The sequence below is a fragment of the Colletotrichum spaethianum genome (genome assembly GCF_022836535.1).
Source record: "Colletotrichum spaethianum MAFF 239500 DNA, contig66, whole genome shotgun sequence".
NCBI classification, from domain to species: Eukaryota; Fungi; Ascomycota; class Sordariomycetes; order Glomerellales; family Glomerellaceae; genus Colletotrichum; species Colletotrichum spaethianum.
Genome location: NW_026054836.1, coordinates 371 through 66,328, shown reverse-complemented (window position 1 = coordinate 66,328; position 65,958 = coordinate 371). Strand labels below are relative to the sequence as shown.

The 65,958-nt window shown below is 53.5% G+C and overlaps 13 protein-coding genes across 13 annotated transcripts; 7 read left to right on the top strand and 6 right to left on the bottom strand.

Annotated features, from left to right (window-relative positions):
* Positions 1-5,563: 5,563 nt before the first annotated feature.
* ColSpa_12563 (vegetative incompatibility protein HET-E-1) lies at positions 5,564-9,403 on the bottom strand (the record flags this gene model as incomplete). The annotated part of the gene is made up of 4 exons (XM_049278775.1): positions 5,564-5,689; positions 5,776-7,497; positions 7,594-9,137; positions 9,193-9,403. 4 exons carry the CDS (start codon positions 9,401-9,403, stop codon positions 5,564-5,566), a joined length of 3,603 nt encoding a protein of 1,200 aa, XP_049134732.1.
* Positions 9,404-16,357: 6,954 nt separating this feature from the next.
* ColSpa_12562 (uncharacterized protein) lies at positions 16,358-16,771 on the top strand (the record flags this gene model as incomplete). The annotated part of the gene is made up of 1 exon (XM_049278774.1): positions 16,358-16,771. One exon carries the CDS (start codon positions 16,358-16,360, stop codon positions 16,769-16,771), a length of 414 nt encoding a protein of 137 aa, XP_049134731.1.
* Positions 16,772-18,466: 1,695 nt separating this feature from the next.
* Positions 18,467-19,039, top strand: ColSpa_12561 (uncharacterized protein; the record flags this gene model as incomplete). Its single annotated transcript, XM_049278773.1, has 1 exon — positions 18,467-19,039. The coding sequence occupies one exon, from the start codon at positions 18,467-18,469 to the stop codon at positions 19,037-19,039; it is 573 nt and encodes a 190-aa protein (XP_049134730.1).
* A 5,121-nt stretch (positions 19,040-24,160) lies between these two features.
* Positions 24,161-24,502, top strand: ColSpa_12560 (uncharacterized protein; the record flags this gene model as incomplete). The annotated part of the gene is made up of 1 exon (XM_049278772.1): positions 24,161-24,502. The coding sequence occupies one exon, from the start codon at positions 24,161-24,163 to the stop codon at positions 24,500-24,502; it is 342 nt and encodes a 113-aa protein (XP_049134729.1).
* Positions 24,503-33,070: 8,568 nt separating this feature from the next.
* Positions 33,071-33,466, top strand: ColSpa_12559 (uncharacterized protein; the record flags this gene model as incomplete). Its single annotated transcript, XM_049278771.1, has 1 exon — positions 33,071-33,466. The coding sequence occupies one exon, from the start codon at positions 33,071-33,073 to the stop codon at positions 33,464-33,466; it is 396 nt and encodes a 131-aa protein (XP_049134728.1).
* Positions 33,467-34,531: 1,065 nt separating this feature from the next.
* On the bottom strand, positions 34,532-34,726 carry ColSpa_12558 (uncharacterized protein; the record flags this gene model as incomplete). Its single annotated transcript, XM_049278770.1, has 1 exon — positions 34,532-34,726. The coding sequence occupies one exon, from the start codon at positions 34,724-34,726 to the stop codon at positions 34,532-34,534; it is 195 nt and encodes a 64-aa protein (XP_049134727.1).
* A 2,903-nt stretch (positions 34,727-37,629) lies between these two features.
* ColSpa_12557 (uncharacterized protein) lies at positions 37,630-37,863 on the bottom strand (the record flags this gene model as incomplete). Its single annotated transcript, XM_049278769.1, has 1 exon — positions 37,630-37,863. The coding sequence occupies one exon, from the start codon at positions 37,861-37,863 to the stop codon at positions 37,630-37,632; it is 234 nt and encodes a 77-aa protein (XP_049134726.1).
* Positions 37,864-39,495: 1,632 nt separating this feature from the next.
* Positions 39,496-39,696, bottom strand: ColSpa_12556 (uncharacterized protein; the record flags this gene model as incomplete). Its single annotated transcript, XM_049278768.1, has 1 exon — positions 39,496-39,696. One exon carries the CDS (start codon positions 39,694-39,696, stop codon positions 39,496-39,498), a length of 201 nt encoding a protein of 66 aa, XP_049134725.1.
* Positions 39,697-42,924: 3,228 nt separating this feature from the next.
* On the top strand, positions 42,925-43,413 carry ColSpa_12555 (uncharacterized protein; the record flags this gene model as incomplete). The annotated part of the gene is given in 2 exon segments (XM_049278767.1): positions 42,925-43,209; positions 43,222-43,413. 2 exon segments carry the CDS (start codon positions 42,925-42,927, stop codon positions 43,411-43,413), a joined length of 477 nt encoding a protein of 158 aa, XP_049134724.1.
* Positions 43,414-50,484: 7,071 nt separating this feature from the next.
* ColSpa_12554 (uncharacterized protein) lies at positions 50,485-50,688 on the bottom strand (the record flags this gene model as incomplete). Its single annotated transcript, XM_049278766.1, has 1 exon — positions 50,485-50,688. The coding sequence occupies one exon, from the start codon at positions 50,686-50,688 to the stop codon at positions 50,485-50,487; it is 204 nt and encodes a 67-aa protein (XP_049134723.1).
* A 2,114-nt stretch (positions 50,689-52,802) lies between these two features.
* ColSpa_12553 (FYVE-type zinc finger-containing protein C9B6.03) lies at positions 52,803-53,719 on the top strand (the record flags this gene model as incomplete). The annotated part of the gene is made up of 2 exons (XM_049278765.1): positions 52,803-53,273; positions 53,333-53,719. The coding sequence occupies 2 exons, from the start codon at positions 52,803-52,805 to the stop codon at positions 53,717-53,719; spliced, it is 858 nt and encodes a 285-aa protein (XP_049134722.1).
* Positions 53,720-54,733: 1,014 nt separating this feature from the next.
* Positions 54,734-55,119, top strand: ColSpa_12552 (uncharacterized protein; the record flags this gene model as incomplete). Its single annotated transcript, XM_049278764.1, has 2 exons — positions 54,734-54,839; positions 54,926-55,119. The coding sequence occupies 2 exons, from the start codon at positions 54,734-54,736 to the stop codon at positions 55,117-55,119; spliced, it is 300 nt and encodes a 99-aa protein (XP_049134721.1).
* A 2,181-nt stretch (positions 55,120-57,300) lies between these two features.
* Positions 57,301-58,787, bottom strand: ColSpa_12551 (elongation of fatty acids protein sre1; the record flags this gene model as incomplete). The annotated part of the gene is made up of 3 exons (XM_049278763.1): positions 57,301-57,960; positions 58,024-58,662; positions 58,773-58,787. The coding sequence occupies 3 exons, from the start codon at positions 58,785-58,787 to the stop codon at positions 57,301-57,303; spliced, it is 1,314 nt and encodes a 437-aa protein (XP_049134720.1).
* Between the last annotated feature and the right edge of the window lie 7,171 nt (positions 58,788-65,958).

Here is a 65,958-nt window from a genome sequence, read left to right as displayed (position 1 = left end):
CACCTTTTGGCGCCAGACCAGTGTTCCCTAAGGAACCGAGGGAGTTTTCGGCGTCGTCTCCAGCGGACTTGAAGAAGAATAGAATGGCGTCAATGTCTCGTTGGGAGAATAGGGATTAGGAGTTCTTGACATGGGGATGAACACATCTTTAGGACGATCGGTTAGGTCTTTATCGGCGTGGGGCAATAGCAAGAGTCAACCCACTGCATTACTGGGGGACACTCCCTAGATAAACAAGGCCACAGCCGAGCGCTCAGTCTCACTGCCTGAATCCCAATAATATATGACTGTCGGCTGACTTTTAATAGTGTGAGCAAGACCAGATGGAGCCCGTTTTCAGATGGACTTACAGCGAATATCGTGGTTGTAGATGTTCATTGGTGGTGTAGGACAACTGGCTGGAGATGATCCATCTGCTTGCCCTTCATCGGGCGTGCCGGCTCTAGTGGTTCGAAGTTGGAGATAGCTAGGAGTGACATACCCGAAATCATCGTGTTAGCGTAGGTTGACAGGTGGTGACATATTTTGAACGAGGTGTTATGTAGGGGCATGAACTGGTAGCATCAGGTTGTGTTCGTGCTCGAGTACCCCGGAAATTGGGCTTCCAGGGCCACGAGCGACATATATTCAGATAGCGGTAGATATGGGAAGGATAGGAGTGCGATAGGTTGCTTGGAAATGAGGTGGAATTAAGCTTAATCTTCCTAACGTCAGCCTTCAGCCCCGCATGTTTGGTGGACTGTCACACAAACTGATGATGCATTAAAGCCCTCTAATGGAAAGTTCGGATAGAAAGGAGCAGACCATGACAACAAGAGATCACTTTTGATGTGTCAACAAGAAAGAGCATAGGTGTGGTGAATATAAGCCAGCGGAAACCACTCGTGGCCGTTGTGACTCGAAATATTGACCAACCCTCGTTCCTGTGGGTTTGGAGGCAGCCGCTGCAAGATCCTCGCTGTTGGCCCAGCTGACGGCGGGCCGCCACCCTGCGTAAGTAATAGACACAGCGAACATCACGCATAGCACTTTCAGAGTCGAAATGACGTGGGATGTTTGAACCCAGGAAGTTCGTGCGGTTTGTTCTTGCCTTGGCACTTTTCTCCGGGTGATTCAATCCCCTCCGCTTGAAAGGCCCTCTTCATTGTCAAGGAGCAGGAAACGGTCCACCGGAGGATGTTACAGCTGCCAGGGGAAAAAAAGGAAGTCCTGACTTCAACTTCCTTTTCTTTTTTCTCTGGTTTTTTGTTGCGAAATCTTCAACAAGAAATGGAAATGATAATTGACGGGAAGAAGGGAGAAAACAAAGGTCGCACTCTAGAGGGTGTTGCTACCGCGGTTACACCTTCGTACTCGAGAACGCGTGCTTTTGTCAAGTTTATGCAAGTTCGGTAAGCGCTTTTCCACTAGTAAGACGACTTCTGGCCATAATTTTTAGGCCAAACTGACTTTTCTGCCAACACAATATGAGGAGCGCCAAACGAGAAAATAAAATGATCAATTTTTGACACCCTGCCAGTGGCCGTATCCTACTGTATTTCTGGATATCTCATGTTATTCCCTTCATTTGTAGTGGCTGCTCTCCGTGGTCAAGCTCTCGCGCAACCCTCAACGCAACCCTCAACGCAACTCCAAGGATGACACTACCCCAAGCATATTCTCATTTCTATGCCTCAAACACCATGGCGACCCCTAATCGAATCTACAAGTGCCCTGAAGAGGGCTGCAGGCGCGAGGGGGAACCTTTCACAACGCGAGGTAACCTGAACAGGCATATGGCCACTCATCGCGCCAAGATCAGTATGCCCTGCGGGAAAAGAGTCCGATGCCATCCATCCAACAACAAGCGGCACAAAGAGACGTGTCGTCTTGGTTGTCGGGATGCAGAGTTACAGTTGGAGACCGTTCCAAACATCAGCGTTCAAGTTCAAAAGCATCCAGCCAGTGCCGACATTGAGTGTCTTGAGTATTCCGGTCAGGATGTTCTACCGGCGCCGGACACTCATTATTCTGTCGTCAAAAGCCCCCAAAGCGTCTCCGAAGTTTTCGCGATTGCCAGCGTCGATAGTCCATACATACCAGCCTTCGACAGCAACATCACGCTTGAGCGAGTAATGGAGCTATGGTTGGGTTATGATCCTGACCGAGTTGAGTTCGAGTAAGTCTGCATTTCAATGGTGCAAGAGGCGGTGTTTTGATGATTTTGATTGTCTAGAAACATGAAAGAGAGAGGCGATGGTTTTTCTTTGCACGAGACTATGAGCATGCCGCAGTAGGACTTGTCGCGAAGGTGATGCATTCATGCGTGCGAGAATTTGCTGGTTTTTTGTGGGAATTTGGCATGATATTCATGAATCTGATTGTCATGGTTGGCAAAGATATGGTCATTGACAATTGATGAGAAATTACACTCTTTTTACGTTGGTTTCCCCGTCCAGGCTGTGCAGATCGCCATCCACTTGAGCGTTGTGTTAATAGGAGCTGCCAGCCCTTACAAACAACTCTACACCCTTACATGAGTGAGATGCTTAAACAACGGGAAACATCGTATAGCATTCTGTAAGGCAAACTCCGCCATAAACACAAATTATCACTGTAGCGGCGACCCCCGTGGTTCCCAAATATACCTAATAAGCTGCCGCTTTCGTCACAATTACCTGTGATTGACAACAGCAATAGCAGCTTACAGCCGTCAGTTGACTGGTGCAGTAGCCGTCAGCTGTATGCAGTCGTCAGTCAGTTCAGCACCAACCGCTAGTTGCAGCTGCAGCAGTCAACTGGCTGCTGCTTCAAGTGACGATTGTTGCTGTAACTGACCGAAAAAAAAGCTTCACCGGTCTTCAATGGCTGACTATTACTTCTTGCCAGCGTCGATGCATTTGAATCAAAGATGTTTGATGGTGTGCGTCAACACAGGACATTCTCTGTTCGACGACGCTCGCATCTTTGTGGCGTTGGAAGTCGGGGCAAACACTGCTGTGGCCGCCGTGTGTAGGAGGCGTCTGAAGGATTGGTCCTGACCAACTGGGATCTCGAGGAAAGTCATCACAGAAGCGCATGCCGAGCATTTCAAAGTGATCGATCGAAACAAGAATTTGCCTCTCCAGTCTCAAAAGCCAATGTTTTGCAGAGTCACGTTTATCCGGTCTTTTGACGACGAGACCCGAAAGCAGCCGACTTGCCGGCTCACACGGGGGTTGGGCGCTCGCTGCGCGCCCGGCGAAAGTAGGGCAATCCAGGAAAATGATGGATACATATCTCGGACAGATTTCGCCAGCCAAATACGCGAAATCCGATGGCACGTGCATCTTGGCACCTGGCAAAAGGGGGGTCCGGCGGAAGAGGGGACTCTCCCACACACAATAGTCAGATCCACGAGCAATAGCCACAACAGGGATATCCTATCAATTGACGTACTTCGACAACATTCGACTTTCCTTCTGTTAATGAGCACATGTCTGCTGCCCTTTTCCTCGCTTTATTTAGCTACCGCCTCCGCCTTGCGTTGTCCAAGCGACGCCCCCTGTAGATAAGATACTCCTTTACCTTCCGTCCAAAAAAACCCATACGCATCACATGGCACAGCACAAATCGGCGGATCGGCACCTCCAAAAAAAGGGGGCATCTATGTTTAAACACTTTGAATATCGATTGTGGTCCTAAGTGCTGGTGAAGAGGGCACTCCTTACCTGGGGGTTGCTAAGGAGTTTGCAGGGAGGTTTCCCAAGGGGATTCCTGTAGGCGAGTGCGACACGAGTCGCAGATGGCCTTATTATGTTGGTACGAACCTTCCATATCTCTCAGTAGAGACAATCAGTAACGTACGCAATCGTAGTCCCTGTGTATATACATCTGGCCGTCTGGACGGAAAACCACCTCACAAACATGGCAGAGCCGAAGCAGATACTACTGCGCTAGAGTCCTGTGTCCTCGTAAGGTTGACGAAGTCGATTTTCGTTGAATCGTTGGCAGTGTTGAAGTCAACACGAAAAAAGATATCCGTCACGTTGGTATAGACTGTTTGTCTGTGGCCTTGGTCTGGGATCTTTGAGAAGGCTTTTGCTAAGTGTGTGAACAGGATGCTCGTTGCACAGGAGGAAGTGCTTTGCAGCTCAGATCTGGCTTGTGCGGATGAGAACTGGTCTTCTGTACTAATGTCACGATCTAGTGTTGCTGGCCGGCCGCATGAACACCATACGCCCTTACTCACCAGCAACAGCTGCAGTCCCCTCACCCTCTTTCCGAACTCTTTTTGGTTAAGCGATCTGTCACTAGATCGCCCTTAGTAGTCTCCCAGCATTCCACCGTATCATGGAAACGCTCGAGGCCATCCATTAAGCTTGCTATCGGAAAGGGTATGTTACCCGCCTAAGGCTAGCCAAAAACCCAGGCTTGCTCTCTCTAATTCATCACGAAAGCTTTCACCATGGCTTCCGACGGCGACAGTCGCGACAGCGAAGGAAAGTATCAGGATGACTGCGAAGATATGATGATGACAGCCGGTCAGAGCAGCAGGGAGGAACGTTTGGAGGCGCTTGGATAGTCTATATACACAACGTATAGAGTACTACATTGCTTGCACAACAGTCTCACTACCCGCTAACCAATACTTCGCCTTCCTTACAGACAATCTGTTCAAACCCACAGCAGGCGTACATACCCAATGAAGAAAGTCTGTAAAGGCGAAGCGATGGCAGGCACCTGAGCGGCACTAGTGGGGGTAAAGCATCGCGCTTCCGGTGTCTCGTAGTTAAACAGAAGCTGCATTGCCAGTTGCTAGTACGTCACGCAGATCAATACATCTGTGATTTGTTCTTGAACCGAAGAAAAAGAAGAAAATAGGTAGAATGGTGGACGGATGCCCTTCTGTGCTGTGGCAGTCCCTTCCCTGGATGCCGCAGCGATTATGCCGGAAGCTGTGGAGAGGTTCCCCAAAGTTTGGAAGGTTGATGGACCAGCTGTGTCCAGTTGCGTGAAAAATAGACAATCATCTTCTTCGTCCGCTTCTGAATTGATTGATTGATTTGTTCCTAGTGGCTTGGCTGCCGAGTGTCTGGTAACTGCCAACTGAGATAAGGGATACGGCTTTCTTATCGATAGTGGTACTGGTCAGCGCCTTTGCTTCTTTACGGCAAGTGCCTTAATAGACCCCGGGGCAGATGGCCACGCTAGAATTCTCTAGAACCGCTATAAACGTTATGAGATAGCAAAAAGTAGCCTTAGAGAAGGTAATACAAATGATAGGATCGAAACGTCTAGAAGATGCTTGTGCAGTGCTAATAAACTATAAGAAACCAGCTTCTCCCACGCCCTTCCCGTGGCACGCTATGGTAAGGTAAGAATAATAAGTTTCTAAAGCAGGGGAAAAAAGAAGCGGGGAAAGAAAAACAACAAAGGGTGGTGATACTGCTACACAGTTGGCTCCTCTTCCGAGAATCGAAAAACCAAAACACGGCCTGAAGCACAAGCAATGGCCACAGTAGACCCTACTACGGCAGACCCTACAACTACATTTTCCTTTGATTCCGCCGGTCGGTACTCTGGCGGCAGCCACAGCACGTTTCTAGAGTTCCGTGTAATCCACACTCCGTTCGCACTCACTGCATAGCCGTAAAAATGAGGCGTCTCCATTGCGCTCGTCAGCGATAATAATGCTGTTGTGGTTGTAGTAGTAGTAGTGGGGGATATCCTTTCTAGATTGATAACACCTAGTTCCGTGTAGAGGAGATGCGGGTCGGTGTTTGAAAAGGAAACCTGATAAAGAGGTTGACCAACATTAAGAGTCCGGAGACACTGGCCTGTGGCGGTGTCCCAGACCTTGACGGTGCGGTCGTCCGATGCCGACGCTAGCTGCGTGCCGTCGCCCGAGAAGGCCACCGAGCTGACGTCGCGGCTATGGCCCTCGAGCGTCCGGAGACACTGGCCCGTGGCGGCGTCCCAGACCTTGACGGTCTGGTCGTATGATGCCGACGCTAGCTGCATGCCGTCGCCCGAGAAGGCCACCGAGCTGACGAAGTCGCCATGGCCCTCGAGCGTCCGGAGACACTGGCCTGTGGCGGCGTCCCAGACCTTGACGGTGCGGTCGTCTGATGCCGACGCTAGCTGCGTGCCGTCGCCCGAGAAGGCCACCGAGTAGACGTCGTGGCTATGGCCCTCGAGCGTCCAAAGACACTGGCCCGTGGCAGCGTCCCAGACCTTGACAGTGTGGTCGTATGATGCCGACGCTAGCTGCGTGCCGTCGCCCGAGAAGGCCACTGAGCTGACGAAGTCGCCATGGCCCTCGAGCGTCCGGAGACACTGGCCCGTGGCGGCGTCCCAGACCTTGATGGTGCGGTCACTTGATGCCGACGCTAGCTGCGTGCCGTCGCCCGAGAAGGCCACCGAGCTGGCGTCATGGCTATGGCCCTCGAGCGTCCGGAGACACTGGCCCGTGGCGGCGTCCCAGACCTTGACGGTCTGGTCGTACGATGCCGACGCCAGCTGCGTGCCGTCGCCCGAGAAGGCCACCGAGCTAACGAAGTCGCCATGGCCCTCGAGCGTCCGGAGACACTGGCCTGTGGCGGCGTCCCAGACCTTGATGGTGCGGTCGTCCGATGCCGACGCTAGCTGCGTGCCGTCGCCCGAGAAGGCCACCGAGTAGACGTCGTGGCTATGGCCCTCGAGCGTCCAGAGACACTGGCCCGTGGCGGCGTCCCAGACCTTGACGGTGCAGTCGCCCGATGCCGACGCTAGCTGCGTGCCGTCGCCCGAGAAGGCCACTGACCTGACGGCGTTGCCATGGCCCTCGAGCGTCTGGAGACACTGGCCCGTGGCAGCGTCCCAGACCTTGACGGTCTGGTCGTACGATGCCGACGCTAGCTGCGTGCCGTCGCCCGAGAAGGCCACCGAGTAGACGTCGTGGCTATGGCCCTTAAGCGTCCAAAGACACTGGCCCGTGGCGGCGTCCCAGACCTTGACGGTCTTGTTGTACGATGCCGACGCTAGCTGTGTGCCGTCGCCCGAGAAGGCCACCGACCTGACAGCGTTACCATGGCCCTCGAGCGTCCGGAGACACTGGCCCGTGGCGGCGTCCCAGACCTTGACAGTGCGGTCGTCTGATGCCGATGCTAGCTGCGTGCCGTCGCCCGAGAAGGCCACCGAGCTGACGCCGTGGCTATGGCCCTCTAGCGTCCGGAGACACTGGCCCGTAGCAGCGTCCCAAACCTTGACGGTCTCGTCGTACGACGCCGACGCTAGCTGCGTGCCATCACCTGAGAAGGCCACCGACCTGACGGAGCCGCCATGGCCCTCCAGCGTCTGCAGGCAAGCATCCCACTCATCTTCCATAATAGGCTTTGTGACCATCCAGCCAGGCTCCTCCCGACGAAACAGCTCCCTTATAATGCTACGCCTTGGACTGAACACAAGTGCTGAAGCATACGTCTGAAGCGGAATGCACTCTATGCTTGCTTTGTGCGTCCGAAGAAACCGGAGTCCATCCTTAGCCAGCTGAGCTAGCTGCGTTAGCTGCGTTAGCTTATGTGTTTCTATTGATACCTATACAGCGTCAGTACTTCTATTTAGCTTCTATTAGACCTATTGACTGAGACGGACCTGAGCTAGATGTGCTAATTCCGACATCTGAAGGATACCTTCTGATACGCTCCTGAGAAGGCTGAGCGCCTCTAGCCAGTGAAGGTAGTGCTTTTCTAGAAATGCATAAACCGAATCGCCGTTCCGGAGTCCTTGGCCGCGCTGTCCCTGTCCGGCGGGATTCCCGTCCGCCAGGTGGTTGACCCAGTAGACACACGAATACCGGGCCGGCGCTAGTGGATCGGGTTTGGGCGGCTTCACCTGGTCGATGGGGAACCCGGGCGCGCGAAGGCTGTACACGTCGCGTCGAAGTGTTCTCGACATGACCTGGATCGATTTTAAGGCGATGGTATTGTGCCCTACTGCCAAGCCAGATGGAAAAAGCTGCCTGTCTAGCGTCAAGAAGTCCTTAGCTGACTGATGAACAAGGTAAACAACACTGTCTCGTATTGTGAGGAATGACCCGCACAAAGCCACAATTTTGATGACGTGCTGCTGTATGTTCGATATGTTTGGCGGCAAGTCGGCAAGGGCCCGCAGCTCATCTAGGTGAAGTGGACGATAGGCAGTAGTGATAGTCGAAAGAATGTTGCGGCAGAACTCGGGATCTTTCCGCTGTAGCCGTTGGATCTGGCGCATCATCCGTTTGTATAGCTCGTTTAGCCCAGCCGGGATGTCGTCTATAATCTCTAGAACATCCCAGGCCTCCGCCTCACGAAGCTCTTGAACGACCAGGGCTACCCAAAGGAAAGTCCCCTCAGCCTTGACCTGCATTTTCTGCCGGAGTTGATCTTGGAGTGTTTTGTCTCCTTGTAGTTGCATCAGCTCTGAAATACACTGAGAGATGTACGTATCAACAGCCCAGGATACATGCTGCGCGTTTTCCTTCAGTTCTAGGACGAGTCGCGTCTGGGTCTCGGTAGGCCGTAACTTATCCTCGATATCGTGTCTGTTGCGGCTGGATACGATCAGCTTCGCATGGGATAACGACGATACTTGGTTGATCAGGCGTAGAAGCTGGCTGAGGTCCGTCTCACATTCGTCAAGCGCATCGATCACTAGGTAGGTGTTTTGCAGGCTTGACTCTTCTAAGATGCTAAAGAGCATTTTGGATAGGGCGTCCCAGCTGTTAACGTCTTGAAACAGCTTCTTGCCCGCGTGGTCGTACTTCTTTCGTGCGCGTCCAATAATGGAGGGATTTTGGTCAAGCAGCTGGTAGATGAGGCTGCGAAGCACGGCCGTCGCGTTGTTCAGGCGCGAGTCGGTCGCTTGACAGAAGAAGTAGCACAGGGTGCGTGTGTCTGCAGGCGTCTTCTCCAGCTCGTCGATGATGCCGCAAAGCAGCATCGTCTTGCCCTTGCCGGGATCACCCTTGATCCAGAGCAGTCGGCTTTGGTCGTCGTCGTCGCGCCATCGGCGGAAGTCGTCGTGGTCGAGGATCCAGCGGTACGAGTCGCGCAGCAGGCAGCCCTTGGTGCGCTCGATACGCGTCTTATCGTCGTGGGGGTCGGTGGATCGCAGGTCGGCGAGGAACTTGGTATCTTGATCGGAGCGGTTCTGGACGCCTGGCCGACTTGTTAGTTGACTATTAGATGTGGTCAATATATTGTAACCACTAACCGATATTTACGTCCCCGCCAACGTTGATACCGCCCGAGTTTTGAATACCGTTACCATCAAAACTCAACCCAACATCAGGCTGCTTCAGGATGTGGTGTACCCAGCTACTGTCATTTCGATACACTGCGTTTGGTGTGGCCTGTCGCTTTCCGGGCTTTTCATCGAGGTCGGAGACTTGGTCAGGCCGCGGCCTTTTATCTTTGTGCTCCATTGCGCAGGCATTCGAGTTATGGAGAATGGCAAAAGCCGGGGCCACGCTGTTACCAACGGCCTTGTCTGGTCAGGCTGAGCGATTGACAATGGCGAGGATTTTGCTTACATGCGCCTGCCCCGGACTGGAACACATACCCTGGGCAGTTGGTTTTGCACCCAGCAACTGACAGTAGGCGTGAACTGCTAAACCCTGTATTATGGCCGTACGGCTTGGCCACCATGTGTAAATCCCATGCTGTTAAACAAACAGGCGCTAATAGATACTTTTGAGCGATAATAATTAATCCCTGAAGGTTGTATCTCTACAAACGTACTACCTGGAAAAGGTTCCTGCCGCTGTTGACTTGGAGTGCCTGGCCATAACCCCCGAATGTGGATGTGCGACTCTGAGCATAAACCCATTGCGACCCCGCACCCAGCTTATCTCACGTAATTGATAACACTACACGTGGTCTTACCGATGTTGCTAACTATTGTGAGCCCATTGCCTTACACAGCTATGACAGCGTTCTCCTGGACTGTCATCTGTAGCATCTCCAACTATGCCGATTTCCATAAGAACGACAATCGGCACTGTGATTCCACATGCATTAAAGGCTGCCTGCCTGACGAGATCCGACAGTCGCCCCCGCCGGGCATGCTGGGTCGGCATCCCCACAGACCCGGCGTCGAGCGGCGACAAGCCGGCCACCGGCCGTGCTCCGTAAGAAAACCCTGGCTAGAGCAATGTCCGATGAGCGATATGTACGTTGTGTGATGGTGGGAGAACGTGCACTTTGGAAGGAAGACTGAGTTGGTGGATGGTCGTTCTGTGGTATGCTTTTTGCAACAACGCTTTGCAATAACGTCCAAGGGATGATGAATAATGTTGGACAAGCCTGTTGTGTAGGTACTATGAGAATGATAGAGCAATAGATACACAGTCTTCTCAACATCGGATACATTTTCCAGCTTCCCACTTTATTAGATGATAGACAGTAGGACTCTTTGGCCTACCCCCTACCCTATCATCTGGTCCCGGGATATCCCCTAATATTCAGATTCTTTCTGACGGAGAAGCTTCTGGTATTTTGGATGCCTATGCCGTGGAAACTATGGCCGGAGGCCGGCCTATTGCCGCCATTCAGCGCTGACTCAGTAGACCTGACATGGGCTACTACAGGATCTATATAAGTAAGTAATTCCTTTGTGCATGTAGCTGTGGTTGCGGCTATGTAGCGCTACTAGTCATTGTTCTTGTGAGAGTTAGCATAGTCTGAGATGCCATGAATGACAATGTAGGAGAACTCCGTCATTAGTCTGACAGCTTTTATCTCAAAGTAGAGTATGTCGCTAATGTTATAAATAATTTCGTTTCTCTTTATAGTACTCTTTACAACGTAATTACCAGAAGTAATTAGCCTGTAGTGTATCTCAGGGCCCTCAAATTTGTGAGGTATCCTGTGGACGCGTTTTTGTTTGTTGCATTTCTTGCATGTGGCGTTTTTAGGCTTGTGGGTAAACCCTGACTTAAACAGCACATTGAGGCTACTGGATGGCTGTCGATAAATAGAAAGGCCACGCCCTTTTCGCAGTATTGCTGACAAGAAGTCCTTGATCTTGTTTTCGCTGGCCAAGTGGTCCAACCGCATCTTTATAGCGGCTGCCCTTAAGAGAGACGGTGGCGGCGTGAGGAACCCCTTGAGTACAAAACCGTCGTCTGTTTCCTGCCCCAGGTCGTATTGGACGACGCCGCCGTGTTGCCCCTCGGGTATGCTCACGACTACGTCGCCTAGACGGATGTCGTGCCTGTTGCTGGGGACTCCTCCGCTGATACCGACGAAAAACCGCCACTTGATGGAAGGAAAGGTGCGGGCCATGTTCGTCGCGACGGTCGTGGCGGCGCCTTTCCCTTGGCTTCCGGGGAGGCACGCAAGCACCACATCGTGTCCGCTCAACTCGCCTAGGACGTAGATGTTCGAATCACCTTCCTTGGCCGGCAGGCTGGGGTGCTCTCGGTCGAGCATGTATCGGACGGCGCTCATCTCGAACTCGATGGCACATACCACCGCGACGGTGTATCGTTCGTAGGTCCGCAGCCCGGTCTCCATTGTGATGTCCTAGGTCCGTGCTAGTGAGCGACAGTAAGGCTTACAATACGAAGTGTCGACGCTGTCAAAAGCGAAATTGCCGTAAACGTATGCGGCGAGAACGCAGAAAAGGTCCCATGAAGGCGATGAAGTACGGTGGATGAGCGGTTTACGAAGGTGCCTGGTGGTGGGGTGCCCACTAGGTTCCGATAAATGTTGGTGATTAGGGAACAGCAGTACTTCCACATGGATAGTCTGCAACGCCGACCCCCTCACATGGGTGCGTCATGGGAGCCCTATTGGCCCGCCAGCTGCCGCTCAGCCTGATTGTTTCCTTTCATGAGGACACAGCCTGCCTAACTTGTCATCGTCAATCATCCCGCCGGCCGTCCAAAGACGACTGACCCAAGCGACAGCAACTTCACATACGAGCCTCCAACTTGACCGCATAATCAGACTCCTGGAGCGTCGAATTGCATAGACACCAGTGTCCCGAGATGATGGCTGCAGGGTCTACTGTAGGCCCTGGGGTTCTGTCGCAATTCGCTGGCACCGGCATTCACAACCCGGGTTCTTTCAACGTGTTTATGATACCATGCCTCCCCATCAGAAGTAGGGACGCAATGGATCTTCCCCCATGGGACCCCCCGGCCCTCGGCCTCCTTCTCGGCAACTAGTGCTGTATCTATCCCGCTGTCTTTCCGGCAAGTACCAGAAGCTCCGACCTGTAACTTCCGGAGGGCCTGAAAGAGCCGGACGAAAGAAAAGAGGTTATCTAGAAAGACGTGGTATATTGCGGCCGGAAGTAGGGCAATAAGTGTAGTAACTACCCGTTGCGTTGGCGTTAAAAGGGCTGAATTTCCGGTATCACTAGCCCGGCCGGGCCGGGCCGGGCCTGTGGGACTAGTCCATACGGGCCCTTCTTATGTACGTGCCAGAGCCACCGGGGACAGTAGCCCGATTGGGCAAGAATCCATATCTTAAAGCCGGTCGGGATCGGCTTCGTCGGGATCTTCGTTGTTTCCCGGGACCGGCCCGTAAATCGGACCATAGCCTCGTCAACAGTCAGGTCGGAGCCGGCTGTATAGAAGGAATCCCTGGTTTCCTGGATATGGGCCGCCGGGCCCGGGTCGGCACATCGAAGGGTATAAAGAAGCCCGGAGGCCCAGGCTCGGCCAGAGGCTCGTGGGGCCGGACTGTGCTGTTATCGCATCGCTCCGGCGTACAGTCCGTAGTACAGGCGGTGGCCAGATCTTCCGGTTGAATCGAAACGACTATACAGCTCCGTACGGAGCTACCGGACGCGCCGGAAGCATCAGAAGCATTAGAATCACTAGAAGACATTACGGCATCAATTGAAATGATTGTTTTGGTAGGGATAGTAGGTATAAAAACATAGGGGGAAATGGTGTTTCGTCATGCACCGGTTAAAGTGCGGAGTAAAAGTGGGGACATACTGGGTCTTTACCCTTTTGGTAGAAATGGGGTCAAGTGGCAGTCGATGGGATAGTGGCAACAGCCCAGGGCAGCCGCCCAAAAGGGGTAGCGAGGGTCGATGTGACAAATATGGTTGGGCGCTCCGGTCGGCCGGAGTGGGGCAAATGCCGAAATCTAGCGGACGGACCTTTATCGGCTCTGGATCCCGGTGACACCGCACATCCATAGCATCCATCGTTCGCTTCTTGACAACTTCAGGTATTTTTGACTCAGGTTCAATGCTGAAGTTCTAACATAACCTGCTTGTCAAAAGCAAGGGACAGGCTGGCCGGGTCTGCTTCTGGGAGAAACGAAGGACTGTATATTCGCTTGTTCAATCCAACTCGAGTTTCAGAGAGCATAGCAGGTTTGTATTGTTTAATGATTCAGTATAGGTCATTACAAACAATGAGTGAAGGCATCCAACATCTGTGACGTACAGGAAGCCTCAGGGCTTATTGGAGGATGCTCCTGTGAAAGAGGGAAGGCGATATCAGTGATACGACGAATAGCCCATAGACTCTCAAAGGGATATCGCCCTTGGAAACGGCTCGGGCCGAACCGTCACTTGTATGAAGCCAGCTTCAGGCCCTATCTCCTTGCGTTACCCTAAATGTGACTGGTCACTGTTCCACGCTTACGAATTAGCTACTGGGATCCAGGGTCAAGGAGCGATCATTTAGCGAGTTGTGCACATGATTAATCGCTCAATGACCTTCCGGACCAAGACTATTGGATCAGGTGTCGACGTCTTCTTTTTCCGAGCCATTACTCGTGGGGCATTAAGCCAATGACCTAGCGAAATACTGTCAGAATAGCAATCAGTTGCATAATGGAGCACGGCTGCTTGGGACGAGACAGACCAAGTGGGAGAGGTGATGGCACAAAGGCCATACAAGCCCAACGTCTGTGCCTAACGTCAGTGATGCAGACGCTAATGACAAGGGGGCGTAAGACACAGAAAGAGGTTCAAATAGAGTTAGCCGTTTACTGCACTTCAACTGACACGAGTTTCCTCTGCCTCAGGGATAGGGCGCATCAAGATCGATACCAGTGGCACGTAAAGAAGTGGGGGTAACGATCCGATGGAGAAGCCTCAGCTACACCGTTGTCAATGCATCAGGGCCAATTGTTATCACACACAAGCTGGAGACTGTCACCAAGTTTAAGACGTTGACGACGGCAGCCTCGATTCTGTAACTGAGACATACATTGAGAATCTAAACCTGTTTCTGTAAAGTGTTATCCATCGATTCGGCCCGCCGTACTACCTTTGCTGTCAAAACGTGTGCAGAGCCCCTCGTGTAAAACGGTTCTTGGGACACCTGAGCTTACGAGGCGATGGTGTCAGTACCCTGGCATTACAATAACAGAGACGTTGTAGTCGAGTCTGGTTTAAAGACTTTGGCCGACCGAGAGAGTAGAGTTGCAGAGGATAACTGCAGGCTCTGTGGGTTGGCGCTATGCACTGAGGGTAGTCTGGGGTACTTGCAATCACATACAATGGTCAAGAAGACAGTGCCGTTACCTATCACGATTGGCAAACTTCAGAGGCGGTTCCGGGTTCATATGTCTACCAGAGGGAAGCGACAAAGGAGACACGAGTGCGATAAGGAACAGGGTGTGATAGTACACAGAGAGCGGGTGGACCTCAGGATGGGTAGGAGGGTTGTGAGCGACAAGGTCGAAGGAAGCGCACGAGAGGAGGGGCAGCAGATGTGTGCTGAGTAATAAGCAGGGGAGTGCCGAGTAGGGTAGGTCGAGCGAGCGGGGTGAAGTGTGGTCGGGAGAGGTAGAGATCAGGAGCGAGGAACGAAAAGGAAGGGAAGAAGAAGGTATGGGAGGAGCGTTCATGTTGGAGGGTGATCAACGGGAAAACGGAAATCGCATTAAAAGAATACATGTTTAAAAAAAATTCGGTTCTCAGGCCTCGTATGCCCTTAGAGACGGTACACTGGCTGTCAGCTCGTACTCATTGCTTTTTCCAATCCGTGCATCGTACCATCTATCAAAGTGTATAAACCAAGCGGGGCCCTTAGCATCCATTTTTTCTCCCTTTCATAAGTTGCCAAGAGTGTTCTCGGAGAGTCGGGGGTGTCCAAAGAGGAATGGAACTATGCAAAATAAGCAGGCTTGTCTCTGCTGAGCGACGATCCAGGCTGCCAGGCCACCGGGGGCCAGTCCCGTCTCCACTGAGATGCTTGCCCTGGCTAATGAAGGAGGCCCTGGGTAGTAGATCCCGATCCCAGTTTACTGAGCTTACCACTCCGTTGGGTAGGGGAAAAACGTGTCGCCCATACAACACTTCACCGCCTAATATACATATAACTGCAATTTTTGTGATGAAAACAATTCGAAAAAAAGTATTGGTTGAGACGATAGAAAGGAGCGAGCGGCCGCCGGCGCACCGGCACACTATTTCCTCACCTTCCTGCCACTTGATTGGATTCGGAACACCGAAGACTCCAACCTCTGCCCTCACCCTTGCCGACAGACCTGGTAATGTGAGGCGAGATGGATGGCCAGGCAGAGAACAGGCTCGCACTCTTCAGCACTGCGCAGGTCTTGGCACAAATGTGACACTGGTAGCTGTCCCCGATGAAGGAGTAAAACAATTTCTGTTCTTCCGGCCCGAGATTGCCTCTTTGCGTGAGCCCCACACGCTGGCGCGTCCGAAAGTGCGGTCAGTAGTCGCGTCTCGAGTGCGCCCCCCTCCTCACCAAAGATTAGAGTCGCCCGACCTGTGCACGCACTGCTTTCTTTCACGTTGAGGTGTGGTGCACACGGCTACCTGTTGTACTGTACCCGGTTCACCCCTAGCAAGTGGGGATTCGGACAGATTGAAGGACGACCGGGATGGAAGATGATGCCTGGAAGTGCCTTGGAAGCAAAAAGAATCCTGAGCTTGCCCTCGTCACCGCGCGATTCATAACAGGGCTGAGAGGTGTCGCAATTTAATCTTTCCTTAATTCTGTCAGCTGTAAATAGGACATTCATTGCAGGGGTCGACTGTACTGGATCTGCAGCTAACAAATCAGCGGAGTCTGGCGGGTTGGGGGGGGGGAGTTGAGGGCAGGCAGAGGAGTGAAGGGAGGGGAGCCAAGCTGGGACGGGCAGTGGTGTGGTGAAGAAGACTTTCGGCTTCGGCTCCGGGACGGAGAATATGCTATCAAAGGGCCTTGTACAAACGTTTCTAATATGAGCTTAAATCTTTACATTGGCAGGGCTGTCCGATGACTCCCATCGCATCCTCAACGCGCAAGGCAACATATAAAACCGTCCGCCCCTCCACTGGATCCTCACAAAGGGGACCATTCAGCAACGCTCGCCATCTATCCTGTCTCATCACACACCGACCCTCCTCCCAATCGCCTTGCACAAAGCTATCGACTACCTGAGCAAACACAATGTCTGCGAGAGCACCGATCCTCAAGAAGTGCCCGGCCAGCCACTGTCGTTGGCAATCCGAATCAGACGTCGATGTCCGCGGCCACATTATCGATGTCCACAGAAAAGCTCCAGAACAGATGCTATGCGGAGAATACACCATCAAAACCAACCACTATAGGCGAAAGCACCGAGAAAACTGCGGCTACTGCGAGCCTGGGAGCCTAGCGGCGCCGGCTGTCATTCCGTCCATCGAGAACGATGGCGGCTCTGACTCCAATGGTACTCCTGAGCCCGATATCCGAGAAGGCGAGGCCTCCCCGGCCAGTCAAAACAGATGGATGCTCTTTAACGGCCATAACTATGGAATCATTCAATTGACGGTCAACGGATGCTCTTCCTCATCTCGTAGCTGCAGCGGCGACTCGAACTAGCACCTCCACCGAGACGGCATATTGACGATATTGCGAAGAGCGTATACATACAACAGCGGGTAGTGACATTACGGGAACTGGTTCTTCAAGCGAACTTGGGAATATTAGGGCATTAGAGTGGTGCAAATTAATGAAGGAAAGGTATGATGAGGTTTGGCATGCGATGGATCCGGTGTATCAATATGACATTCTCTGCTCTTGCTACTTTACTTGGGAGATAACCCTGTAATGACTACGATGAGGACATAAAATCATGACGTTTTTTTCTCCAGACGGTCTTCTGAGGGTACATGGACGCTGACACGTGTGCTTCCGCGTCAAGTTTACGTCTTTGCGGAGTGCTGCTTCGCCTGTTCACACCGCGGGATCTGTGATGTCCGTCCCTCAGTTGGTTCTAGATCACTAGTGAGGGTGGTCAAATGACACACAGCAGTTTTCGATCAAGGCCTTGGCGAGATGAAGGTGCGTGATCTTGGCCGCTGCTGGAAAGAGGTATGAGGAAAGGGGGACGTGGAAAAGGGGGGGATGTGAGGAAAGTGACCTGCCCTAGACGGAAGAAAGAGTAAAAAAGGAAAGATGAAAGAACACAGACGAGCCCGTCAGACTTCAAGTCGAGTCCCTTGGTATCCAACGGGTGAACCATATCACGATGACTGGAGGTTTCCACGAACAGCCTGCTCCCTTGACTTTGAAGGTGGCATAGTTGCTCGGTTTTTCTAATCGCCATCCTCGTCCTCACCAACGATCAAGACATCAAAGAACACTCGGATCCCCAAGGGTTAGCGTAATAGAAGAACCAACTTACGCTGCATCTCTCTTCCTCACTTGTCGAAAGATGGAGCGGATCGGGCCCAAGGCCCAAAGTGAGAAACCGTTATAGTGCCAGACCGGGCCAGGCCATGCAAGGTGCCGATTTCGAGGCCAGCAAGAAGCATTTGAAACCAGTCAAGGGTAGTAACCGAAGCTATACCATGTACGTCAGAGAGCCAAGCAAGGCAGGGTGGGTGGCAGCGGCGACGAGTACGGCGACGAGTACGGCAGCGAGTGCGGCAACCAGGGCGGCAACGACTGCGGCAACGACTGCGACAACGACTGCGGCTATGACAACCGGTGGGGTTGGTGGAGAGAAAAACACTTCGCATCAAAATGTGTTCCTTGTCTCGGGTTGACGCGGGTCGCGTAGCATACGCCGTCTGCAAACCCATCGCTGTTGCTCGCGACTCCAATAACTCAGCGATGAAGCCAGATTTTGCCAAAGCCAAGAACATGCGAATTTCTGCTTCCCGGTCCCTCGTTCACGTTACTTTTTCAAGCTTATCGTCGGCCCGAGGGCCCCTCTTCCTTTCCGTCCCAGTCCCCATCAGTCTCCCATCGCATATCAATCCTCCTCCTCCTCCTCAGTATTTCTTTTTAACGTCACAGGTGCTTCTTTCATAGCCCTAAAGATATAAAGGAAGCCACCAACTTCTCCGAAATGCAGGGAAACGGCCAAACTCGCCATCTTTGCGTCCAATACATCATGAGATAGTCGTCTTTCTTTCAAGAGTGGGTTCACGATCCTGGATCACGATGAAGCTTCCGGGCCTGGATAGGTCAGGCTTCCCTTGTGAGGTGCCCGGCTGCGAATCCAAACCCTTCTCAACGAAAACCAATCGCGATCGACACATGACCCAAAAGCACTCTCCGCCGACCATCATGTTTTGCGGAAGGATACGCGCAACACACGAGTCGAACATGAGGCGCCACATCAAGAATTGTGGTCAATGCCAGAGCGAGATTCAAAGACAGCTTGATACCGAAAGAGGTCTCAGATCTCCTGACGCAGTCACCAGAAACACCACAAACGAGTTGCTCAAGAGCTATCAGAAGGCTCAGCAGAGGACTCCGTTCAAGAACGGCATCCCATTCGGTGCCAACGACCTCGACCAGCGTTACAACAGTCTCCGAATCAAAACGGAGAGCGATCTTTGTCACACTACAGAGTTTCCACACGTGGACGCCACGAGGGAACCGGGACTTCCCGTTTCCCTGCAACTGCAGACCCGTCCTGATTCCGACCACAGAAGCCTTGGAGCTGGACACCTTCAGATCTCCCCAGCTGAAGATGCTCTCAAGTACGACACTCAGCATGAGATGGTCGGTGTCAGTGGCGCCGAGTTCGAGCAATTCCACCTCTCAATGACCGGAGATACCCCAAATAGCATACCCGCCGGCTGCACGTCGATGCCGTTTTTCGACGAGGCTTTCTGGACTCAGCGGGAAACCTAGTGAGCTTCGTTCCTCGCAAGCGTTGGGCAACTCTCCGTACTAACCTTCTGTCACAGCCTGATTGACACTTTCGATGAGTAAAAAATGTATGTCGAGTGTATGGGTGCAGGAGTACTTGGCTTATGGCGGTTCAGTTGGGTCTCGATCGGTGTATAGTTTCTCCGCTGTGCAAATAAATGAAGTTATTCCCGTCGCATTGCCCTTCACCTCGCTGAGCCATTCTTCAAACGCCCGGTCCTCCCCAATACGGCCTGTTCCGTGCCGAGTTGAAGCTTGACAGGTCTCGAAGAAACCCTAGCTCACAATCCTTGCACATGTTCCCTGCGGAAGGTTTTCTTTTCTGATTATTTATCTGCATCTACTGGGGAGCCTGTGTGGCCTGCAGCCTGAGCACCTCACCAGTTACCAGCCCAGCCAGCCCAGCCGGCCACGGCGCCGCGAGCTCCTGCGAAGCGGGCAGATACATCTGCAGTACTTGCGAGCAGCGACTTCGTGAAGCTCCAATCAAAGTGGCGAGATGAGGAACCCCCTGAGCGGGGTCGGTGTCATCATGCACAACAAGCGTGCCATCGCTTACGCTATGGCCTGTTGTGGAAGGTCAGTCTCAATGTCTGCCGCGCTCACAAAGACGCAGAAGTGAGTCAGTGGGACCATGGACCTTGATATGAAGTCAGTTTAACCTTTTCGTGTCCCCTCCACGTTGCAAGGAACCGTTGCTGTCAAGATCTGTAGCCACCCGTAGCATCGAATGCGGGGTGACAACTGACATGTGGTGGGGTCAATGGACGAAGTCATCATCTAGCGCACCCACCTGACCCAATCTTTTGAGAACAGCCGAAGGAACTTGACCGACTGATACCAGCTGCAAGCAATTGTATAGTCTGGCTCGTTCTCCTTGCGAACTTGGGGTCTGCGAACGGTCGGTCCAAATGTCGTCAACTTCTCGTAAATGCGCCAGAGTACTCGTTCTACACTTCACACAGTTAGTGCAATTTGCCTTTTTGAAAGGGACACAGCAATTGACGAATCCAAGGAGTACCGGCGTATGTAGAACCGACTAACGACTTAACTGTGAAGTTCCCTTGACTGCTGTGGACTCTGGTTTCCCCCGCGCTCTGGGGCAGCGTCATCGAGTATAGGCGCCGGCCGAGCCACAGTGGCTATTCCAGTACGGCCGAGAAGAGAGATGGTGATGCCTGCTCGTCTGTCCACGAAGTCGCTTGGATTCCAAGCTTGTTAGGCTTGAGATTTAGACCTCGGAAAATGACAAAGACACTCGCGCGTAAGTTGTTCTTCGAAAGCTGGCCACCTCTTTGATTCGAGCAGGTGAAGAGAGAGCTCGACAGCACCGTTACCGGCACATGATGTCGACAACCACTAGCAGCGGTATCATACGGGGCGGAAGGAGGGGATACGATATGATGAAAGGAGTGATGGGGAAAGCCCCCGAGTTCGAGGGATGGGGCGAAGAAGAGTGTTTTTTCTCTGCCCCCTGCATCTCATCCACAAATCTCTTGCGCAGAAATGAGCTCTCGGCATGAGAACACATCGAATCCGACCGAGAAGATGGTGCTCTGCTGATTGGCGATGAGGAAGAGCCTCTAACTCTCGAGACCGGTTTGGGCTAGCCGAGGAGACAGTCAGCCAGTTGTGTGTGTGGAGCGAATCTATCGTTCCCGAGACCTCAGGTATTCGAGGAGAAGAAGAAAGAAAGGAGAGAAAGAGGGTCGGGACGGGAGGGAAAGCGGAAGACGGCCCTTCCCTCAAGGAACTGTTGAACCACTGTCGCCCTCACTTGGCTTGGACTGCTGGGTGACGATCAGCGTCGCCAACTCATTACTAGGATAGGATCCTCTGACGCCCGCAGGTTTTTGCACTTTGATGTCTACCAGCGGCACGCAATATTTGAGATTGTGTGTGCGTCGATCCACATGAGGAATACCACCCGGCTCGACTGGAAAAGTCGTCTCGTCATTGGGTCTTGGAAGCGCGGGAATCAACGGTGGTCCTTGTCGTTGGTCTTGTTGAGCCACCGCAGGCTCGAGGAGGGCATTCACGCATCCGAAAGTCCCAGCTTTCGTGTTCCTCCGCTGCAAAGCTATACGCGCCGTGTGAGCCGGCTGTAAGAAAAAAATGAATGCCATGGGCGAAAGTGAGGGACCCCCTTGCTAGATGGCTAGCTGGCCTCAGCAAGCCCATGTTCGTGCAGCCATTCACCCACAACCCGAGGAAAAGGGGCTCCATGGCTTTGCCTTGGCGCCTGCACGAAATCCCTGTAAGAAGTCTCCCACACCAATTTTCGTCCAATCCGTACTGAGTCTCAACCACTGGCTTCCAGGGTGACAGGAACATGTACCCGGCCGGGAACCAGGGTCCTCGCCCCTACCGTCGTCCAGCCTCATCGTATCATCCCATCCAAACCTGCCTAATCTGTAATTTCTTACCAACCGGCCTCGTCTCGTTGAAGAGTAGGTATTGCGACCGCCGTTGCAAACTTGTCGGCGTGCACGCTGTACCAGTATGAGTAATCACATAGGCGTCCATGTGCGTGTTTCCCTAGACGCTGAGCCACATGGGCGTAAACAGTGGCCGGGAAGCAGTTACTAACAAGTTCAAGTGCCCATAACCGACGTCCTCTGGCCGCTGCACCAAGGCGATGCCGGAGACGGATCACCGTACAAAGAGCACAAAGTCCGCTAAAACGCGGCATCTGGTCCAGTGGATGTTGCAGAAATACTCTCCATACACAGCGTTGCACCCATGCCCAGCGAGTGGGCCGGCGGCACGTGGTAGCAGCAGTCCCGTACAGGGAAGCATATCCCTATCTTGCATCGTACATCAGCCGCAAGCCCAAGCATTAACAACAGAAACATTGAGCAAGTTTGCGTTCGACCCCACGGCAGTGGCCACCTGGCTCCAATGAGGACGACAAGGTGGGAATGGGCGAGGCTGGTGATTTACCTTTCAACAAACGTAAAGAGAGAAGATTAGCACAAGGAGCTGGGGGAGCAGGTGGACGAAGGTATGCAACGGCGCTCAGCCAAGGAAAAAGAAAAGAAGCAAGCTACCCTGCCAATCGTCTCCGTGTTATCTGCTTTAGCTGCAGTTCCTGCAGTCCTCTGATAGGGAGCAACTTGCAGGCTGTTGCCCGGGAGCATCCTATGCTAGCGCCATTCCTCATTACAAACGCTGCACGAGGTCTGGAGCGGTCAACAGAGATGCCAAAACTAGCATGCAGGGCCAGTTGAAGTGGCGCAACTCTCACTAGAGACGTTGGCTACAAAGTGATCAACCGGGAGGGGATGGCCATACCCTGCTAGTTTCTTAGCCAAACGAATGCGTGAAAGAAGGAGGAAGAAGGGGACGGAATGGTATCCGGTCTAGTTCTGCTTACGCGGGCGACATTTGACAAAATCTCCAGGTATCACCTTTGGCAATGCCGGAATATCGATGCCGACGCTCTGAGCGGGTATTCGCCGCCTTAACTGTCAGTGGTCGAGCCACGGCAGGGCGACAAGCGTGATACCCCCGGCCCCCGGAACTGCGTGCCATTCTTCTTGGTAAATGTCGAAGGGGAGATTGAGCACTAACTTGCTTACAACGCACTCCACTGCTGCGACAAGAAGTGGTGCTGTCAACTCAATGAAGTCTGGCGTTGTTCTGATGTCGCTCGCTGTCCACAACCTAGAGGTCATCATCAAAATACCAAGAGAAAGTCCTCGTGTAAGCGAACCGCTACCATGAGAGTTGAAATGGCCTGGTCATTGGCACCGTCACAGCCTTGGAGCGAGGAGAGGAGATCGGCATAGCTGTGCGCCATTTTAGGTGGGAAAAGCCAACAATGGTCGAAATGGTTCGCGTGATCAACATACTAAGAGTTGAAAGACAAAATGATGTGCGGGCTGGAGACCGCCAGGTCCGACTCGGTAAGTGTGCAATAGTGCGGTCGACACTTCACCATGACATGCACCCCTATACTGACGCATCGTATGGCACATGACCTAAAGCAGCGTGCATTTGGTCTAGGATTGGGGGCGACTGAAGAAGCGGCGTATAGTTAAAGAAAAGAGGCTGAATCCGGAAGGGGTCCTTGTGCAGTGGTGTATAACGATCTTGACCCATTTGCACTAAAGGGTCGAATAACTGGGCGGTACTTGACTACAGTGGGAAAGCAGTATGGTTTCGCACAGGTTAACACATGAGGAATACGTGTAGTCATGCCCAGTTTCTCTCAAATCATTCTCTTTAACTCTTCAAATTAGACGCGTTGAGGACGGCCATCAACAGAGGTGGTACTCTTCGCAAGGTGGGGAGTGAAGCCTTACCGTGTACATTGCCTTCGGACTGGCTTGGATATTGACTTGCATCACTGTTGTGACTACGCATTCACGATAAATAGATTCGTAGTTTAAAAATATTGTAAACATGAAGAACAATCTGCGCTGCGTTGCTACTTAGGCTCAAGATAGGGACTGGGTCGAGCTCAGACCTCTGAGGCGGCAAATCTTTATGACCCTGTTCGGTCTCGTTGGCGATTGAGTTCCCTTCGGAATCTGTTCGTTAGCCCTGTGGGACTCGCCTCATCACTGTACGCGACAGCGAGTCTTCCATTCTGGACCATACTCTGAAGCAAAATCACAAAGGGTTGGTGCATGCCGACCTAGAGAGGGGTTCCATCAGTAACAAGCAAGACGGTCCTTCGTCGCCGACTGAACCAGGGCAATTTGAAATAGAGTCTTTAGTTCCGACTGACCGGAGTTTCTGGCCAAGAAAGAGACGAGTTTTCACGCTGGATGGCTTCTTGTGCCTATCTAAAAGTACTGTACCTCTCGGGGAAAGAGAATGACCGGCAGGGTATGGCAATCACGATGGCTTCTGCAGAGCCGCGATTGTTGGCCACTTTCCCCTCCTCTCTACTGCCTATTCCTCCTCCCCCTCTTGCTACTCTTCGTCTTGTGGTGCTCGGTTGGCAACAAGTATATAATGGGGGACCCCGAGCGACGAAGTTCTTGGGCAACCCTTCTTCTGTGTGTGTTTCTCGAGTCTAGATATTGACTTGCACTTCTCCTGACCCCTGAAAGCTTATCGTTCGATTTGATCTGCCACACATACACCGCGACGATGTCTCCCAAAAGATCCTCAGGTAACAAATACGTTTGCAAGGAGCCCGGCTGCAACAGCAAACCGTTTGCAAGAAAAGACGGTCTCAAGAGGCACATCCGCGAAGTACACGGTACTGCTCCTGCTGTATACGTTCCCATGCCTTGCAAGAAGCAGATCAAGTCGAGAAAGAACGACAAGTCCAACATAGAACGACATCTCTTGACATGCATTATCTGCAAAGCAACTGAACTGGACATTGCAAGCATGCTTAACGAAGCCTTCTCAGCTAGCGTTGCATCTGGTGCGAGTGATTTCGTGGGTGGAAGTCTCCCGGAGGAGGCGACTCCCGGGGGTTTCTAACGGTAAGGGAGCGCCAAGTCCCCTTTGGCGGCCACGAGCTCACACTTCTTTTTTTTTTTTTTTTTTCGCTTGCAGAGATGATGGTTTCTTGGCCCGCTTGCCGCAACTGTGGTTCTTTACATTGCTTGGATTCAGAAAGGGAAGCTTCCAGTTCATGGTATCGGAACCTTGGAGGCAACCGTCAAGGACATGGTAATTTCGGGCGTAGGAAGTGGTCGGGATGGGTACTTGAACGCTTTACTGGAATGTTGAAACGAGTTGCACGTAGTCAAAAGCATTGTGGAAAACCCCTATCAAAAGCAAGAGGCCCTTAGATCACGTTTCGCACAGGGTTTCCGGTCCAAGACTCCTGACTACCGTAACCACGGGCAGATGCTTGGGTTATGGTTATGATGGAGGAGCATCTCCATCTGATGTGACACTGCCGTTGTTCAAAGGAGCGATGTGCCTATTGACAACCGGAGGGGCCTGCCAGCAGATGAACAAGGACGATCGATTCACTGTGTCTCCGGCTTAAGAAGACGGAACCATCTCCGCCTGCTTCATCCACGCCAGGGGCCCCTGGGTTTTTGAGAGGGAGAGAAAAGTTAAGGCCAGCACGGGCGTTTGTCTATTTGGAAGCCCGTTAACAAGCGAATGTGCACAGGATGTTCGCTCGATGGCGAAATATTGGGCACAGGCCGGCTACGGATATATCTTCCCGTCTCATCGGGGGGGCGGGTCAGGCTAACGCGAGTTGAACTGGCGCGAGTTGAACTGGCGCGAGTTGAACTGCCTACCGGGATAACACCGCACTTACCCTTGTCTTTGCGCCCCATCACTCGGCCGATCAGGTAAACACAAGCGAAATGCGAGACAGTGAGCGAGAGCCTCAAGAGGCCGGTCATGGTCCAGCGTGCTTCTCAGCCCGACGCCCCTACCCTGGAGCTGATGACAATTACGCAAGTAGGCCTCAAAGATCTCAGAAACGAGATTAAACCCATGGGCCAGGCCTATGATTCCAAAAGGCTCGAGCCTCTGCAGCGAGGTGCCCCGGTACCGAAAAACCTTCGCCTTCATCTGGGAGAGCCGTCAACAAATGCGCTGCGTCCAAATAGGTGACCAGTCAACTAATACTCAGACGCGATATATGGTTCAAACGCACGAGCCGAAGGGATTTCCTGTAGGCAGCCCTCGCGGTGTGGCTGTTCCAGCGCCCTCACCACTTCTACAAGATGATTCGATCGCACTCCGGGCGCTGCGAGGCCAATCTGAAGTTTCCTCGTTTCCTCTCCAGAAGCAGAAACTCCCATAAACCTGGAAGATATGGATTGATGTAACCTTACCGGGAAAAAAGAAATTGCCGCTCCGACGGCGACTCAACATTGAGGCATCTCATACAGATCTTTCACCATGGTCAGGCTCGGTCAGGCTCGGGCAGCTTCGGTGAACCACGTTCCCAACGACCTCTCGACCAAGGGTGTGTGACCTTATGTTCGGAAGGTTTCCTCACGGTAGTTCAGCGCGTCAGTCCCAAAGTCCCGTAAGACAGATTGACTGTATGGTGGTATCTCCGTATCGTATATCGATAAACCTTCGCCGGCAATCGTGTGTGACCTCCCAGGCCTTGGTGCAGCGTGTCAACTGCAACCGTCTGGTCAGCCCTGTTGGCCGTCCCCCTTTCACTCTAAGTCGGGACTGTGCTCGCCTACCCCGACCATAACCACAGCAAGGTTTTCAGTTGAGCGTTTTCGACTGCAACTCAGCTAATTAGCTGCTGGAGTGCTTTGCAGTAGTGGAGGGTTCGGATGGCAACTTACAAGAGCCACCCATTTTGCGAAAAACGAGTGGACCGTTAGCCAGTGTTTGGCACGTGGGGTCCTGCGTCAGCGTCATTGACAGGTCCGGGGTACCTCGAGCAGACAGGGTGTGTGCGTGTCTTGGCTCATCCTTCTGTCTTATTTGTAATGTATTTTTTGAAAGTGCTGTCACGACATTTGCTAGTTCTTTGCGGAGATTGAGTTACTGTAGTACGCGATCGACCTGAGCCAACATGGCGGCGGGTTCAGCCGGGGTCCTCAGACGTGATGGATTGTCTGTCCATGGCAACTAGTCTTGATTTTCTGCTGGCTGGGAACAGAGAGGCGCTAACGCCTGGGCTGAAAGGGACGCACACGAGGGCCTCCTTAGTTTTTCGAGACAGTGTGAGTGGTGTCTTGGCCCTCAGCTCGGACTCTTCGGTATCGAACCAATGCGAAGCGAGGTAATGAACGGTTGGCGGATTTGAGATTCGACGGGAATACGGAATATGGCGATTTGAAATGACTAACAAAGTCGGTGTGCTCGAGTCGCAATATTTCAGGGATATCCACAACTTCTCATTTGCCCTGTATCGCATCATTTGTGGCTTTGCGTAATGAGCAGGGGTCTTGGCATGCTGTTTTCGTTCTATTGCGGGCGACGATATTGTCCAAGGAGATAGGCCTAAGGACGGTTGTAGCCTTGGTACGAAATTTACATGTCAGTCTCTGCTTATGTAACCCGAGAAGTTTCACCAAACTTCCCGCGTCCATCCACTCCAATTTCACATCGAATACAATAGTAATTTCCATCCGGACTCGAGGTTGGTAGAGCAAGCGCCCAGGAGCTGACCTCGGCCTTTCCGATTGGCGTTTTACCGCTTCGTGCGAGCCGGACTGTGGGCGCGAAAGACTCGTCTTGCTATCGCCAATCGTCGATTGTCGGCCGCCGAGGGTACGACAAACGTGACATCGAGGTCGAGGGCAGACTTTAGCATTTTCCAGTCCTGTCTAGGTCTTGGCACATACATGACACGCTGAGAACCTAAGCACTGATGGAAGACCAAGAAACCACTCCCCCCAAAGTGGCGTTTGCGCGTGCCCAAGAACCTGTCGCGTCCATCCTGCCGTTGCTGCGTCGCGCATCCGGCTCCCTGTGGAACTCGATTGGACCAGATCACTTGTGAGTTGATTCTCAACTCGAAAGAACGCGAACGACGAGCCACGTCAGTATGAATCGATCAATATCCTGTTGTCTTGTCGCCTGACTGCGCGACGTGAGAAACAACAAGACAAGTATCCCAAGACGTCAGAGCCTGAGCTCAGATCCACACGGCGGTGAGAGGGAGGAGGGCGTTGGCAGCGTAGCTCAGTGGATGACAACGACGAGCATTCTGGACGTGATACACGCCAGCCGGAGGAAGAGGGATGGGCTGGCCATGGCTACCACGTCTGTGCAAGCGCTCGACATCAGGTCCTACCTAAGAAGCCACTGCTGGTGGCATTCCGGGTCAGACACCAATGCTAGCCGTCGCATCATCAATGTTGGCGGAGAGCTGTAAAAGCAGAAGGTCCTCGTTGCAACCGATCTTGGCTTTCGTCGAGAACGAGACCGATGACGAGACTACTGGCGCCCATGACACCGACTTGTGAGGAAACGCGGCTACCCAAACCAGTCCCCATGGTGGGATATTCATCAACCGCCCGAACTATAGAAGCACGTCTGCGTAGAGTGTTATACCGCCCACTCATTCCACATGACGGACTCGACGGGGTCCATTCTTCAGTTGACTTTGGAATACTAGTGGACAGGCCAAATAACATGCAGCAGCCTTCGAGCTGGGAACCTGTGAGGATGAGCACACAGAATCGGGGCCACTGTTGGAAAGGGATGTGCGTCGTCAAGGTGACCTGCCCTAACCCGAGCATGATGATGAAGGTACGAAAAAGAAATAACCAAAACTCACCGTTCGAACTTTATCCAAGTCTTCTGGGGGTGGACCAGCAAGGCAACGGTCATGGAGCTAGCTACTCCTTATGGCGGGTGTTGCCCCAGTGACCTGCCCGCTGTAACCCACTACTGTAGGGTGAATCATGATCCAGAAGGCGGCCCAGAAACTCGATTTGCGAACCAGACACATCCCCATCGAAGTGTCTACTCGCCGTGGTTACTGGCCAAGCCGGCGGGCCATTGCCGGCCCCTGAGAAGTACCTCTCCCCGAAGTATGATAGGTACCTCTCCACGCACTATGGTAGGGATGTGTACAAAGACCGTCGATGATGTGATTCAGCGTGCGTCGCAGGGTATACGGACGCCTGGTCTGCGTTATGATAGATCCAGGCTAGTGAGCTGCCCTCCCTCCTGGGTGACGTGGCAGAAGAGGTGGTTTCTTTTACCAGCAGTACCTCGCTAACCGGCGACTGAGCGTAACGTTTTGCTAGACGACTCTGATCCTAACCAGAAACCCGTAGAGATGCATACGTTAGCTCAATAGGTCCATCTTGGAGCAGATGGTAAGGGCTCGGGGAGGCTCCAAAGGGGCGGGAGGGCGTGCGTGCCTGCTTTTCTCTGGCTCATGGTCTCTTGTGGCGTGTCCGCGCCCGAAAAGCAAACAAAAGGGGTGGCAAGCACTGTGATTATCCACAGAACCACGACACCCTCAGAATATCCCTTGAAAAGACACTAGTGCGCCTCGCCCGACCATCTCTACAAGAATCCCCCCGTTAAGACTCACCACGCAGGTCATGGTTGCTAGCCAATGTAAGGAGCGGTAGTCCGGTGTCTCCGCGCGTGCTCTCCGAAGGCGCTCATGGGAATATCAATAAGGGCTTCCTGACCCATAGCGCAACAACATCCTAATTGTGCGATAGACCCGCGGTGTGGCCCTACGATGCCCTGTGAGGATCGAAGTTGGCAGCACGTCGCGAAGGGGCCTGCACTGGACAATCGTGGTAGGCTCTCACTGGTATCCTGTCCAAGTTAAACAACCAAAGTCCTCGCGCTGGGCACATTCCAAATTGGAAAAAAGAGTGAAACAGATTGGGAGCCCAGGGGGAGGGAGAGGGGGCGGCTTTGGCAGTGAATGCGGCGCGATGTTGGGGGCTGAACGCAACGTAGACGCCGCTTTGGACCCAAGCGCCTGCAATCGATTGAATGGGGAACGTTGCTTCCATCGTCGGCCCCTCTCCCGGCGCGAACTAGTCTCTGTCCGCTGGAGTGGCCTATCACTGCGGCCTACCGGCCAGGTAGTTGGTTGGGTCGACGTTGCATTCTTAATCTTAGCACCACGAACTGCGCAATTTAAGCTTGACATAACTCACCAACTCGCCTCGTACCCGGTTCTTTCCCAGAGAGCAAGCCGTCCTGTTTCCGAGGACTGGTTGCCTTATACCGCTTTGACAAGACCTCGGCGCGAAAACTTTTCACTGGGAAATTGCAACGAGCTGGTCCATGTTGCTTCTCTTCTTGCAGCACCCGAACGTTGGCGGGTACCTACCACAGAACTCGAGAATATCCACGCCCGAAGAAGCACCAATTGCTTGAGGTATACCAGAATACTGCGGCACCCCTGATGACTGATTATGTTGTATGAGCATACAAGGCGGACCTCGACATGACGACTGAAATGACACCTCGCCGTGGTCTAGTACTGCTGGAGAGCGAATAATTATTGTTTGCTGCGGTCGCATTGAGCTTCGATGCTGGCCAATGAATGCACTGACGTAGGCCCATTGGCACAAGCGCTCGGAGCTTTGGCTGATGGCGGGGTAATTTGAGGCCGGTTAAGTGGGACACCTGGTCCCGAACGGACAGGTTCGCACCGGCGTCCGCCCGCTGCCTGTGTCGACCACTGGACCCAGCTCTGGGCCGTTGTAAGCAGTATTCCAATGGAAATTTTTTAATGTTTCTACCAATTCTGGATTTGATGTAGTCTATTCAAATTTTATTTTATTTTATTTTATTTTAATTCTTTTTTGTGTATGAAAAGACTCTCTCCCCTTTCCATGTCAAGACTTCATCTGCCGTGTTCTAGCGGCGCATGAGGCTTGGTTCGTCGTTCTTCACGGCCCGATGCGCGTTCGTCCCGCGCACGCCCATCTATATCGGTGCCCGGCAAAATGTTCGACCCGGTAGTGTGGGTGGTTGGAAGCCTTTACCGTATTCTTACGATTGCGCCAACGACTAGATTGGCCCAAACCACAAGGATGCGCAATGCCGGAAATCTGAGATGTGATGCTTGGTCTGAGGTGACGAGACATGGATGGCTAGGATATCCTCGACAACATCAAGGATAGGTAAGCCACTGTGGCGCCGCCACCAACACTGACCATGTTCAGCGAAACACAGCATTCAAAAGCAAGACAGCAGGTGCGAGGCACAGAGTGAGGTTCGATTGGAGCTTGCGCATTCGACATGCCTCTCAGGCCTTATGACGGAGTCTATAGCACTGGCATGGTATGCGACGGGGTTTATGCATGCACCGATACCGCTGCCACCTTAGTGTTTCTCGTTCATTTGTCACGATCACGCGGTAGAATCTGTCTCCGCGGCAGACGCAGAGACGTCGGGCTCACCCACTCAGAAAGCTCTTCAGTCCTGAATCTGGTAAAGGGGTGCCAACTGGGTGTGTGCAGGTCTGCAGTCGGTATGACCCGAGGGTCCATAACCTTGACGTATTGCTAGGCGTGTAACCAACCAGCCGTTGAACTACCTTGAACCCCAAGGACCTTAGTCTCGTTGATTAGGCCACGTGGGCCATTGGCAGGCACCGCTATTGTGGCTGGTGACTTGCGCTGTTCACAGACTCTCCTTCACGTGACTGCATCAGAAAACTACCATCGATATAGCAGCGGACGGTCTACGAGCAAGCTGGCGACTCATTTATCGTCGTCAGGATATGGGCAGTAGAAGACAAAGGAAGACAAAGGGCGGTTGTAGGCGGGACGGGCGGTTGACCCTGTAATCGCGTCAACGAGGGCTCCACTAAGGTAAGCAGGCTTATTGGCACAGGCCTGGAAAGTCCTGGGAAGCCGGTAGCAGGCAGCCATTCTGCTTTGCCAAGTCATCACAGATCGGGAGTCTGGAGCAGTAAGCGTAGCTTGAGCATTCGAATACTGGTAACAGACTAAGTGGACCAGGTGGTGCCTTCATCACCTATACAGAAAAAAATGGAATCATCAAATGACAAAATGCGTGGCTCAAGTCGGTGAAGGAATGTTGAGATTATGTTTCCAGGGTTTGGTCAGGCTGCCAGGGACGGCATCACGGTACGACTTGCACCCACACACATTCAAGAGCTTTTTTCGCAGGCTTGAACTCAAGAAGGGAAGCAATCGAAGTACAGTATCTCTCGGACTTCACCCCGGCGCAAAACAGAATGTCCATGGTCCAGGGCCGGCGGCCTACAGGCTTCTTCTACATAGGTTCCACAGGAGGGTGTGAAATGGCAGAACATGGGTGCCCGGCACCCCGGAAGTGACACCCGCTCAGATAGGCACAGGCCTGAACCGTCTAGTCGGTGCCGGAAATTCCTGCGGGTTGCCACTTCTGTGTCGTCCAATGCCGCCGATGAGGAAATTGTACCTACTTTGATGGCGACATCTCGCCTGATGAGCGTTAACAGAACTACATTTGGACTAACTCGGCTTCGACAGGGCCTAGAAAGATGGCCTGGACCTTCAATATCCATAGAAAAGAAACGTTACGATAGTACGCCCACCCGCTCGCTCGCCCCGCACCCGCGGGCCGTGGGCGACTCTACGACCGTCCGAGCCCTCATTGCATACATGGTGGTGCGGGACCGGTTCTCGAGAGTGACATGATTGGTTCCGAGTCTGTCAAGCACAGCAACTGTACAGCTGAGGACAAACATGCATAGTAGGGTGCTGCACACCGACTGAGCTTGAACCTCAGTACACGGTCGGTGTCGTAATTGGACGGTCCACCTCGTCAGCAACAACTTACAGGGAGAAGCAACAGCGAGGCAGACACAACAGGAAAACACACCCCTGGTGCCAAGATACCAGGTCGGCTTTTTACCATGTCAGAGCAGACGCAGCGCAAACCAATCTGCACCTATCCGGCATCTCGTTTCACTTGAAATCTTGCTATGGCTGGGACGGAATCCGATGGCTGGACTTAGGGAACGACAAGATGACAACCCCACACCTCCGACCCTTCATCCGTGGCTATTGTTTTAGAGACGTGGCCTTGACTTAGATTCATCTGACAGACGTCAATCTCTGCTCCCGCGACAAGGCAAGATCATCGCCGACCTCGTCCAACGAAATCTTAGGAGCGCAAGCGTGGCATTGGGGTGGTGTCATTCTCCGCTCCACTGGGGGCTCGAAACTCGGCCGCCCGATCCCCGCAGGCCGCCCACGAGCAGAAGTGACATGACCGCTGTGTCCCCGAAGGTCTGACGGGATTCTGGACGTCAATAGAAGAGAAGTTTGAGGATGCAATCCGCCGGGGGACCGTGTTAAGCCCCACTCAGCAGACATCGGGTTTTGGCAGGCAGTATGCAGAGGCACACTGGTTCAGGTGTAAGTGAGAGGCGTTTTTATATCGATAAGATTGATATGCATGACGGCCGGCCACGAATTGCCTACGTTATCCATCTTGGTAACTGAAGACTTGCAGTGAAATAGATATAAAGAGCCCAATCCTGTCCACGTTCTTTAGAAGTTTTACTCGTCAATCTCTAGCATCTCTGTCGCCTCCTCCTTCAGACCACCCCAATACCCAACCTACCTCTTGACCCCTCAAAACTACAAAATTGCGACCCAGATGTCCACGCCGGGTCCCGAGCTAAACCGCTGCCCTGTCGAAGGCTGCGACTGGGAACCCAGGACAGCCGGCAACTGTGTACAACGTCACATTTCCATTCGCCATGGGAAACAGATGCCCTGCGGGGCATACGTCCTTAAGGGCAACGACCGCAATGGGCAAGATCGCGTCAGAGGGCATCAAGATGGCTGCCGCGAATGCCAGCAAGACGTCAAGGATCCGGTCGAAAACGAAACGGACAACAGCACCACTAGCTCCCCCGAGCCCAGCTTAGGAATTGGCAGTGACATCAGAGAAATTCATGGAAGCATCAACATCAACAAAATGACAGTTCACGGAACCATCATTCACAACCTCGTCGTCTCTCAGACAAACATTCCCACGGCCTCGACCTAGTCCCGCTGCCGCACAGCCTTGGGGGCGGCTTCGCAGCCGACTTCGCAACACGGACGCCGACAGATGGTCGATGTTACTTTCTTTTATACGAGGGGTTTAAGAGGCAAGGTTACGGGGAAATAGGGACAAAAGAAAGGACACCAAACACAAAATTATTGATAAAAAGCGGGATTGGGAACAAATAGGGGGCAACGGATGGAAAAGGGAGATCTCACGGCGCGCGACGACGATGTAATATGGATTGAACTCATGTAATTTCTTTTTGCTCTATGTTTTGGGGCTTTTATAGGTAGAATTAGATAGCATAGGAGGAAAGCCACGTATGGCGTTTTGCTCAACGGTCCTCGAACGGTGGTCATGCAGCTACCGCCCAGTGATCTCGCGTCATCGCTAACTTAGGGCTACGTCCTTGATTTACACTACACGGATGACTCTGGCTTTAAGCAGCTCCGAGGGCCTGGGAGGCACGAAACTGCCTCCGAGGATATCTCAGCGCCCTCTAAAGCTGCAACGGATTCCTTCGGAAAGACAACGCTGCCTCGCAGCGCCGTAGTATGGGGCCCGGCTTTAGAATCCAGTGCAATAAAGTGGTCTGCTGCAAGAAGAAGAGAATCCAGAAACAAGGAACGGTGACTAGCTTAGCTCCGGCAGCGGCCGCCATCACAGGACGTGCTTCTTCGCACAAAGTTTAAGATGAGCGGCACATGCTTAAAGAAGAAACAGGCATAAGCTCACCTTTGACACAATTCAGGGGCGATGGAAGCGCTAACTTTGCCAGTAAGACTGCTCCGGTACTAGGGCGAAGACTCGCAGATGTGCCATATCCTAGGGTTCACACCACAGGACAAACCGTCCACGACAAGGACCATGGGTTCAGGGGGCCAGAAAGGCTGGGCAACGGGGTAAGTCACAGGGACAGCAGTCTACGCGGCAGCGGTATGGCTTCCGATGAGATGGAATACTTACTTTTGGTCACTCAAGGTGAGTCACGGGCGACGCGAGGAAAAGGGATAGGGGGACATGCTCCTCTCTGTCATTCTCGGGGAACGGCCGGCAACGCAATTGTCAGGCAACACCACTGCCCGGGAGCAAACCACTCGGTGCTCTAGCTTGCTTGTGAGTGTCAGGGTTCCGTGGTTGCCTCTCGTCGCCTTGTTTTGGCGACAGGGAAAGGCCAAAGGCGGTCCGTTCACTCTGACGTGGCAGTGGCATGGCCTTCTCCTTGGTGAGTTCACCGACGGAAGGCACAGGGGCCGACATGGTGGCCATTCTGACCATTTTTGGAAGAGGCTGCAGTCATGACCTGGTCGTGTCGAAGGAGCTCATCGTTCAAAACCAAGGGGGATGTGCTTCTTGGGAAGTGGGTGGTTTCGCAATGCCGCCAACGTGTACACATTCCTTTTGCAGAGGTCGTCACCGGGGAGCGTAGAGGGTGGCGAGGAGCTGGATGGGTGTGATCATTATCTTGCAATAGCTATGGGTCTCATAATGGTCCCATATGAGTTCTGACCGGCGTCTCTTCATGCCCACGAAGGGTGGGATCTGTAGGCAGAACACTAAGTGAGGGGGGACGAGACTTCATACTGCTTCCGGGGCCGTCCAGGGCTGCTACGATTTCAGACACAACTTCCCTGGTCTTTCATTGTTGCTCTGTCAGCCCCGATCAAGCTGGCCGTCAGGGCCTATCTGGGCACTCAGCATGGAAGCTGCACGGGGAAGCCGTCCGGAAATAGCATATGATCATAAGCCCATACGGAACCGAAGAGGACGTCTGGTTAGAGGCGCTCCTACAAGGTTATACCACTATACTTGCGGGTTCAACAAGGCGGAGAGGGAGTAACTTTCAGGGGCTCTGGAATGGCTGCCGATGAAGCAACAGGCCCCTGAGGTGGTCTGGTATCCATGAGGATCTGCTACGGTGAGATGAGTTGAGGTTGGTTACTCGCACCGTACCTCCCGTTAACTTGATGGGTCGCCCGCGCCCCAGTTCAGACTTGACTCACAGTGTCATTTCATTCTCGGCCGGTTTGGTGGTGGAAATTCGGGAGCCACCCGTCCCGACAGCTAGCTCGGCGGACAAGGGGCGAGGGGGATGACGAGGAGTATCTTGTTCTAGGCGAGACCAATAGCATCTAGCCACCGTCCAAAATCTAGGCAACATTTCGAATTTGAATGTGGGTATGCAGGTGGCCAAGTGTAAAAACGCTGAGATGAGCCGGCAATCCTCGGGAATGGATGACTGCGAGAGCACCGGAAAGCTAGCTTAGGGCAGCTTGCTATCTCGGATTCGAACTGTGGGCTAAGCGCTGTTGAATGGCCACGGGAGAGAGTCCTGAGTGTTTCATTGGATATCTTGCCTTCGTGGCCTTCCCCGTGTCCAAAAGACGGCCTTGGTCTGTGTTTTGTCGGCCATGAGTTCCGCTGAGGTTGCATTCTGGGTCCAACGGGAAAAGCTGCGCCGCCCCCAAGGCGTTTTTTCGACCCTCGAGTCTACTCCGTACGTACACGACCTACGTTATCGCCGTGAAGCAATCCATCGCCCCGTTAGAGTATAGCATGGCTGCCTTGCTGCCTAGACTTTGTTCGCAAATTTCGCGGCGGGCGCTCTCAAGCAATAGACGGGGTCGAAAATCAAAGCCGGGAGCATGTAGCGGTCCTTGGTTTGCTGTGCCGCTTGTCACAGCGTCTACCAAATTTCGACCTGCAGCAAAATTCAAGGCAGAATGACAAGGAATCAGTACGCGACGCGACGGCAATATTGCAATTGCTTTTCACTTTTGTGCTCTGGTAGCTGGGGCCAGGCAACTCGCTCGCGACTGTCCTTCTCATTTGCGTGTCACTGTCGATTCCATCCAGCACTTGACCGATTACAAGTTTGTTTATTGAGGAGTCTGTTTCTACATGACTCGCGGCTCCTGAAGGAAGCTAGCCTGATACATTCTTTTGTTAGTTTTCCGGACAAGAACTTCGAGTCGATGCGGTGAATGAAGGTAAACGATCATCAACGGCGTGAAGGGTCTCTCCGTACGCATGCTGCCCACTCTCACTTGTTATCGGGGTGTTGCTGACCAAGAAGAATCACCAGAATACCTCGAAATCCGTCTTCGACTCCCCTCATACTACTCGAACGATCGTATACGACCCGGCTAGACAATACATACAACCACTCATGAGGATTGGAGGAGCTACTTGTGACATCGACTCGAGTTGGCCGGCCGGAATCGGAAAGAGGCCTCTCCACGCATATAGACTTACTCAAATCACGATCATTACCGCGACGACAAACAAAAGACGGTAAAACCAATGATACTCCTTCCATCTTCGCATGGCCATACGGCACGTCAACTGTAGTTGCGCGTTTGGCTCACTGCATCTGGACTTACTGTTCACTGTTTGTATATTTCAGTGTCAAGCCGCTGGAAAGTGCCTAAAGCCGGGTGCCAAACTGGCAATCGACGTTCGAGCAGTTCGACAACCTGCAGCGGTGAGAGATGCGCTCCACGCTTTCGCTGCTGTCTGAGGACATTCGTCGGAGCGTCCCTTCATTCGTGTGTGCTTGCTGCGTCTGACGACATCCAGCGAGGGCTCTTATACTGCTGCTTGCTAGCCACCATAGAGGTTGTGGATGACCTCTTCTGGGTGTCGGACTCTATCCCGCTTTCTGCAGAGATCGTAGACGGAGCAGCGGTCACTGGATACGTGAAAAACCCAAAAGGTTTCTTGTTGTTCTCAGGGGTCGCTCTCGATTGCTGGAAGGGTCATTGTATCCTGATTTCCCGTCCATGTCAAGCCTGTCCAAGGCCTTTCGTCTTCTGGCACGTTTCCCTTGGGCCCAGGTGAGTCTTCCCGACTGAAGTCAAACTCGCTGCCGCCATACCTAAAAACAAGGCTCTCGAGATACGTTCTTCCCATCACCTGCAACACTGTCGTTTCTTGTGGCTGGGTTGGCCCTTCAGAAGCAGGAACCAGGCCATATGATCTCTGCTGTCGGAGCCGCCCCTCATTTCATACCATCTTTCGGACCTGTTGACCGTATTTTCATCGTCATGCTCGCTTTTCTTCTCGTCTTGGTTGTTCGCGAGCACCCCCGAATTTTGCCTGTTGCATCTGGTCTGCGCCTTTCCAGACCTCTCTCCATGTGGCTCTTCTTTGGGTTTGGAGATCTATCGGGTCATCAGCGGCAACTTCACAAGCCTAGAGCATATATCGAGAAGAACAATGATGTCGGACTTCCACATTCTCGACAACACGTTCAGCGTCGATTCGTTCGCGGCTGAGGAAGTCTGGGACATTCTGTGCAAGGTCGAAGAGAATCTAGTCCTTAGCTTGGAGAACTTGGCCGCGACGAACTCGGCGCGCTCCTCAGTGTTTGAGGATTCCTGTGCAAGGACATTCATTTTGGCTTTTTTAGATGGTCTTGCGAGGGGTTCCGAGGCTTTTCGCTTCTCAGTTTCCGACATCTTGGAAGATGGGCCCGCGACACAACTTCGCAGTCTGCCAGGTGAAAGTAATGGGAGAAGAATTCTTTTGCAACGGTCGTCAGAAATCAGACAGAAGAAAGAGCCAGAGGTTCCTAAGGCCGGCCCAAGAAGGAACGGGAAGGTACGAGGTAGCGTCTGTCTCTTCATTTTCCACTAGACCTAGGCCCCTTCCTTCTCAACGAGGTTCTGGTTGCCCGCACAAGATGGCTCTTCATTGTGCTATCGACCATGTCGATACGTCTCTCTTCCCGGCTCCCTTGTTAAGCCATTTTCCCGGAGCACACAAAAGCACATGGTTCCGCAGCATGTTGGCTCAAATGCACCTCCAGTGTGCTCTCTCCCATATCGGTGTCTCTCTATCCCGATCTGCATGTCTTTGGCCTTCCTGGCGTCGTCTTGCCGCTACCTGTCTGCGACGCTAAGGGACTTTCGCCTTTCTCGTGGTCGCCAGCGTCACCAGCGCCATTCCCATTACCCTGCGAGACTGCATTGTCGATGCTAGCTCCAATGTTCCATGGCACAAAACCTCAACGCCTAAGCTGGGTTCACTGAGTATGCCACAACTACACCCAGCAATGATGCCTCTCCGGGCTCTTGAAGTCTCGAATAACCATGAAAGACGGGGTATCAGATGATTCGGAGACGCCTACAACGCTCCAACACCATCTAAGCGACATAATAAACTTTGATAGGCAAGGGAAAAGTGTACATCAGTCTAACCGCGGGCTAGGTCCACAAAACACAGAACGCCGATATGTCACTACGTTCTCGGCTATGACGACTAGAATAAACACTTCTCTGTATAATTAATGGAGAACGTATCGAGACGGATACAATGCTAACAAGGAAGCTTCTCGTTTATCACAAAGCAAGCTTAGTCAACCCAGGTCGTCGTTACCGTAGTCTAAGACGACCTTTCCGCACTTGGACGCAACTAGGTCTATCCCTTTGAATGGTCCGCGACACAAGCTTCCCAAGTGTTTGGCCCCTCTTCAGCCCCAGCCTGGGCGGGTTGACTCGGTATGATGACCGTTAAGCAGATGCCAAGCTCCTTTCCCGGGCATGAACTGACTCAAACAGCTAGCGGGAGAGATCGGCCCCGGACCGCCTTTTTGCACTTCTTCGCCCTCGTTCGCAACTTGCCGTAGTCACTGGTAGCAGACGGCTAGCTGCTGGTGATGTTTAAGCGGCCCTCTGAAGCTCTTTTGGAACGTCATGTAATCAAGCAGGCACACCAAGCAGTAGACGGTTGGTTAACGTCCGAAGCTTTGGAAGGAGTTCGAGTCCAATTCAATTCGATCATCTAGAACCAATGCTAACAGTTGAAAACCACAATGCTGAACTCGCCGACGTCTCTGGCGCCAGGGTATGTTTGTCCATGATGCATCCCGACCGTTTCATCCCTCTGCACTCTGAAGTCTACTTTGCGGGTCTGACGCCCTGACATTGCCGAACCTGAACCAAAACCTACGCTGATGATGAGACGATCTGCCACACAGCAGAGATGGGACTACACTCACGCCTTTGAAAACACAGCGCATACACCATCTAGCCGGAGCCGCAGACACAGCCCTCGCGAAGCGCCGGGGCGATGTTGGGGAAAGGGAAGCACTGTCGGCCCTGGACTTCGCAGTTCTCGCTCTCAACGCCGCAGGCGTCGTCGCTACAGGGACCGGTGTAGGGTTCGGCGGGGGCCTGCGCGACAGAGGCGGCGACGAGGGCGAGGACGGTGAGGAGGACGCCACGCATTGTTGCTGATGTTGTGGATAGGGAGTAGGTTGGCCGTTTTGAGCAAGGTTTTCGATCGGATGAAGGTAAAGCTGAAGACTTGTTATGTGATGATGAGCTAGTGAAAGATTGGATGCTCGACTGTGCGTTTGTCTCGATTATATACTTCTTTCACGACGGGATGAAGGCATGTCATTCGACTCCGCGCCCCCTTTTCCCCATCTTCGTCCTCTGTCCATCATCAAGGGCTCGCCAGGAGTAGCATGTCTATTTTGGAGGAATGACAATTGAGGCTCGGCCACGGGCGTCTAGCGGTGCAGTCGGCTAGTGGTCCGAGAACCTTGGCTGCACCTTGGCGGGTTTTGGGTATTATCGGGCTGGAGGGGGTGACGAGCGCGGCATTGCGGTAGCCAAGGTTAAGTTTGCAACGGGATCTGATGTTGCCTATGAGCGGTAAGAGTAAATTAAAAAAGCTTGTGGTTACGGTCTCGCAATGGTCTTGGCAGTGAACGTTTCAACTCTCTCTTGTGCTTCTCTTGGCTCTCTGCTGGCGCGGGCAGTTGTCCGTGTCTCAGAGCCTTTATTTAGATGGGCAGGAGTCCGGCTCATCGTCGCCCCCACGATGGATGGCGGGTTGACGATAGGTGATTGTCGAGTCCTGCGATTCCTCCCCCCACGCGTGAATGGATGGTTCAACTCTTGGGAGTTGTCAAAATAGTAATAAGGGGGTTGGATCCTTGCCATGTTGTTGTGTCGGGGCCCCGCGTAGGTATTTCCGTATCGCAAGTCAGCGATCGCCCTGGGCCGATGCAACCAAATGCTTATCGTGAAACTGCCCGACGGGAATGCAATGAAACGGGCCTGGGGTCGAGTTTTCTGCCGTGGACGAATGAGGGACTTGGGGCGGCCTATTCGTAGATCCCGTCTCTACTGCTGCATCCTCTCTTGTACCTCACCAAACCATTGCATGTGAATTTCAAGCGTGGGCGCCCCGGTACATTTGAATAAGCACGGTGTGCATTATGAACACCGCGCCAAAGTCGGCTGACGGCGGCCGTGCTATCTTGTGGGCGGACACGGGAGCATCAAATATTCAGTCATGATGCAGAGGCATGGAGAAAGCTGTAGAGCAAGGAATTGCAAAGAGTCTATCTGTGGAACAGAACTAGGTATCGACAGGAGAGGTGGGGCTTGTCATTGGCACCGGCGTCGCCCCAGTTCCTGCTGACGTCCAACCGGGCCTCCGATCTAGTTCCGGCCCGCCCTCACCAGTATGGCGTCGTACAAGCAGCGCTAGGAGCCGCATGGTAGTAGCTGACTAACGCTATCAATTCAAGACTTTCGTAGCATTTTACTTGTCCGCGTCAACTGGAACCAGAGTGAACTGTCGCATATATGCAAACTGCTTACATCTCTAGAAAGCTTACCTTAGTCGTAGCAGCTTGACTTCGCCTGTCATCTTATCCGAGTGATCCTCAACACCGGCGACTGGGTTGACATACACTGCACCTTTTTAGCGGTCGTCAGTTTCGCCTAATGACTTCAGCCAATGGCGGTGATGATGCAGTGAGGTGAGCTCCTGTCCAAACAAACTGACAGGGGCGGTTGATTTTCTTTTCTCACTTTTCGTTCTTGCTACGAAGATCCTCAATCACCGAAAAGCAACTGTGAACCATCAATTTGAATCTCCTCTTTCAAGATATGACTGGTTTCATTTCAAGCTGACATAGTCTACTCATGTGATCAACTAACACGTGATTCATCACACTGTCCTTTCCTTTTAAGGTGGCGCGGGCAAGAGAACCCAGCCTGGCAACTCCCAATTGCCTACGCAAACTCGACTGATCAAGCGTTACATCAACCACACTTCGTTGTGATGATGTTGATGTTATTGACGCTTTCCATCCAGAAGCCACAAAGGCAGGACGGATACTACCACCTAAAAAGCCATATTCCACGCAGCATACTGGAATTCCAAGGTCGTGTCGACCTTTGGGGCGTCGAAATTGGACGTTTATCGGCTAGCACTGTCATGCCCAAGGGACTTCTGATCATCGTACAACCGACCTTTGGGGCTCAACTCACTGTGACCAGCCAATGGATCGATCCAGCCAATGTGTTTTGCGGGTCATCAACTATGCTCTTCCACATCGGGCCTGACAGCCCTAGACGGCTGCTGGTGGTCCCTGGAATCGGCGAGGAAAGGTCGTACCAAAGTATTCCTTTTCATCTCGCATGCGGCAGGCAGTTGACCAACGTTCGAACATGTCGTTTTGTCAATCGTCCCGTCTTCGCTATTCATTGCAGCTGCACTCCCACGACTCTGTTACTTGTTTCGCAGGCGGAGGGTTGTTAGTAGAGTCATTCTGCAATGGCTCAAGCTTGTAAGCATGACGAATGCCGCTTGTCGTCGTTTTTCTAATACCCAAGCAGTCGCTCGTTGTCGTCTACATCAGGCTCCGGCTTGGCCAGTTGACCTTGTCAGCCCGCAGCATTTACTGGTCGTGCCAATCCGGAGTGGCCTCTGATGCGATGGGCTTCATCGTCAGCCTGGTTATAATTCTACTCTCGTTGCTGGAGCATCCCCGCTCTCCATGACCATCGATGCTGCTTAACATTTACTTATTGGTCGCCATCTTGTTTGACGTCGCCCAGTCGAGGACGTTATGGCTCTCGTCCGGTTCCCCGGAGGATCTGCAACAAGCCTAAGTCTCGGTTACCGCTGTCGCCCTCAAAGCTGTCAGCTTCGTGGCGAGTCTCGGAAGAAACACCAGATGGACCTACGAAAGTGGCAACGTCCGGAGACGATGAGTGGCATCATCAGCCTTTCGACCTACTTCTGGGTCAACGCTCTGTTTCTCATAGGGTCCTGCACTTTGTCCAAATGTTCTACCTCCGAACGCCAAGGTAGCTACGCACATTGTAGCTCGAAGCAAAGAGATCGCTCTAGTAAGTACTTGGACTTCCATTTGGTATAGCACCAGCTAATTGTTGGGGCAGCTCTCATTTCATTGATACTCTCAAAGGCTTAGTCGCGCTGCGAGCGCTGGGCTTCATCGACTCCGATATAGCGTCAATAACGATCTAATCAATACCAGTCAACAACCAGCTTACCAGCTTGTCATCATTCAGCGTTGGCTGCAGCTGAAATTGAAGCTGCTTGTTGCTGTGGTCGCCTCTGTCGTTGTCACGTTGGCAACCCAGCTCCGGGCGAGCTCTGGAGTCACTGGAGCCTCCCTCGTCACCATCATGTCGTTTGACGATATTCTGACTACGATCGTACAATCTTACACGACGCTCGAGACCAGCATCGGGGCCGTGGCGCGACTCAAAACCTTCAGCGACACGGTAACTCCAGAAACCGGGCCCACGAGGACATCATTCCCAAAGAAAACTGGCCGGAACAAGGCGCAATCAATGTCAAAGCAGTTTCGGCGTCTTATGGAGCCCCTCAAGTTGCATCAGGCGCAGAAGTGGAAACAAAGCAATCAGATGAACTGGCCATTCGAGACCTGCACCTTTCGGTTCGCCCAGGTGAGAGGGTAGCTATATGCGGCCAAGGAGCACCTTGCCGAGAAGGGTGAGCCGCGCATGCTCAAGGAGCAGGAGGGGAGCATGTCAGAGGCCTATGGAACAGCAGCAGAACTGCAGAGGAATAAGAGATCTTGTCCTTGGCCGGCGAACAGGATCAGCAGACGACCTGATGATGGCATTCGACGAGGCGAAGACGTTCTTTGACGCGGGCGATAACAAGTCATTCCTCGGACATCTCGCTTGGGAAACGTCTCTACATGGCACAGCAACGTTCATCTCCTTCTTCGACCTTGGCCGCTACCTTGAATTGTCTCTTCCAGTCCCAATCTTCACTCACTGTTGTCTCACCAAATTTCACTATTTTGACCTTGCTCACGGATGCTTCACAGAATGACGAAGAGGTCGAGAGACTACACCGACATCCCGGGCGTCCAGGACATCTTCAAGCATTGAACGACCCAGACCCCCGACTTAGCTGCGCACTTGGACTCCGTTGTCTAGCTTCAAGCCTCGATACCCGTCCGGTATGTAACTCTGACGGATGTGAGACGGCCTCAAGATTGCACTGGTTCGAACCCGATGCCGTGCCCGAGTGGTTAGGAGTCACTTCAGCCCCCGAGGTAGAGGAATATTGAGGGTGAGGGCCGCTGGCAATGGCCACATTATCTTGCAGGTTTGGCCGAAATTGTCGTAGGTCACGAGGATGTTAGATATCTCTACAAGTCACTTTCAAGGATCTTGAGCTCAGTGCCATATTTCGTTCGTGGTTCGAGTTATCTCGAGTTGACGACGAGCAACACAGGCCGTTTACCCCTATTCCATCTGTCATATCGACCACTACACCACCTCAAGCTTGCTTTGAAAGCCCGTACAGCTTGGGCGCTTCATTAGAACAGCGCTGGATACGAATGCCATGTTATTCTATAGTCGGCATGTTCTGAACCTTGAGGTCAATATCAAGAGCTCGGACGCTGGTCTGGGAGAGGAACGAGCCCATGTACGAAGACGTCGGATTGCACTGCAGCTCATTCGCCCACTTAAGCTAGGTCCTGCCGTCCAGAACGGACTTCTTGGCTTAGTCAAGAGCTCGACGAATATGAACATCACAGTGTACCTTCCCGAACAATTGGGCGGTAGCTACACATTAGAGTTCAATCATCTCAAAAAGGCACCAGAGTAGCAGAGCAAACACTGTTTCAAGTCGCCGCAAACATGGCTTTCCTAGCAAGCACAGCTGCAAAGAGTGCTGCTGTTGGCTTCACCGCAAAGGCTCCAGCCTCCCCTCATTGTTCGTTCACGGTTGCATTCGAGAGCGATCCTCGATCCCCTTTGCCAGACTCCTGGGCCCTCCGATCCCCAGGGAACAGCACCCCGGACGGGCCGACGTCATGTTTGGCTACGGCGAGCATCATAAACATCACAAACACTACAGATTGGCAATCGCGGAGCCCACCCTGTCGCCAACGTTCAGGCATCCTGAGTCAGTGAGGCCGCGCCAAGGAGGACCGGGAGAGCGATGGAAACGAAGCCAAAAAAATAAAATAAATAACAAAAATCCCAATTGTTTGATCTCGATTAATCGAGCGATCCCGTGTCAGCCTGCCTAGAGCGGAAGATGAGCAGCCCTCCCGATACGTCATGGCGTATCTCGGACTCGAGGCCCCTCCCCCCTCCTCCGAAAAAAGATGTGACGGACCAAGGAGGTCTGCTCGCTGGCTCTCTCGGCCGGCGCGACCGGTGTTGGGGTAGGATTGTGCCAGCCAGGGGGGAACTCCTTTTTGGAGATGGTTTGCTATGCTCTGTACGTCTCCGCGGGGAAGCTGCTTGGAGTAAGCCTGGGGCGCGCTTCCGTCTCACGCAACCCGCATTCCTTCCCTTTTCCCGCGCCGGCGATCACGAAAATCCCCCTTAAACGTCACGGAGCGCTTGGAAACACACAGGCAAGGTACGGACGGATAAGGATGCTGATGGGTGATGGATGGGCAGGACGATCGCCCGGCGGGCGCGCGGGTTGGACGAGGGAAGGGGTTCGTTCGTTCGTTCGTTGCACGGATCGACGGCCGCCATCCATCTCACGTTGACGTGCAACGATTGGAAACGAACGTCGTCGTCGTCGTCGTTGTGGTGGTTTGCTGCTAGCCGTGTCGCATTGTCGCCGTCCGTTATCCGTGACAGCCTGCCACCTTTAGCAACGTCTCCTGTCTCTCAATTCCCCCATTCGGAACCCCTTCCGGGGGCGAGACGTTCACTTTGACGGATGAGCTTCCCCGGTGATTGCCGTGTCGTCCATCCCTATGCGATAACGCTTCCGATGCCTTGTGGACGGCAGCAGTCCCGCGGCCGGGATAGGGTGGCATCGCAAAAGAAAGCAACAAAAAGAATTGGCCCAGCTGAACGATTCGGTGTACGTGTAAGCGGACGTGGACCAGCAACGTTTTGGTATGTCACTAGGCGGTGAACAGGCCGACGAGGGATGCCGGGCGGCGACGTCACATGCCGAACGCCCTGCATACGCCAACGGTTGGCCGATAGCCAGCAGCCCGCCAGGCGTTTGCCAGCCGTGACGCGCTTTGCCAGAGCCGGCTCTGGGACGCTCTTCCTGCACACCCCAGATTTAGGCCTGAGGCATAAGTGCGTCAATGACCAGGGTCTTCGCAGCCAATCAGTACTCGACGATAACGGCGCAAAAAGCACAGCCAATGAGCGACAGAGACCCTGCATCGATTGATTAAGGGCAGGGATTTTGAAGCATGGCATGCAGCAAGGGTTCCTAATGCAGGCAAGCGTGTCTGTGCTTTTTTCTTTGCGAAAAAAGAAAGAGTGGAGTGTTATCTCGATGCGCTCTGGGCTCCTCAGTGTGTGCATTCCCAGGTTGACGATGCTTTTCCCCTTCCCAGCAAAACGGATTGCCGGGATGGTTCTTGTCTCTCCTCTCGTCGGTTTGCGTGGTCCTTTTGTCGCTCCGAGCCTCTAGACATCCAGAAAAGGCCTCACATTTCATCTCCCTTTGGGGGTTGGATTTCCTTCGCTTAATCCTTTTGAGGATTGGATTTCCTTCGCTTGGCTGTTCCGTCTGCCCATCTGGGGCGAGGATCACTGCCGATGCGACTCCTCCCCCCCCCATCCAAAACTCACCGACAATCCCGCATCTGCACACCATGCCACCATCTCCGTCCCGTCCCCTCGGAACGGCATAGGGCGTCCTGGGCGTCCTGGGCGTATCGTCCCTCCCTCACCTGATTCTGTTATCGCTGAAACCAGCTTTCCTACAGGCCGCTCGACCGTCTCCGGTTCGAGCATCCGCTTGCCCCCTTGCTTTTTCCCGCCCGTGATGTCGAAATGAGGCTCGTTTAACAAGTGCCATGTCTCATTCGGGGCCAATCCGGGGAACACCACGTTCGCTTGCACGCTTCGCACGCGAGGAGATAACCCGCTGTAGGGATGATGGCGGCGAAACGGTCGTCCTGGTCTGGCCTGGGATCCAGGATCGTCGGCTCGCCTGCCAACCACGCCGTTTGCATAGGGGGGTGGCGGGTAACAGCAGCCTCCTCAAACTTGGCAGCGATTGATTCTCGTCGTCCTATGCGAAAAATAACCCCAACGGCCAAAGACCGCTCTCGTTCGCGTTGCAGTCGAACGAGGACGGTATCCACCGCTCTCCTGCACAAGGGAAAAAACCTGTCGAGGCTTGCTTGCAGTGGGCGGCCGAGAACGAGAAAAGGCAAAAGTTGGCAGTGAACCGACTCAGGCGCCCTGCCCAATCATCTTACAGGGATAGCAGGTACACATTTACATAGTAGCAGATGTCGGTGTCCTCTTTGGAAACCAGGTCGTTGGGCGTCTGCCGTGTGCGTCGACATCGAGCCGTGGGAAGCCCTGGTGGCGCAGGGTCTCTTGAACAGAGGGAGAGAGCCACCAGCTGGTCTTTGTCGCCCTGCGCGTGTCTCACCGTGTCCTCTGCTCGGCTCCGTCAGCGATGCAACCACGGCGTCTCCTTTGTGTGTTTCGCCTCTACATCTCCGTCCAAGCCGCGCCTGCCTCGTCGGTTCCGTGTGTCCGGGCTTTGAGCCTCGGCCGGACCTTGTTGTTGTCAAGAACAGGTCGAATACCGAAGCCAGCAGACGGGAATGGGATGGGAACAAGTGGAGTCGGCCTGATTCCGGGGGCTCTTCACGGTCGCCATATGCGTAAAGTCCTAGCGCTCGGCGACAGCGAACGAACAGACGGTCGTCGCAAGGCTGTGGCGAAAAGGGGGACAGCAGCCCGCATTGGCCTTCCCCCGTCCGTCATCAATGCCGCGCAGCGGTTTGGCCTGCTCGTTGGACTCCCCACCGCAGCACATACTAGGTATGTACCGCGGCCTTATCCACTGGGAGCCACAGCTCGGGCGAGGCGGCAGGGCGACCAGCCAGCCCGTCGTCTGTGAGTGATGGCAATTATCTCTCAAAGTGCCATAGTGCCACCGAGACATTGGCCATACGCGCCGTCGCGGGCGGGCCTCTGAGCAACCTGTTTGCAAATGCCAAGCCCAAGCGGCCCTCATCTCCAGGCTTCTAGGCGTGTTCTGGAGCCGTGGGCCGTGGGAGTGCAAGTGGACAGGTCCCCGCCCTGGCGGCTTTCTTGCGTGAAGTTTCTGGATCTCTTCCTGCACGATGTTCTCAATCTGGCCCGGCTGCCCCCATCTGGCCTCTGCGTCTCTTCGCAGCTTCGCTTCGCGTTGCTCTCGGCATCCTGGGGAGCCGGCCCTCTTGGCTCCTCAATATCCATCGCACCCCTCGCAAACCACAGAGCGTGAGCCGTGGTGGGGGTGTCGATGTCGACCTCTCTCTCAGCTCCCGCTCGCCTGTCAAGTTTTTGGAGCAGATCCTTCATTTGTGGTTGGATTGGCCTTTGCTGTTCCAGGAATGGATGGGCATTGAACGAAATCACAGAGTGTCGGGCGTTGCACCACCTGCGTCATCTCCAGTGGTTGGACTGACTCGAGAAAGTTGGAGATTCCTTCTCCACGGATCCTGATTACCACTGATGCAGTACGAGCTACAGATACAACCTCGGAGTCTTTGCGAACCCCCAAGATCAATCTAAAACGAAAGGGGAACCAATGGTACAGACTCCCGTCCCTCTCACTCGGCCAACACGGTCAGATCGGCCTCAATTGGCCACTGAGAGCCCGAACGATAGCTGACTTGACGGATGGATGGAGTTGGAACAGTGGCCCCAGAGAAGCGGCGCTGCTGATGACAACCCATTGAGAGCAATGCACACAGGAGCTAGAGCAAGTCATCGCGGCACTTGTCGACACAATTGGGCTCGACATGTGGGCAAAAGGGGCATCCGGCATGCCGCCCAGTTTTCTTTTCGACGAGCCGCCGCCGACAACGGGAGGCTTTTGTCGGCGGCCACGAGGAGGCGAGCGGCGTGCAGCAGCGACTCGGCAAAAACCCTCAGACATTGCCATGTGGTTTTGCCGCAGCCTCCGTCCTGCTGTGGCACTTCGTAAATAGTACACTATGTACAGGTACGCGGCGACGCTGTGCCACCCACTCCGCAGCGTGCAGGACCCGCGTCCCGTTGACAACTGACGGGGACGCTTGCGACGGCTGTTGACGTTGCGTATGCAATAGACGACGACCCCGTCTACAGCCTGGCAACGGTCGAGGAGTGTCCACACAGAGCTGAATCGAGGGTAGTGGCTGAGCGTAGGGGGCTGGAAGACGAAGCCACACGCACCCGCCCACTGTCCAGACGATGGCCATTGCCAACCAGGCAAACAACAAGCAACAAGTAACAAGCCTCGACTGGGGAGGCTGGAGGTCGGATAGAAGGCACAGGCGAGTCACGGCGATTGGAAATGAACAGCGTTCGTCTGGTCCGGTTGGGCCGATGTCGAAGAGAGGACGAAATCCCCACAATGTGGAGAGGCAGGACCCCGCCTAGGCGCCCCCAATGCAGCAACTGAGCAGCAGCTGGGCAGTGGAGTTCCTTCACAGAAGCAGCCTTTGTTTTTCTGTGGTCCAGAGGTTCTCCGTCCCACAGCCGGGGCCCTCTACGTCTGGAGGAGCAGACCCCAGGCGTTACGCTACGCAGCGGTCTGGCATTTCTGACAGGGCCAACAATGCCAACAACGCCTTTGCGGCAGCTGGCCTGGATGCGGCTTAGCGACGAGGGCGTCCTGTGCGTGCCGCGTCAAAGCCGGGTTTCCTCGAACATCGAGCATCCGACTGTCCGCCAAGTTGTACAGATGCGAGAGAGGCATGGCACAGTCTGGGACTGGGCTTCTCCTCCAGGGCCCCGGCCGACTACGTGCAGCAAAAGCAAATCTGCCCTGTCTGTCATCACCAAGAGGGGCACTCAGACCAAGCGTTCCGACGTCGCACAGGACGATTGGATCCCGCCTATCGCGGTGCAGGCGCATAAGGTATCCTGCAGGCTGGATGGGTACGCGCACACGCATCCACGCATCGGGAGGGGGAGCGGGATCAACCACCAAGAGTCGAGAGAGTGCCGTCGACGGAATCATGACATGTACTCTGTACGCCCAGCACCACCTGCGCGTTGTCCGTTGTCACCCTGCCCTGCCCTGCCCACGAACAACGAGATCAGAGCCGCAGCAACACCGAGGCGACAGACGACACCATCGAATTACAAACCAGAGCAAACAGGAGAATGTGTCCGGACAGAAATTACCACACTACACCAAGAACAGGCGGCTCAGCATTTCTCCTACGTACAAACAATCAAAAGCTCGGCGGCGCTCTCCATGTCACCCATGTCCAGGTGTGTCGGTTCGTTCCCACCCCTGCCGGGCCCCATCTTATGGAAGAAGTGGAGGATGGGTCCCCGAATCCCGATGTGCCTGGCCAATGCGCGCCGCCTGGATGCGATACGAGCGGCAGCCAGCAAAAACACACGCACGCAATGGGAATCAAGCGAGCAGAGTCCAGATCGGTCGCTGTCCGACGAGCCCCCCCCCCCCGTAATTATTTTGGGCTGGCGGTGACGATGCAGCCGCCGCAGGTGAAGAGGGGCGTCGAGGCGGCGTGCGGAAACAAGCATCGCGATGAAAGACGATCCTTCACCCAGCGCGGCACCGCGAACGGCTGCCATTACGTTTGAGTAACTCGGGCTGCCTCGTGTGTGCCATCGTCATGTCAACAATGAGACCGAGAGCCAAGGCGATATCGCGGTGTTTCTCCGGAGTGCCCAAAAAAGGCTGGAGACGGGAGTTCGTGCTAAAAAGCGACGAGGCGGAAGAGGGAGGCGTGAAGTGGGTTCTCAAGGGCCTTGTGTCTCAAAGGTTAACCCCGACAGCTTCTGCTCTTCGCCCACCGCTAATTTGCGGCCATAGGCGCTACGTGGGCGAATATTGCTTTTTTCAATGTTCTTCTCCAGCCCTTCGTTTCCTTCCTTCCCTGCGAGACCCTTTGGCCGGCTGTCGCCGGGGCAAAAGGAGTAGGGACCCTGAGCCAAAAGAACCATGGTGACCTGACCTCGAGCATCTGGAAGGTCCGCGATCCCTACCAAGAGTCTCGGGCACTAATCCGTAGGGGAAGGTATAGAAGACAAGTCGTATCTTGATGATAAACGAGGTATCCCGGGCGATCCAGGAGGATGTCTAGCGGCGGCTCGACTGCGGCTAGAAGAAGGAGGCACGACATTGTTGAAAGGGTAGCAGGACACGCGAGCAGCGGCCCCGTTGTGTCAGAGAAGGAGGTTCCCAGCGATCTTCATTCAACGACGTGGACCTAGCGCCTGAGCGTATGGGACCCGACCACCGCCTTACGTAGTTTATTCATTTCAGGGTCCTTTTGGAGGGCAGCGCCGGTCCTTGTTCTCAACCGGGCTTGGTGAGATGACGGGACGAGACAATGGGCACGGAACATGAGCGAGAGACAATGCGGGAGGAGAGGAGAGGAGACGGGAGGAGCGCCATCTCCGGGAGGAGGCTTGGAGGGTTTCTTTCGGAGGGGGTTGAGCCACTGTGGAAACGTCTTTCTCACGTACAGTAGCCTCCATAATAGTGTACAGGGCAAATTCCGTCCTGGGCGTTTCTGCGCAGCGCGGTGGCAGTTGGGACGACGGAACGGGGGAGGGGGGCTTGGGGGAATTCGGCCTGGTGTGGCCGGGGGCTCGGGTCGTCGTCCTGAGTTTGGCAAGGGTTCGGCCCTCTCGACGACCAACCACGAGGGCGGATAGAAGGCCGCTCGACCGGCCAGCGAATGGGGAAGAAGGCTGTCCCAGAGTGGCTAAACCACTTCGAGGCCTGGGGAGCACTGGAGGCTCGGGGAGGTGGAGATCATCGGCGCGCGGAATCTTGGACTGGTGGCTGCTGGGAGGGAATGAAGAGGGGAGTGGGCGGACGGGGATTCCTTGCAGGGCAAAAGGGCGGTCGCCGTCGCCTCCAGCATCATCGTGGCCGCCGCCTCGCCCTCTCTCGCTGTAACCGCGCAGTGTACGGATACCCTTTCGCCTCTGGCTGGCTGGGCTTCTCCGGACCGCGCTCCTCGCCTCAGGGTGTCCCGGGGCCGACTCTCAGGTGCCTGCCTCGCTGTACCGTAGCCTGCGAGACTGGCGGTGACCTTGGGCGGGTTCGGGCCTCTATCTAGCATGACGCTGGTTCAAGGGGGAACTGGAACTGTCGATCCGGTCAGCGTAGCTAGCCAGTTTGATGCTCCGGACGTGATGGTGTGCAAGTTGGAGCGGCCGGCGGGCCAGAGCGGCGAGAGTGACGAGGTTTTGGATGGTGGTGAAGGTTATGGATGGCATGGGCAGGAAGGGGAGCCGTATCTACTGGAAGACAGGAGGGCGTGTCATGTCGACCGACCGCTTCCAACTCCTACGTAGGTACTACCAGTATGGTACTGAGAGTTAGGTGAGTGAGGTGTTTGGGGGGGAAGCACACTCCCCCTCCCTCATTCCCAGTATCTCTCCACTGACTCTCTGTCGGGGACTCTCCTCCGCCAATTGCCGCAGCATTAAATCTAATAGGGAACCCGCTTCCGCAGCGCAGCTACTCCCCCCCCCCCTTCCACTGAATCGCCCTCTTCCCACTCCCACCCCCCAGAGGCTCAAAAGCCCACGCCCCCCTTCCGCGCCCCGAATCTCATCCCATCCATTTAGACCCCAAGCATCCCGCCCAAGTACTTCACCAATCCGCTCCCCTCCATTGCACGCACGCATCTCTATCTTGCTGCGATTGCTTCTTTGACCACCACCAACAACATTCCACTCAAATATCATATTCACCACGCCAGCCTTGGGTGATCTAGCATATCTTCACCACCCGAACCAACACGAACCAACATTCTGCGTCACGTCGTCTTCAACTACCACACGGTCTGCAACCTGGATTAGCCCGAAGCATCCCCGACAACACGACACCCATCTCACCACGCTTGACCTGGCGCCACTTCTTCGCCTTATAATAACACCAACCCGTCGCGACACCCTCTCACGACAAAGTCGCATCTCTCACCACGCGCCTCTTTGCACTTTAATCAGCGCCATCGCCCACCGCCGACGCGCTCCATTCTTATCCTCAGCGTAACTTACAAACACCGACAACCAAGCATCTTCACCTCGAGTCCGACACAATGGCAACGGATCTCATAATGCCCACCCTCGTCGAGCAGCGCGGCCCCTTCTTCGCCCAGGACCGCCCTCACTTCTCCCACAACCGATCCCAGTCCTTCCAGACGGTGCCCCAGCCCCAGCCCTTCCGCAACCGCACCTCGCCTCTCAGCACGCCTCACGACGGGTCTCCCACCTCGCCCAAGTCGTGCCTGACCGAGTCGGTGCGCCCCGTCTACGTCCCTGCCGTCCTCCGCCCCAACAAGCACCACTCCAAGAAGCCCCGGGCCCCCAAGGCCGAGGACCTCGACGGAGGGGACCTGCTCTGCTTGCGCCGCTCCAACAGCAGCTTCATCAGCCTGCCGGGCTTCAGCGTCCTCGGCCAGAAGCTGTCGCGCCGCTCCACCGGCGACAGCGGCAAGGTCATCGACCTCGAGTTGGACGCCGACCTGTTCCCCCAGGTCACCGGCGAGCCCACCCGCAAGCACTGGAAGGTATGTCTGACGCGCTCTCCGCCTCTATTTGCACCAGGAAACTAACAAGACCACCGCAGCCCGACACCGAGTCTGTCATGTGCGACGACCCGACCTGCAAGCGCAGGTTCACGCCCCTCAACCGCAGACACCACTGCCGCCGCTGTGGCAACATCTTCTGCCACATGCACTCCAACGAGGTCATCCCCCTCGACGAGGACTGCAACTACAACCCCCGGGGCACCCTCGCCCGCGCCTGCTTCCACTGCTTCACCGAGTTTAAGGTATGGAAGAGCCGTAACGGCAGCCGCAGCGGCAGCGACCAGAGCTCCGACTCGTCCGACGCACCGTCAAGCCCCATCGTCGCGAGCCCCGTTGTCCCGATGATGCCCGGCATGCTGCCGCCCACCAAGGGCCCGGAGGTGGCTGCCAGCGTCCCTCGTGACTGGAACTGGAGCACCTTCTAGAGGATGTAGGAAGTCCAGGAGCGGGAGACACCATCGGAAGGATTTCGGAAACCCCACGAAAAGAAAAACCCCATCAGGCGCGATACCCAGCGGATCACGATTCACGGCCTTAATGAAGAGCGAATAATAGAATCATAGACAACACACACCCCTCATACGGCGGCGGAAGGTTCTCGCCAACCCACCACGCCGACGATACCAGACACTAAACACGGAACGCCTGGACCATTATCGACTACACAACGCACCAATACCCCATTAATGGACTGCACATAACGCGCCACCCATTACCTTGATCCTCACATAGAACGCCTCACCGGTTTCGATATCCGATCCGATTTGGCATGGGCACTTTTTTGCATTTAAGCGTGGCGTTGGATTGGAACGTTCGAGATCAGGATACGGCTCGTCCCCCCTGATCTCAACAAGGGTTTACGGAAAGATGACAATTTTGGCTTTTAATTTTTAACACTCCCTAGAGTACGGAGTTTTTAGCGGCATTACCCCTCTGAAGGTTTATACCCCAGATGTGACGGGCTGGATGATTTGTTTCGCACTCTGAACTGTCCAGGGTGTTCCTTGGGTCACTTCTGATAGGGAAGAGGGCGAGATGCGGACCAGGTCGGCCGAACACCTTCATGGGTCGGCGTTTGTGTGTAATTTAGAGTTGCTGTCGCAGCATTGGTTGACGGAGTTGTGGCCAGCAGGAGAGAGGGGGGAGCAACCCGGACGGGGTCGCAACGCAACCTTGTTTGCGCTGGCGGCCTGGCCCAGGTCTTGGCCCTCTCTGCTTGATACGGTTCTCCAAGCAAGAAAAGAAATACCATCTATTGCAACCAACAAACCTTACGCCTCCAAACCTTGCCTTATCAGTGACTCGCGCCGTGACCGACTACGTAATATCGCACCGCAGCGGCGTCTCGTTCGATGCCGTCGCCGGCAACGATACTTTGAGGGGTTGTTTTGTCGCGAACGCCTTTCAATGTTTCACGACCCACGGGCGGCGGGACCTGAATGTCGACTCCGACGACGACCCTCGCCGGCCTCTCGCTCTCGCTCACGCCCGCGGATGACGTGCCGCCACCCGGTGGAACACAAGCCGCGCTCATGCTCGGTCATGGTGCGTCACGTCGTCGAGGCGTGTAAGTGAGTTGGAGGCAAACGGGGGTTCCTGGTCTCAATTTCCCATCGTCACCCAGCGTCCAGATAAGGCAGGCTGCCTGCGCGCCCGCTCGACGTGTCTCATGGCCGGGGCGGCCCCGGAGGAAGCCCCGACTGGAGGACGCTCTTGTCCTTTGCCGCAGCCCCGGGAGCGCGCGCACGACTTCCCCGTGGTCCGGTCATGGTGTCGTGGTGTTGCGGGCCCAGCTGGACTGGGCGGTGTAAGTGAGGCTCTGTAACAGAGGAGGAGGGGGTGGATGAGGGGAGGGCGGTGGTGGTGGTGGTCATCATGTTCGCCCGCCGCTTATGCCGAGGCTAACCTAGCGTCGACGCCGTGTGTTGTTGCTCTTTTTCCCACATGGGGCCAACCCCCGTCGTCGTCTCTCTCTCCCGTTGCGATCAGTGCTGTGTTGGCCCCGTCTTGCGCTCACCGCGCTCTGCGACGGGTGCCTTTCCCCCCCTTCTGCCATTCCCGCGTCCCGCGTCTCCAGTGCTGCGGCGTGCAGGCTCTAGCTGTTGTTGGTTGGAGGGGCACGGGAGAGGGGGAGTACGTGGTGGAGTCATCCGAGTGCATCATCGCCCGCTCCATGCTGCGGTAAGCATGTCGGGACATTTCTGTCCTACCCCAGGTTTCTTCAGAGCCCCATGGGCCAGGCAGGAGGGTCAGCGTCGGTCGGTCGGCCGTGGGTGGGCAGCGGATGGAGCGGTATGGTGGTCCAGGGTTGCGTGGTGCAAAGGTGAGAGCTAAGGTGAGCCCGATGGGCGAGGAGGTGAGCGGGCACCCCTGGGTTGGTGCGGTTCGATTTAGCTCGTGAGCGTAGGACAGGCGCCAAAGGGGGGGGCAGGCGATCGCGAGGGCGTGCGCGCGTGCGGGAGGCGTGTGTGAGTCGTTCGCCGTCAGCCTCGTGGTGATTCGTCGTCGTGGCCTTCTCCGCCTTTTTGTATTTCGTATGACTCTGTGCTGTGGCGGCAGACATTCTGGTTGTTTGAGAACTTTGTTGCTAGAAGGGCCCAGACTTGGACTATGCGCTCCGCCGCGCGACCTCATGCCCTCGCCTCCCTTCACGTGGGCGCTGGTGAGCACATCACCGCCTCGGGGTCGTACAGACATGCGGTGCAGAGACGACATTCGGCAGTTATCCCTGAATCGCAATAGAGCGCTCTGGGTCCCGGAGTCGGGGGCGGTTCGTCACACACGACTCGGCGACGGCGACGAACGCGGATGTCAACAAGGCCCTAGGGCGAGACCAGGACGTCCACCTTCACACCCCGTGCATCCACAATCTACAGCGGGTATCAAGGACCATCCAGGACGCCGTGAGCGGCATGCGACGTTGACGCAACGGGCACATGCGGGCGTCGACACACGTCCCTCGAATCCACCCACTGACTCCGTCGTTGCCTGCCTGGCCGAGTGTCTTGCCACGGCGCCCAAACGACGTCTAGATGGGCGAGACGGGCGTCGACACAAGCTTCCGCCATCCGCGGCATCGGCGAGACCCCCGTGGCGATGGCTCAGACACGTCCCGCAGCCCGCGTGCCCCTCGCCATCCGCTTCATCTCCCCCGCCGCCAATGACAACGAAGAGAAAAAACGCAGCCAGAGGCCAAAAGCCAAACATCAGAGTCAGAACCGCCGGCGGCGACAGTGGCGTCGACGTATCGCACCCTGCATCCCCCTTAAGGTCGAGCAGCACAACGCCGACACAGCATCCGCCTGGCTCCCAAGGTGATTCAGCAGCCGCGTGACGTGGCGTCTGAGAGGAGGCTTGAGACCCTGGGCAGTCGGGGGGTGAGTCACCGTCTGAGCCAGACGACTGAAAAGCAAAGCTTGAGCCAGACCGCGAGGTTCGACAGGCGCCAAGTGTGACCAGAGGTGTTAGTCCGTCGGAGTGCGCTCCGGAGCCCTCCCGCATCCGGAAAAGTGGTGGTCTGCGGAGAAGATGATCCAGAGTTCGGAGCCAAACATCCGATCCGGTCCCCATAATTGATACCGCCACCCCGCCACCCCGCCGTTTCCGGGAGGGTCTCACTCGGCGCGGCCGGCTGTCCGGTGCCGCAGCGTCTGACCCTGGAAAGCTGTAAGGGGTCAACATGACAATCTGTAAACGTCACATTTCAACGTCACCGCGGAGCAATGGATAACAAGTAACCTCATTTGGATAGCTATATATATACTCGCGCCGGCTGATGCGCGGTTTGCCTATTTACCCTGCGCGCGATGCAAGGAAGTAGACAGCTACCACAAGATAACGAGCGCTCCCGGGTGATGCAAATGCTTACCCCAATGTTTTCCCAGCTCAGAACGCCGTTGAAACAAACCCATGCCGCCTCTCCGGGAGCCCCTCCCGGGCTTCTCTTCCGTGTGTATTCCGTTTTCCATTACCTCCGTCACCTCGTTCAAACCTCACACTCAGACGTCTAGTACTGGGCCTTGCCGTTGGCAACGCGCTTGGGGCTGCCCTCGACGTTGTACGAGGCGGAGCCGTTGTAGATCTCGCGGTTGACCTCGCGGGCGGCATCCCAGCCAGCCTTCTCGGCCAGGGTGACGTTGCTGTCACGGCGGGCCTTGCCCTTGCCCTTGTGGGACTCGGCGCTGCTGCGGCGGATGTAGCTGCGGATGAAGAACATGACGAACAGGTAGGTGAGGGGCGCAAGGTAGAGGACGTTGAGCCAGATGGCAAAGGTCTCGCCGCTGGTGGTGACGCAGGGCTGCGTGACGTAAACGGTCTCGGCGACGAAACCATCCTGGGGGACGGCGGCGGCGACGGAGGCGGAGGCGGCAGCAGCCTCCTCGGCGACCTTGGTAGACGCGCCAAAGACCATGTTCTTGAGGGTCTCAAAGGCGCCGGCGGCGATCGTGGTGGCGGCCTCGGCAGCCGTGCTGGTGGCGGCCTGGGTGATGGCATCGCCGCCCTTGTTGCGGGTGTAGATGGTGACAGGCACGGTGTAGGAGACGAAGGAGTGCGCCATGGCGTACGTGGCTCCGACGAGGAACTGGGTGATCTGGAGGGTGGTGAGGGTTCGCTTGATGGCCATGGGGACGCGGATGTTGAAGGCGGTGATGGTGTAGTAGGTGTACTGGACGGCTGTTAGTATCCCGGTTCTCGATTTTCGCAGTCAGGACGCGCGCGATAAACTTACCATCATGGCGTGGATGAAGGAGTTGACGAGGACGAACATCCAGATGGGCGCGGACATGTAGCGCATACCAGCCCACATGCACATCATGGCGCCGGCGTGGTGGTAGGTCTGGAGGGTGGAGCTGAGCTTGCCCTTGGCGAGGATGATGAAGGTGTCGAGGACCTCGTAGAACTTGCTCAGGTAGAAGATCCAGCCGTAGAAGGCGAGGCCCTCGTTCCAGATCCTGCCGGTGGCAGTGCGGCTCGGGCGTCCGTCGAAGCCGAGGGCAGAGTTGCCGGTCAGGCTCGACCAGTAGCCGACGGTCTCGTTGTAGACGGTGGCGGCGCCGAAGCCGCCGTTGCCGTTGAGCTGGCAGAAGCTGTCGGCGGTGGCAGCCAGGCCGTTGGGGCCAAAGGGGCTCACGACGCTCCTGCGCATGCCGCCCAGCATGCCCCAGAAGGTCCAGGCCGAGTAGACGGCGAGGAAGACATTGTGCAGGACGACAAAGGCGAAGAAGGGCTTGGTCTTGCTGATGCCCCACGGCTGGTTCTTGGTCGACTTGTTGTACTTGTTCAGCAGCTTGACGGTGACGGCGTAGAGGGCGGCGATGGTGATGGGCACGCGGGGATCGAGGGCGCCAGAGAAGATGTGGTCAGGGATCTCGACAGGGGGCGCGGCGGCGATGGATCCGGGCAGAGGCGGGGGATGGCCATATGCGCGCCGTTGGGCGGGAACGTGAAGAGAGAGGCGGGCGGAAGCTCGCCGAGCACGGTGACGCCGGCCATGGTGGGGGTGGATTGACCAATTGGATGGGGCGCCGGTTCGAAAAAAGGCAGTGAGCGGTCCCGCTGTTTGCTTGGGTGTTGTTGGGGTTTTGCTGAGTCGCGGGTGTGCTACGGTGGTAGCAAATGAGGCGGGGAGCTCTTGTGAGAGAACGGTATCTCAGCACGCGACAGTTGCAGCGCTCAACACACAGCTATGTCTGGTGATGTAGACTGACGTCGGCTCGACCGTGGCAGGACTGGTATGTGGAACTGGCCGAAGAGGTTGAGAGAGGAGACTACACAGAGAGGAGTCGGCGAAAGGCAAGCTTCAAGGCAAAGTTCCGTTCCGCAGAAGGGTAGTCGAAGAAGGGAGAAGAGCAGCACGACAAGAGCTGGGAGGAAAGGGGAATAAAGAAGGAAGGACAGAAGAAGTGACAAGGTCAATGCGAGGGGATCCTCGAGGCCTTAATATGGGGAAGGGAAGGGTTGGATTTCAGGATGGGAGAAGGAGTGGATAAAGCTGCTGAGGACTAAGACCAGCGACTCCTCCCCCTTCCTCCCCAATGCCCCATGTACCCATCCACAGCAACTCTTTCCCTTGACATCCCTCTCCACCCCGGCACACGCAAGTATACAAGGTACCACGTATATGTAGCTCAGGTTTGGTTGATGGGATTTGGCGGGGAGAGTGTCATGGGGGAAGTTTGTCTTTGCTCGGGCTTTAGTCATAAATAATGCTGAGGCCAAGGCGCAACGTAACGGATGAGAGGCGAGGCGGGACGAGACGAGACGAGTTGAGGCGAGGCAAGGCAAGACAGACAACAATCAAGACGCTTTCAAGACGGGAGCTGACAAGCGCGCCACAGGTAACGAACGGCATCGGCAACGGCACGGTAAGGCCAAGGTTCAGCAATGGCCTGGCATGGCCTGCGCCAAGTCCGCTTCTCTCGGTCTCGAGCTATCTGGATACCTTGGTGAGGGAGACGGAGACCATTGAGTTGCAGGTCACCACGGTGAGGTGAAGTCATGTGTCTAGCTAGCTACCTTGCTTGGCTGCCCGTCTCGTCTTTCTGTCTCTCCCCTACGCACTAGCTTCTCAATGCTATGCAAGGTAAAGCACGTACATTTCATGTACCTCGGAACTACGTACCTCTCTCTCTCTCTCTCCAAAAAAAAAAAAAAAAAAAAAGGTGTGGGAAATCATCGACGAAAGCGGGAGCTCTGCTAAATCGCTACCTCTCACAATCAACGGAGCGAATCCCCCAGCAGTCGAATACAAGGAAAGGGGGAGTGTATGCGCACATGGCCTTCCCAAAGGCGCAAGCGCCCACGAGGCACTTGCCCGTCTCGCCCGTTTCGCCCGCCTTGTCGGGTGCCCGCGGGAGGCCCTACCTATTCTATGTGGATTCCACCACTGAGAAATGCATCCATCCATTCGATACAACTGGTCTCGCCAAGCGAAAAAAAAAAAGGCACATCATCTCCCCGTCCTTGCTCGCCAGTGACCAGCTATTCGGAGAAAAGACCGGGGCGAATGGACGGATGTCTGTACTTGCTGGGTACTTTGCCCTTCAACATTGTTGAGAGGCACATGAAGAACGGCTTGAAGCTTGACACCGGACGAATGGCGCGGCAAACCATCGACAGTTCATGCTAAGGCAATGCCACGACTGGACCTCCTGGATGGGTGGGTTCCATCAAGCCAGCCAGGCTCAGCTCGTTGGAAAACCCGACCGGGCAGCTCTCGTTTGTTTTTGCCTCGGCATCTCTCGATAACGCCCTTGCTGGGTTCTTTAAGCCTAGCCTGGCACCCCAGGCCCGGGGTGGGAATCGCAGAATGAATGGGCCCAAGCATCGGGTCAAAGGCAGCAACCCGCAAAGGACGGGGGGGAGGAGAACCAACAATTTTGGTTTTGGCAAAGACGTGCTACGGACGAGACGGCACAGGACCAAGCCGAGATGCATCTCTGCGACAGAGACAGGGCCGGAGCAGATCCGACGCTGGCCAACGAGCGGCGTGCCCATCACGTTGAATCGATTGTCTTTGCGCGGTTGTTGCCCATCGGCTGCAGTCTGAGGTCGACGGGGGACGGTTTGAAACGGTTGAAAAGCTGCGACATGGATGCTCCTTTGGACATTTGCTGGGCAGCCTTCCAGCAACGGCAAAGGGGACGCATTAGGAGCTTTGGACACCAGCTCCCAACTCTATTTCCGGGATCCCATTCGTCGCCGTCTTGAGGCTCGCCATAGCACTGACTTGCGCCTAGTCAGTGCTCTCCGGTCACACTGCCTGCAATATTATGCGACTGGCGGAGAGGCCGCAATGGGATCAGTGTCAAGAGCCTCTCTGATGAACTGCAGTCGGAGGCCCCGGGCTGCTCCAGTGCCTCACGATCTGGACGAGTCACAAGTCAGTCGGGTGAGGTCGACGCACCGCACCTCACATTTTGGAGAAGCGCCGCCGCGCTCGCAAGGGCCCCGTGGAGTCGGCGTCCTTCTGGAAGCCCAGGCTGAGCTCCTTGCCCCTGGTTCCTGGTGGACACTTGGTGGGGGATGTGTCGGGTAGCTGTACGGACCACAGGATACTGCGCACACGCGTTCAACATGCCACCTGCTAACGCGCATGAAGTAGTCCACGTCACAAACTATCAACTGTCCATCCGCCGTGGGCCCGCTACCCGACCTTCGTTCTTTTTGTTGGGGGAACGCTAAGCCCGATTTCGTCCATCCTCTTGCCATCGCATCGAAGATTTTTTTTAGGCTCTCTTTTCTTGAGATTGCAGTCTTGTTGAAGGAGATGGACCCTCTTATCTAATCATCATGAAGTCAGAAGACGACAACGCCATAGGCATGTGAGCGACAGGGGGGTTGTGGCCTTCATCCTTTACGCGGCTTCGACGTCCCCCTCTACGCGGTACGCGATCAGGATCCCGTCATCCATCAATCATTCTTGACAATGCTCGGCCGGAACGAGACGAAACAAAGATAGCAATCCGGTTCCGAAGCTCTCTCTGCATCTTGTGGTGGCTCCGGACCATTCAGTCGACCTCAACCTGTCACGCTCTCAACCACCTCGGGCGGGACAGACATGACATGATGCATGGTTACACACAACGCTCATCGTGTGTACCTGCAAAAATCACTTACAAACCCCAACCTACGATGTCGTAAACTAGAGGAAACAGGGCCGCCAGCAAGGAGCTTGCTTGCTTGACGATCGGATTCCGTGCCTGCTCGCCGTCAGTCAACAATTCTTCGCAGATCGACTCTCACATGCATTTTTTTTTTTGTTCGCTCTCGTTTTCTCTCCCCCAACAAATTCGGCTTCAAAGGCAAACCCCCGGCCCCAACTTCCCCTTTGAACCCTCTTGGCCGCCAGACCGCCCATCGCAAGATGACACCCAGCCTGCCAGCCTGCCAGCCCCCTGGGGCGGATGGGCAGACCCGCCATTGGACCCTGAAAAATGTCCACGTCCAGTTTAGCCAGAGCCTGTGGCTGCAGCTTTGAGGGGGAGTCAATCTTGCATTTGGCCACCTCGGCCACCTGTCCTCGTCGCCTCGCTTGTCTGCTCCTGACCTGCAGCCTGGGTGTCCGTTGACCCGGAATTGCAGCTCTCTTGTTTGGATGGCGGAGCTGCTTGACGGCACCCCCATGCGCCGCTACTGTAAGTCAGTCCGGCGCTTCAAGGAGCGGGCAGTTCCGGGCTCTCTGGGCGGAACCCTCAAGTGCCGGCCCGGGACCAGCCGTATCAGCTCCCACTCTGCTACGCAGCTTGTCACGGCGCCGGTAGATTGAGAGGTAGCTCGGAAAGCTGTCGGCAACGGAAAGGAGACAACTGGTCCGGGGGAACGGGGGAAGCGCCGTGCTGCCGTCAAGTGCGGACCGGAGACGGCCAGAGTGCGACGAGGAGACCAACTCAGACCTAGACGCCGCACGGCTTCGCATTCGATTAGACATGGAATTCCAACGATGCCTCTTCATTGTTTGATTAAGCTTACAACGGACGATTCCTTAGTAATGGCGGGCGGAGACGACAATGGCCGTCTCTTCGTTTCATGCAATCAATGCGAGCCGAGGTTCAGTTCTCCCGAGTCAACAAGCTGCATCATCGATTCGCCCCACAATTCGAGAAGCTCCCCCAAGCCACAGGAACGTACCATCTGCACATACACTCGGCCTGGCATCTTCCTGTCGGTCGGCGCCTCACACTCGTCGCCTTGCGACCCAATCTGACTTTTTTCCCCGTTTTCTGGAATCACCATTGCTAAGGCTCGGATGTCATCCCAGACACCTGGCATGGCGACCGGGTGGCGGCGCGGCTGTTGCGCGAGTACGGGTAAATCGACGTAGGCGAATTGGTATTTCAACGTATCTAACCGCTTTCGTCAGCTTCGCCACGCAGCCACCTTTGGGCCCTACCACTCGAAGTACCCTTTCGCAGAGGTACAATTTTTTTTGCTGGCAGCCCCAGCCAAATTAATTTCGGCTGTTGGGGTCAGCGCCTGCGCCAGCAGTATTGACTAGTAAGCTGACTGGCCTATGGGTCATATGCTGAAGGAAAACACTACCGCGTTGCTTACTGATACAAATACCCTTGTTTTTAGCCCTTAAATTCACAAATCGCTTATCAACCCCTAATCTAATAATGTTAACAATTAAAGCTATAACATTTAATAAGTATTACTTTTGTATACGTTAACGGTATTATAATAAAGGTATTGCTTTTATTAAAAGGTAATTATATTAAGGTAGTTAACATATTAATATTATATATGATTGTATAGGAAGGTATATAATAAGAGTATAGACGCAAAAAATAAGCAATAAGCTCTATAACTACTCTTTTACTAACAAGATTTGATTTTTACTTAAGACTAATAAATAGATCTAAGAAGTCCTTATTAGCTATAATACCTATAACCATAATCCTATTTATTTAAGTAATCTAATAGCTATTCTCGCCTTTTGAAATCTAAGCTAAGTAAAGGACACGTTCAAGACAACATCTAGAGATATTAAGGCAAAAAAGCTAACAATAATCAAGTACATTAAATAGCTCTTAAAAGTATATATAAAGTCATAAGATATTATAAGTCAACTCTATAAATAAGATAAAATAATAGTTATTACTTAAGACGTTAAAAATCTCTAAAAGAAGCTTTATAATAAGAAATATAGCCTACTAACCTTAACTTAACTCTTCCTTAATATACTAAAATTAAACAAAAATATCCCTTTTTTTATTATTTACTATAATAAAAACAGTAAAATAAATAATATTTTTTAAATATATAACTTTTACTTTAAGTTATAGTAATAATATTTTAGGTTATTAATAATAAATAATACTTATAAAGTTAGTTATTACTATTACTTTTATTATTATTATTACTATTATTATTACTATTATTATTATTACTATTAACCTTTTTTTTTACTAAAGTTAACTACTTTTAAATACCCTTTTTCTAAGTTATTAATACTACTACTGTTAAATAGATTCTCTCTTCCTAAGAGAACCTGTTTGTACAATTATACTTGGGTTAAAGTTAAGGTGAACCAAAGATATATTTTCTATAATTATCTTCCTAACTACAAGACTTGGCTTTTATATATAAGATATATAATCTTATATATCCCTAAGTTAGTTTAGCATGAATATACTTTTAATCCCTTCAATAGATAACCAAGGGCCAAATATCCAGTCTATGCCCTCTGCCATGATATGTATCCCTGAGTTATACGTATTATATAACTAGCTAGTACTATTATTCTAATACTTATAACTTTTTCTTTTATGACTACATGACTTCTTGTAGTATTTAATCAGGTTATGCTAATTATGATATTAATAACCTTATTATATAATCCTGTGGGTTAGGCTATTTGCGTTATACAATAAATCACTAATATTAAAACTCTAGGTAACTATCTATTTTCTTTTTGCTTAGTTAAGTAGGCAAGTTATATGTTAATGAAGTTCCTTTTTTCTTTGTTGATTTTACTTTTGCTTCTACTGTTAATATATTTTCTTTTTTTTATATAATAATTTTAGGTATTTAAAACCTTTTTTATTTAATTTTTTTTTCTTTTTTCTTTTTTTTTTTTACTTTTTATATACATTATTTTTTTATATAATTAATTAATAATAATCTTCTTTTTCTTTCTTAATTAACTCTAATAATAACTACTTGTACATAAGATTTCTTTTTATACATTTTCTTTTACTGATTTATTAATAGTACTTTGTATAATCAATCTATTATGTCTCTTGCTACCCTTGGTGGTTTAATCTTTAGCAATATTAGTATATATACTAATATGTCTAGTAGTCGTTAGCTTTATCTTCTGACTAGTAACGCTAATAATTGCGCTCTTTTGTTGGCTTTAGCTATCAATATATGTTACTTTTGTCCTTACTTTGTTTTTATACGTTAACCTTAACTACAGGATAAGGAGCATCTTATTATCAACATGCTATTACATAATATTAAGATCTGCGTTACTAGCAATACTTCTGTTTAGTAGTTTATTGCTAGCATTATCTGCCGCTAAGGCTACTTCCTTGTGGTCTTGGTTTAGTCTTGTGGTCATATAGCTATTACTTGTAGCAATAAATGCGCAACTACTAACTCCCTATGTTTCTACTAGTATACCTATATTTTCACCTTTCAGGGTAGCGCTTACACTAAGTGCATCTAGCAGTTGTATAGCGTTTACTGCACCTACTGTGGTTGAGATGTTGATTTGTCTGATAACCTGGGTAATGATGATAATGATGATAACAGTGGCCTTAGTAACTATAAGGCTCTTAATATTATTAATGCTTATGAGCCTTATACGCCTGGTAATAAGCTTAGTAAGAATGTCAGCAAGGGTAGTCGCTTTCTTAATACTTCTACTAGCCTTATAGTTATTGATAAGGAGTAATTACATAACTTCTTTTCCCTGAAATCTTATACAATAATCAGATAAATTATATAATATAGTAATTTAAGAAGGTTATAAATATAGTAGAAGTATAATCTAATATTAAGATTAGTATTAGTAGTAGTTAAATATATTAAATACCTTTTTAAAGTTATATTTTATTTTTAAATAGTTAATAATATATAATAATAAAGTTATATAAATTAATTATTAAGTGTTTTTTTTTAATCTTTTAATATATATTTTAATTTAAATCCTTAA